The sequence below is a fragment of the Coffea eugenioides genome, unplaced genomic scaffold (genome assembly GCF_003713205.1).
Source record: "Coffea eugenioides isolate CCC68of unplaced genomic scaffold, Ceug_1.0 ScVebR1_567;HRSCAF=1265, whole genome shotgun sequence".
Classification (NCBI taxonomy): Eukaryota; Viridiplantae; Streptophyta; class Magnoliopsida; order Gentianales; family Rubiaceae; genus Coffea; species Coffea eugenioides.
In genome coordinates this window covers 1-56,393 of record NW_020864416.1, presented here as the reverse complement: position 1 = coordinate 56,393, position 56,393 = coordinate 1, and the positions used below count along the sequence as shown (strand labels likewise).

Genomic DNA, 56,393 nt, shown 5'->3' with positions numbered 1-56,393 from the left:
CCCGTGCCACGGCCAACGTTGCCACCGCCTAAGCCATGAGGGGCACCGTCGCTTTTTTTCATGCCGTCGGGCTTGTCAATTGTGGCAATCGTGCCTATGCCTTGCCAATGCAAGCACGGCCGTCGTGCCCATTGCCATGGCCAAATGCAAGGCCAACAGCCGTCAGTTGCCGGCCTAAGCGCCCACCGCCTAGCCATGAGGCGCACCGTCGTGCGTTTTTTCATTGCCGTCGGTGTGTCATCGCCTGCCGATGCCTTGCCCAATGCAAGGAACGGCCGTCGCCTGCCCATGCCATGGCCAACGCAATGGCAACGGCCGTCGTTGCGGCCGTTTGGCCACCGCCTAGCCATGAGGGGCACCGTCGTGGCTGTTTTTTCTTGCCGTCGGCTGTGGCATCGTTGCCCATGGCCTTGGCCAATTGCAGGCCAACGGCCGTTCTGTGCCCATGCCATGGCCAATGCAGGCAACGGCCGTCGTGGCCCATGCCATGAGCCAACGCAAGGCAACGGCCGTCGGGCGCGGGCCTAAGGCCACCGCCTAGCCATGCAGGAGCACCGTCGATGCATTTTTCATGCCATTCGGTGTGCATCGTGCCCATTGCCATGCGCCAACGCAAGCAACGGCCGTCGTGCGGCCTAAGTCCACCGCCTAGCCATGAAGCGGCACGTCGTGCGTTTTTCATGCCGCGGTTTGGGCATCGTGCCCATGCCTTGTTCCAATGCAAGGCAACGGCCGTCGTGCCCAAGCCATGGCCAAACCAAGGCAACGGCCTACGTGCGGCCTAAGGCCCACCGCCTAGCCAAGAGGGGCACCGTCGTGCGTTTTTCATGCCGTCGGTGTGGCATCGTGCCCATGCCTTGCCCAATGCAAGCCAACGGCCGTCGTGCCCATGCCTTAGCCAATGCATGGCAACGGAGGTTTACCCGTGGCCTTGCCATGGCCAATGCAAGGCAACGGCCGTCGTGCGGCCTAAGGCCCACCGCCTGGCCATGTGGGGCACCGTCGTGCGTTTTTCATGCCGTCGGTGTGGCATCGTGCCCATGCCCTGCCGAATGCAAGGCAACGGCCGTCGTGCGGCCTAAGGCCCACCGCCTTGCCATGAGGGGCACCGTCGTGCGTTTTTCATGCCGTCGGTGTGGCATCGTGCCCAAGCCTTGCCCAATGCAAGGCAACGGCCGTCGTGCCCATGCCCTGCCCAATGCAAGGCAACGGCCGTCGTGCGGCCTAAGGCCCACCGCCTAGCCATGAAGGGGCACCGTCGTGCGTTTTTCTTGCCGTCGGTGTGGCATCGTGCCCATGCCTTGGCCAATGCAAGGCAACGGCAGTCGTGCCCATGCCATGGCCACCGCAAGGCAACGGCCGTCGTGCCCATGCCTTGGCCCATGCAAGGCAACGGCCGTCGTGCGGCCGTTGGGCAACCGCCTAGCCACGAGGGGCACCGTCGTGCGTTTTTCATTCCGTGGGTGTGGCATCGTGCCCAAGCCTTGCCCAATGCAAGGCAACGGCCGTCGTGCCCATGCCTTAGCCAATGCATGGCAACGGCCGTTTTGCCCATGCCATGGCCAACGCAAGGCAACGGCCGTCGTGCGGCCCAAGGCCCACCGTCTAGCCATGAGGGGCACCGTTCGTTCGTTTTTCATTGCCATCGTGTGGCATCGTGCCCATTCCTTGCCCCAATGCAAGCAACGGCCGTCGTGCCCATGCCATGGCCAACGCAAGCAACGGCCGTCGTCGGCCTAAGGCCACCGCCTAGCCATGAGGGCCACCGTCGTGCATTTTTCATGCCATCGGTGTGGCATCGTGCCCATGCCTTGGCCAATGCAAGGCAACGGCGTCGTGCCCATTCCATGCCAACGCAAGGCAACGGCCGTCGTGCGGCCTAAGGCCCACCGTCTAGCCATGAGGGGCACCGTCGTTCGTTTTTCATGCCATCGGTGTGGCATCGTGCCCATTCCTTCGCCAATGCAAGGCAACGGCCGTCGTGCCCATGCCATGGCCAACGCAAGGCAACGGCCGTCGTGCGGCCTAAGGCCCACCGCCTAGCCATGAGGGGCACCGTCGTGCGTTTTTCATGCCGTCGGTGTGGCATCGTGCCCAAGCTTTGCCCAATGCAAGGCAACGGCCGTCGTGCCCATGCCATGGCCAACGCAAGGCAACGGCCGTCGTGCCCATGCCTTAGCCCAAGCAAGGCAACGGCCGTCGTGCCCATGCCTTAGTCAATGCATGGCAACGGCCGTCGTGCGGCCGTTGGGCAACCGCCTAACCACGAGGGGCACCGTCGTGCGTTTTTCATGCCGTCGGTGTGGCATCGTTCCCAAGCCTTGCCCAATGCAAGGCAACGGCCGTCGTGCCCATGCCATGGCCAACGCAAGGCAACGGCCGTCGTGCCCATTCCTTGGCCCATGCAAGGCCAACGGCCGTCGTGCGGCGTTGGGCAAACGCCTAAGCCACGAGGGGCACCGTCGTGGCGTTTTTCAATGCCGTGGGTGTGGCAATCGTGCCCAAGCCATTGCCCAATGCAAGGCAACGCCGTCGTGCCCATGCCCTTAGCAATCGCGTGGCAAAACGGCCGTCGTGCCCATTCTTGCCATGGCCAACGCAAGGCAAAGGCCGTCGTGCGGCCTAAGGCACCGTCTAGCCATGGGGGGCACCGTCGTTCGTTTTTCATGCCATCGGTGTGGCGTCGTGCCCATTCCTTGCCCAATGCAAGGCAACGGCCGTCGTGCCCATGCCATGGCCAACGCAAGGCAACGGCCGTCATGCGGCCTAAGGCCCACCGTCTAGCCATGAGGTGCATCGTCGTTCGTTTTTCATGCCATCGGTGTGGCATCGTGCCCATGCCTTGGCCAATGCAAGGCAACGGCCGTCGTGCCCATGCCATGGCCAACGCAAGGCAACGGCCGTCGTGCGGCCTAAGGCCCACCGCCTAGCCATGAGGGGCACCGTCGTGCGTTTTTCATGCCGTCGGTGTGGCATCGTGCCCAAGCCTTGCCCAATGCAAGGCAACGGCCGTCGTGCCAATGCCATGGCCAACGCAAGGCAACGGCCGTCGTGCCAATGCCATGGCCAACGCAAGGCAACGGCCGTCGTGCCCATGCCTTGGCCCATGCAAGGCAACGGCCGTCGTGCCCATGCCTTAGCCAATGCATGGCAACGGCCGTCGTGCGGCCGTTGGGCAACCGCCTAGCCACGAGGGGCACCGTCGTGCGTTTTTCATGCCGTCGGTGTGGCATCCCGTCCCATGCCTTGCCCAATGCAAGGCAACGGCCGTCGTGCCCATGCCATGGCCAACGCAAGGCAACGGCCATCGTGCGGCCTAAGGCCCACCGCCTAGCCATGAGGGGCACCGTCGTGCGTTTTTCATGCCGTCGGTGTGGCATCGTGCCCAAGCCTTGCCCAATGCAAGGCAACGGCCGTCGTGCCAATGCCATGGCCAACGCAAGGCAACGGCCGTCCGTCCCATGCCTTAGCCAAGCAAGGCAACGGCCGTCGTGCCCATGCCTTAGTCAATGCATGGCAACGGCCGTCGTGCGGCCGTTGGGCAACCGCCTAACCACGAGGGGCACCGTCGTGCGTTTTTCATGCCGTCGGTGTGGCATCGTTCCCAAGCCTTGCCCAATGCAAGGCAACGGCCGTCGTGCCCATGCCATGGCCAACGCAAGGCAACGGCCGTCGTGCGGCCGTTGGGCAACCGCCTAGCCACGAGGGGCACCGTCGTGCGTTTTTCATGCCGTGGGTGTGGCATCGTGCCCAAGCCTTGCCCAATGCAAGGCAACGGCCGTCGTGCCCATGCCTTAGCCAATCCATGGCAACGGCCGTCGTGCCCATGCCATGGCCAACGCAAGGCAACGGCCGTCGTGCGGCCTAAGGCCCACCGTCTAGCCATGGGGGGCACCGTCGTTCGTTTTTCATGCCATCGGTGTAGCATCGTGCCCATTCCTTGCCCAATGCAAGGCAACGGCCGTCGTGCCCATGCCATGGCCAACGCAAGGCAACGGCCGTCATGCGGCCTAAGGCCCACCGTCTAGCCATGAGGGGCACCGTCGTTCGTTTTTCATGCCATCGGTGTGGCATCGTGCCCAAGCTTGCCCAATGCAAAGGCAACGGCCCGTCGTGCCAATGCCATGGCCAACGCAAGGCAACGGCCGTCGTGCCCATACCCTTTGGCCCATGCAAAGGCAACGCCGTCGTGCCCATGCCTTGCGAATGGCATGGCAACGGCCGTCGTGCCCATGCCATGGCCACGCAAGGCAACGGCCGTCCGTGCGGCCTAAGGGCCCACCGTCTAGCATGAGGGGCACCGTCAGTTCTTTTTCATGCCGTCGGTGTGGCATCGTGCCCATGCCTTGGCCAATGCAAGGCAACGGCCGTCGTGCCAATGCCATGCCAACGCAAGGCAACGGCCGTCGTGCGGCCTAAGGCCCACCGTCTAGCCATGAGGGGCACCGTCGTTAGTTTTTCATGCCATCGGTGTGGCATCGTGCCCATTCCTTGGCCAATGCAAGGCAACGGCCGTCGTGCCCATGCTATGGCCAACGCAAGGCAACGGCCGTCGTGCGGCCTAAGGCCCACCGCCTAGCCATGAGGGGCACCGTCGTGCATTTTTCATGCCGTCGGTGTGGCATCGTGCCCAAGCTTTGCCCAATGCAAGGCAACGGCCGTCGTGCCCATGCCATGGCCAACGCAAGGCAACGGCCGTCGTGCCCATGCCTTAGCCCATACAAGGCAACGGCCGTCGTGCCCATGCCTTAGCCAATGCATGGCAACGGCCGTCGTGCGGCCGTTCGGCAACCGCCTAACCACGAGGGGCACCGTCGTGCGTTTTTCATGCCGTCGGTGTGGCATCGTTCCTAAGCCTTGCCCAATGCAAGGCAGCGGCCGTCGTGCCCATGCCATGGCCAACGCAAGGCAACGGCCGTCGTGCCCATGCCTTGGCCCATGCAAGGCAACGGCCGTCGTGCGGCTGTTGGGCCACCGCCTAGCCACGAGGGGCACCGTCGTGCGTTTTTCATGCCGTGGGTGTGGCATCGTGCCCAAGCCTTGCCCAATGCAAGGCAACGGCCGTCGTGCCCATGCCTTAGCCAATCCATGGCAACGGCCGTCGTGCCCATGCCATGGCCAACGCAAGGCAACGGCCGTCGTGCGGCCTAAGGCCCACCGTCTAGCCATGGGGGGCACCGTCGTTCGTTTTTCATGCCATCGGTGTGGCATCGTGCCCATTCCTTGCCCAATGCAAGGCAACGGCCGTCGTGCCCATGCTATGGCCAACGCAAGGCAACGGCCGTCATGCGGCCTAAGGCCCACCGTCTAGCCATGAGGGGCATCGTCGTTCGTTTTTCATGCCATCGGTGTGGCATCGTGCCCATGCCTTGGCCATTGCAAGGCAACGGCCGTCGTGCCCATGCCATGGCCAACGCAAGGCAACGGCCGTCGTGCGGCCTAAGGCCCACCGCCGAGCCATGAGGGGCACCGTCGTGCGTTTTTCATGCCGTCGGTGTGGCATCGTGCCCAAGCCTTGCCCATGAAGGCAACGGCCGTCGTGCGCAATGCCAGGCCAACCGCAAGGCAACGGCCGTCGTGCCCATGCCTTGCCCATGCAATGCAACGGCCGTCGTGGCCCATGCCTTAGCGAATGCATGGCAACGGCCGTCGTGCCCATGCCCAAGGCCAACGCAAGGCAACGGCCGTCGTGCGGCTTTTAAGGCCACCGTCTAGCCATGAGGGGCACCGTCGTCGTTTTCATGCCATCGGTGTGGCCATCGTTGCCCATTCCCTTGGCCAATGCAAGGCAACGGCCGTCGTGCCATGCCATGGCCAACGCAAGGCAACGTGCCGTTCGTGCGGCCTAAGGCCCACCGCCTAAGCCATGAGGGGCACGTCGTGCGTTTTCATGCCGTCGGTGTGGCAACGGCCCAAGCTTGCCAATGCAAGGGCAGCGAGCCGTCGTGCCCATGCCCTGCAACGCAAGGCAACGCCGTCGTGTGGCCATGCTTAGCCCATGCAAGGCAACGGCGTCGTGCCCATGCAATTAGCCAATGCATGGAACGGCCGTGTGCGGGCCGTTGGGCAACCGCCTAAACCAGGAGGGCCACCGTCGTGCGTTTTCATGCCGTCGTGTGGCATCGTTTCCGGCAACCTTGCCCAATGCAAGGCAACGGCCGGTCGTGCCATGCCATGCCAACGAAGGCAACGCCGTGCGTGCGGCCGTTTGGGCTCACCGCCTAGCCACGAGGGGCACCGTCGTGCGTTTTTCATGCCGTGGGTGTGGCATCGTGCCCAAGCCTTGCCCAATGCAAGGCAACGGCCGTCGTGCCCATGCCTTAGCCAATCAATGGCAACGGCCGTCGTGCCCATGCCATGGCCAACGCAAGGCAACGGCCGTCGTGCGGCCTAAGGCCCACCGTCTAGCCATGGGGGGCACCGTCGTTCGTTTTTCATGCCATCGGTGTGGCATCGTGCCCATTCCTTGCCCAATGCAAGGCAACGGCCGTCGTGCCCATGCCATGGCCAACGCAAGGCAACGGCCGTCATGCGGCCTAAGGCCCACCGTCTAGCCATGAGGGGCATCGTCGTTCGTTTTTCATGCCATCGGTGTGGCATCGTGCCCATGCCTTGGCCAATGCAAGGCAACGGCCGTCGTGCCCATGCCATGGCCAACGCAAGGCAACGGCCGTCGTGCGGCCTAAGGCCCACCGCCTAGCCATGAGGGGCACCGTCGTGCGTTTTTCATGCCGTCGGTGTGGCATCGTGCCCAAGCCTTGCCCAATGCAAGGCAACGGCCGTCGTGCCAATGCCATGGCCAACGCAAGGCAACGGCCGTCGTGCCCATGCCTTGGCCCATGCAAGGCAACGGCCGTCGTGCCCATGCCTTACCCAATGCATGGCAACGGAGGTTTACCCGTGGCCTTGCCATGGCCAACGCAAGGCAACGGCCGTCGTGCGGCCTAAGGCCCACCGTCTAGCCATGAGGGGCACCGTCGTTCGTTTTTCATGCCATCGGTGTGGCATCGTGCCCATTCCTTGGCCAATGCAAGGCAACGGCCGTCGTGCCCATGCCATGGCCAACGCAAGGCAACGGCCGTCGTGCGGCCTAAGGCCCACCGCCTAGCCATGAGGGGCACCGTCGTGCGTTTTTCATGCCGTCGGTGTGGCATCGTGCCCAAGCTTTGCCCAATGCAAGGCAACGGCCGTCGTGCCCATGCCATGGCCAACGCAAGGCAACGGCCGTCGTGCCCATGCCTTAGCCCATGCAAGGCAACGGCCGTCGTGCCCATGCCTTAGCCAATGCATGGCAACGGCCGTCGTGCGGCCGTTGGGCAACCGCCTAACCACGAGGGGCACCGTCGTGCGTTTTTCATGCCGTCGGTGTGGCATCGTTCCCAAGCCTTGCCCAATGCAAGGCAACGGCCGTCGTGCCCATGCCATGGCCAACGCAAGGCAACGGCCGTCGTGCGGCCGTTGGGCAACCGCCTAGCCACGAGGGGCACCGTCGTGCGTTTTTCATGCCGTGGGTGTGGCATCGTGCCCAAGCCTTGCCCAATGCAAGGCAACGGCCGTCGTGCCCATGCCTTAGCCAATCCATGGCAACGGCCGTCGTGCCCATGCCATGGCCAACGCAAGGCAACGGCCGTCGTGCGGCCTAAGGCCCACCGTCTAGCCATGGGGGGCACCGTCGTTCGTTTTTCATGCCATCGGTGTGGCATCGTGCCCATTCCTTGCCCAATGCAAGGCAACGGCCGTCGTGCCCATGCCATGGCCAACGCAAGGCAACGGCCGTCATGCGGCCTAAGGCCCACCGTCTAGCCATGAGGGGCATCGTCGTTCGTTTTTCATGCCATCGGTGTGGCATCGTGCCCATGCCTTGGCCAATGCAAGGCAACGGCCGTCGTGCCCATGCCATGGCCAACGCAAGGCAACGGCCGTCGTGCGGCCTAAGGCCCACCGCCTAGCCATGAGGGGCACCGTCGTGCGTTTTTCATGCCGTCGGTGTGGCATTGTGCCCAAGCCTTGCCCAATGCAAGGCAACGGCCGTCGTGCCAATGCCATGGCCAACGCAAGGCAACGGCCGTCGTGCCCATCCCTTGGCCCATGCAAGGCAACGGCCGTCGTGCCCATGCCTTAGCGAATGCATGGCAACGGCCGTCGTGCCCATGCCATGGCCAACGCAAGGCAACGGCCGTCGTGCGGCCTAAGGCCCACCGTCTAGCCATGAGGGGCACCGTCGTTCGTTTTTCATGCCGTCGGTGTGGCATCGTGCCCATGCCTTGGCCAATGCAAGGCAACGGCCGTCGTGCCCATGCCATGGCCAACGCAAGGCAACGGCCGTCGTGCGGCCTAAGGCCCACCGTCTAGCCATGAGGGGCACCGTCGTTAGTTTTTCATGCCATCGGTGTGGCATCGTGCCCATTCCTTGGCCAATGCAAGGCAACGGCCGTCGTGCCCATGCTATGGCCAACGCAAGGCAACGGCCGTCGTGCGGCCTAAGGCCCACCGCCTAGCCATGAGGGGCACCGTCGTGCATTTTTCATGCCGTCGGTGTGGCATCGTGCCCAAGCTTTGCCCAATGCAAGGCAACGGCCGTCGTGCCCATGCCATGGCCAACGCAAGGCAACGGCCGTCGTGCCCATGCCTTAGCCCATACAAGGCAACGGCCGTCGTGCCCATGCCTTAGCCAATGCATGGCAACGGCCGTCGTGCGGCCGTTCGGCAACCGCCTAACCACGAGGGGCACCGTCGTGCGTTTTTCATGCCGTCGGTGTGGCATCGTTCCTAAGCCTTGCCCAATGCAAGGCAACGGCCGTCGTGCCCATGCCATGGCCAACGCAAGGCAACGGCCGTCGTGCCCATGCCTTGGCCCATGCAAGGCAACGGCCGTCGTGCGGCTGTTGGGCAACCGCCTAGCCACGAGGGGCACCGTCGTGCGTTTTTCATGCCGTGGGTGTGGCATCGTGCCCAAGCCTTGCCCAATGCAAGGCAACGGCCGTCGTGCCCATGCCTTAGCCAATGCATGGCAACGGCCGTCGTGCCCATGCCATGGCCAACGCAAGGCAACGGCCGTCGTGCGGCCTAAGGCCCACCGTCTAGCCATGGGGGGCACCGTCGTTCGTTTTTCATGCCATCGGTGTGGCATCGTGCCCATTCCTTGCCCAATGCAAGGCAACGGCCGTCGTGCCCATGCATGGCCAACGCAAGGCAACGGCCGTCATGCGGCCTAAGGCCCACCGTCTAGCCATGAGGGGCATCGTCGTTCGTTTTTCATGCCATCGGTGTGGCATCGTGCCCATGCCTTGGCCAATGCAAGGCAACGGCCGTCGTGCCCATGCCATGGCCAACGCAAGGCAACGGCCGTCGTGCGGCCTAAGGCCCACCGCCGAGCCATGAGGGGCACCGTCGTGCGTTTTTCATGCCGTCGGTGTGGCATCGTGCCCAAGCCTTGCCCAATGCAAGGCAACGGCCGTCGTGCCAATGCCATGGCCAACGCAAGGCAACGGCCGTCATGCCCATGCCTTGGCCCATGCAAGGCAACGGCCGTCGTGCCCATGCCTTAGCCAATGCATGGCAACGGCCGTCGTGCGGCCGTTGGGCAACCGCCTAGCCACGAGGGGCACCGTCGTGCGTTTTTCATGCCGTCGGTGTGGCATCGTGCCGAAGCCTTGCCCAATGCAAGGCAACGGCCGTCGTGCCCATGCCATGGCCAACGTAAGGCAACGGCCGTCGTGCCCATGCCTTGGCCCATGCAAGGCAACGGCCGTCGTGCGGCCGTTGGGCAACCGCCTAGCCACGAGGGGCACCGTCGTGCGTTTTTCATGCCGTGGGTGTGGCATCGTGCCCAAGCCTTGCCCAATGCAAGGCAACGGCCGTCGTGCCCATGCCTTAGCCAATGCATGGCAACGGCCGTCGTGCGGCCGTTGGGCCACCGCCTAGCCACGAGGGGCACCGTCGTTCATTTTTCTTGCCGTCGGTGTGGCATCGTGCCCATGCCTTGGCCAATGCAAGGCAACGGCCGTCGTGCGTTTTGGACGCCATCCGTGTAGCATCGTGCCCATGCCTTGGCCAACGCAAGGCAACGGCCGTCGTGCGGCCTAAGGCTCACCGCCTAGCCTTGTTTTCTCTTGTTTTTATCTTTTTAAGCGTACATGTTGAGTAACGTTAATATCCACACCGATATGTCTTCAAAATTCATAAATTGCTTCTTTTTTAATTAAACTATATTTTTTGAATTTTTTGAATTTTTTTATTTTTTATTTTTTTATTTTTTTATTTTTTATTTTATTATTATTTTTTTTCAATTCAATCAATCTTGGAATTTTTTTTTATATTTGTTTCTAGCACCCACCCATATGTAGGTGTGTTAAACACACACTAAACTGCCATCTATAGGTGGCTATGTCTGTGAGGGGAAAAGGGTGTGGGTCTACTAACGGTTTGAGTTTTTTAGTTTAGAGACTATTAGGGAGAGTTGAGATGCTTGGCCTGTCAAGGCCATAGGAAGGCCGTTGGTACTAGAAACTCGTTAGACATCGTTGGGCATGTAAGGGCACCTAAATTCTTTCTTTGCATCAATATTTCAAGAAAACTTGAGATGCTCGAGCCGTCGAGGCCGGGAAGGCACTCAAGGCAGAGTCGGTCGGTCGGTCGGGCGGGCGTCGTGCACGGCGGTCGTTCGTTTACGTCGTTTTTGTGTGTGCTGCGTGCCTTACGTTGCACGATCTTGGCATCCAAGCTGGCATCGGTGACCGATTGGGGTTGTCGATGCACGGCGTGGGTGCTTGGACGGTGCAGCCCGTGACGGCGCGTGGGTAGCGGTGGGCATGTTTGGGCTGGTCGGATCCCCGCTGGTGCGGCGACGTCTTCCCTCGCATTCCCCTTCAATCGTTGGCGCAAGAGCAGCATCGTTAGCCTTGGCCGCCCACGGGTTTCCTGTGTTGCATACCTATTAGAAGGAATTCGGATGCCACAACATTCAACGTTCTCCCAACGCCGTCCCGCCTGGTCGGGCTGCGGCGGCGTCGGGGAACCGCAAAGGCGAGGCCGTGTTCCGAGTCGCAGCCAAGCGATGCGTCTCGGCCCACGAACTGTAGCCTGAGCTCTCGGACGCGGAACACCGGAAGGGCAGGAGATCGTCGACCTCTATTTGCCCGAACTTGGCGTCAATCGCCCGCATCGAACGACTGCCGTCGTCGCCTCGGGACGTCACGTCTCCTTCGAGCTCGTCGACCTCGTGCGACGTCGGCGTCGGTGAGGAATGCTACCTGGTTGATCCTGCCAGTAGTCATATGCTTGTCTCAAAGATTAAGCCATGCATGTGTAAGTATGAACCAATTCAGACTGTGAAACTGCGAATGGCTCATTAAATCAGTTATAGTTTGTTTGATGGTATCTGCTACTCGGATAACCGTAGTAATTCTAGAGCTAATACGTGCAACAAACCCCGACTTCTGGAAGGGATGCATTTATTAGATAAAAGGTCGACGCGGGCTCTGCCCGTTGCTGCGATGATTCATGATAACTCGACGGATCGCACGGCCCTCGTGCCGGCGACGCATCATTCAAATTTCTGCCCTATCAACTTTCGATGGTAGGATAGTGGCCTACTGTTAGCCCCTTAGGGCGCAACGCGCGCGGCCGTGGTCTAGTTCGGCCAGCCATGGCCTAGGTGGGAAGGCCGAAGGTGACACTTGTTGGAAATGTGTGAATAAGTGTTTGATAATGTTTTCCTAGTCTATGTTTGGGCTGGGGAAAGTTTTAGGGGCATCAGGTGCCTCTAGGTTAGTTGGGGAAAAAGGAGTGCCTCTACTAACGGTTGGAAGTTTCCCTCTAAGACATATATAGAGGGGTAACTGTAACTAAGCCAAGTCAAGGCCAAGGGCTAGGGGCCAAGGCCACGGAATGACGATGGCTTGGTGGGTTGTTCGGGTGGTTCCAAATGCTTGGAACCACGGTGCCTAAGATTGCGAAGTGTTGGGGCAAGCTTGGCGCGGAACGTTGCCGATGGAAGGAAACGGGGCGCGCGGAATTGTGCGGCAGTGCCTGTGCGCGCCAAAGCTAGACGTTGGACGGTTGCTAACCGTTACTGGCAGTTGCTGGGAGTTGCTGGCGGTTACCAGCAACTCAGCCTTGTTCCTAGCGGATTCCTGACTTTGTGGACGTTTAGATAAGACCAACGGTTGGGTCTCTTGTCAACCGTAATTATGCCTATAAATAACGGGCTAGGCAGTGACTAAAGGCAGAGAGTCTCAAATAGTGAGAATCACCTTTAGATGTTCAGCACGCCAAGTGTTTGTAGAAATTCCTTGTAACCGTTGTGGTGAAATACAGGGTTGGCCTTGTTGGCTGTAACTTGTGCGTGTGTTCCTTTATTTTGCCTAAGTGTTCTAGGTTCTGAATACTTGTGTGCAAGTGAGTTGCGTGGGCTGACTGGTAGCGGCTACCAGTGCCATTACGTGCGTGGTTTGCTAGAGTAAGTAAACACCTCGTAACAGCGTGGTATCAGAGCACGGCTCTGATCCATTAGACCGTGCTTTTGTTGTGTTCGTTTTGTAGGTAATGATGGTTGGACACGGAAATACTGTCCAAGAGCGGTTGCAACGTCAGGAGCTTGCCTTTGAGGACTTGATGCAGCGTCTGGGAGATGTTCCAGAGGGCTTCAATGTTGTGGACGCTTTGTTGCAGACCCGAGAGATGATCAACACCCTGACAGCACAGATGGAGGAAACCAGGCAGACGGTCTCTTCCGTTGGGGATGTTGTGGCATTGAGGAACGAAGTGGCTTCGTCCAATGCTGAGATCGCGACTTTACAGTCGGAGATCGGTGTGTTGAAGAGGGCGGTTGGCTCTTCCAACACACAGACCGTTCAGAAGTCTTCAAGAGGGAAAGTTAAAGTCCCTGAGCCGAAATCGTACCAGGGGAGTAGGAGTTCGAAGGACCTTGAAAACTTCTTGTGGGATGTCGAACAGTACTTCAAGGCTGTTGACGTTCCAGAAGTTGAGAAGGTATCCATTGCATCCATGTACCTTAGCGGGGATGCAAAATTGTGGTGGAGAACGATGCAATCAGACCCCACCAGGCCCAAGGTTGAGACTTGGGACGTGCTGAAGGAGGAAGTGAAGAAACAATTCCTTCCCACGAATGTTTCGTGGAAAGTTCGGGACGCGTTGTGGAACTTGAAGCAGAACAAGAGCGTACATGAGTATGTTGCTGAGTTCCAGGCCCTGATGTTGGATGTGAAGGAGATGTCTGAGGAAGACAGACTCTACACCTTCATCCGTGGACTGCAGCCGTGGGCGCAGATGGAGTTGCGGAGACAAAATGTTCAGACCGTGTCTCAAGCACTCGCTGCCGCAGAGAAGTTGATAGACTTCAAGTCCATGGGATCCAACGACAAGAAGAAGGAGAAGGGCAAGGAGAAGGGCAAGGACCTGAAAGGTGGACCGTTCGCGAAGAAGAAGAAAAAGAAGCAGTCGGTGCCAACGAACGAAACCGGTGGCGCTTCTTCTTCTAAAGAGAAGCAAGCCCCGAATCCAAAGAAGGATGGCTGCTTTAATTGCGGAGGACCACACTTGGCCCGCAATTGTCCCAATAAAAAGAAAGACCAGAATGTTAGTGCCTTAATAGCGGAAGATGATGGTGATCGGTTGGAGATGCAGGATGCACGGGTCAACCCCATGCAGTTCGTGAATGCCATTACAGGTACTAATGGTCGTATGCCTTACAATAGTTTGATGTATGTGCAGGTTACGTTGAATGGTAACCAGATACTGGCGATGATGGATACGGGAGCATCGCACAGTTGTGTGACGGAACGCGTGGTGAAGCAGTTCCGGCTGAAGTTGAAGGACTTGGGCTTCAAGTTGAAGGCTGTCAACTCTGAAGCCAAGCCAGTGTTGGGCGTGGCAACGGTGGAATTGGAGATAGGGCCATGGAAGGGATGGTGTAGCCTCATGGCCAGTCAAATGGATGACTTTGACTTGATCCTTGGCAAGGACTTCATGGTCGCGAACAGGATCTACCCAATTCCCCACTTGGACGGCGTCATGGTGGACGACGACCAAACCCCAGGCTTTGTTGCTGCAGTAAGGTTGCCAAAACAGAAAGGCAACCAACGAAATAACATGGTGTCGGCTGTACAAATCGAGTCCAGCCTTAGGCGTGGTGAAGTGGTGTATATTGCTGCGTTGGTGGAAATGAAGCCCGACATGTACCAGGAGGTACCCGATGCCGTGGCTCATGTATTGGAGGAGTTCGCAGACCTGATGCCTGCGGAATTGCCAAGACGGCTGCCTCCTAGACGTGCCGTGGAGCACAGAATTGAGTTAGTGCCAGGAGCCCAACCCCCTGCCCAGGCTCCTTACCGCATGTCCCCGATGGAGTTGGCGGAGTTGCGGCGCCAACTGAACGAGTTGCTAGAGGGCCAGGCGCTGAGGCCGTCGAAGGCTCCGTACGGTGCCCCAGCGCTGTTCCAGAAGAAGGCAGATGGAACGCTTAGATTTTGTGTGGATTATCGTGCCCTGAACAAGATCACGATCAGGAACAGATACCCGATCCCAAACACCTTCGACTTGTTCGATAGGCTGGCAAGGGGCCGATTCTTCACCAAAATTGACTTGCGGTCAGGGTACTGGCAAGTCCGAATAGCCCCAGGAGACGAGGAAAAGACGACGGTGGTGACAAGGTATGGTTCCTTTGAATTTCTTGTCATGCCGTTCGGCTTGACGAATGCACCTGCTACGTTTTGTAGGCTGATGAACGATGTTTTGTATGAATACCTTGACAAGTTTGTTGTAGTGTATCTAGATGACATTGTTGTGTATTCGGAGTCCCTAGAAGAACATGTAGGGCACTTGAGAGACGTATTCCGCAAGCTGAGGGAATACGAGCTCTATGTAAAGAAGGAAAAGTGTGAGTTTGGCAGGGAGCAGATTACTTTCCTTGGCCATGTGGTGAGCAATGGCCGGATCGAGATGGATCGCAGGAAGGTCGAGGCCATTCTTGATTGGCCCGCACCCCAGAAAGTCGCAGAACTGAGGTCGTTCCTTGGTTTGGCCAACTATTACAGACGTTTTGTCCAAGGATACTCCAAGATAGTGGCCCCTTTGACGGATTTGTTGAAGAAGGATAGACCGTGGATGTGGGATTATGAATGCGAGGATGCGTTCAGAATGTTGAAGGAAGCAGTCACTTCTGCTCCAGTGTTGCAACTTCCGGACTTCTCAAAGGCGTTTGAAGTGCACACTGATGCTTCCGATCGTGCGATTGGAGGAGTGCTGATGCAAGACAAGCACCCAATTGCATTTGAGAGCCGAAAGCTGAAAGAGTGCGAGCAGAGATATAGCACGCACGAGAAAGAGATGACGGCCGTAGTGCACTGCCTGGAGACATGGAAGCACTACCTGTTGGGAACCAAGTTCGTGGTGGTGACCGACAATGTGGCCAATACGTACTTCAAGACGCAGAAAAAGTTGACCCCGAAGCAGGCTCGTTGGCAGGAACTTCTGGCCGAGTTCGACTTTGACTGGCTGCACAAGCCAGGAAAGGAGAATGCAGTTGCCGATGCATTGAGCCGAAAGTATGTCGAGGAGTACGTTGCTGCACTTAGCACTGTGGAAACGGACTTTCGGGACAAGATCAAGGCAGAGTCCCCGAATGATCCAGTGTACCAGACCCTGATCACCCAAGTCCGCGAGGGCAAAGTTCGTCGTTACTGGCTCGAAGACGACTTACTCTTTGCCAAGGGCGGTAGAGCTTATGTCCCGACTGGAGGGGGACTTAGGCGACAGTTGCTGCGAGAGACCCACGACACTCCTTGGGCTGGTCATCCAGGAGTTGAACGAATGAGGGCGTTGCTGTCGCGGAGCTTCTACTGGCCAAAGATGGAAGCAGATATTGAGGCATATGTGAAAACATGTCTTGTGTGCCAACAAGACAAGGTGGAAAGGAAGAAGGAGCCAGGCTTGTTGCAGCCTTTGCCGATCCCTGATCGACCATGGCAATCGGTCTCAATGGACTTCATTTCGGGATTTGCTAAGGTCGATGGTATGGCTTCTGTTTTTGTAATCGTTGATAGATTTTCTAAGTATGCTATCTTTATCGGTGCGCCGAAGGCGTGCCCGGCTGATGTTGCCGCTGAGTTGTTTTTCAGAAATGTTGTGAAGTACTTCGGGTTACCCGAAGACATCATAAGTGACAGGGATACCAGATTCACAGGGAAATTCTGGACCGTGTTGTTCGGATTACTGGGATCCGAACTCAAGTTCTCTACTGCCGCACATCCTCAGACCGACGGACAAACGGAGAGGATCAATGCCTTGCTGGAGGAGTACCTAAGGCATTATGTGTCGGCAAGCCAAAAGAATTGGGTGGAGTTGCTGGATGCTGCGCAGTTTTGCTACAATCTGCACAAGTCATCCGCAACCAAGCTGAGTCCGTTCGAGTTGGTCAACGGGCAACAACCTCTGACTCCGCATGAAGTTGCACTTCAAGGCGGGAGTCGGTGCCCAGCCGCGCACCGGTTTGCTCGTGCCAAGCACGAGTTGGTGGATGAAGCAAGGGATAGCTTGCTGGTGGCGCAACAACGCATGAAGAAATATGCGGACCAACATAGACGGGACTTGGAGTTCCAGGTGGGAGATCGAGTGATGCTGAAGCTGACTCCCCAGATTTGGAAGAAAGTAAGCAGCAAAACAGTCCATCGTGGGCTCATTCCAAAGTACGATGGACCGTTCGAGGTGGTCAAGAAGGTGGGTCGTGTAGCCTATCGTTTGAAGCTGCCCGACAGGCTGAAGATCCACCCGACCTTCCATGTGAGCTTCTTGAAACCCTTCAACCAGGATGAGATGGATGAAGGACGGAAGCAGGCAAAACGTGCTCCACCAGTGATCCGCAAGCAATTCCAGAAAGAGGTGGAGGCAGTGCTGGATCACAGAACCCTGGGGCAGAGCAAAAAGAATAGCCGGACAGATTATCTAGTCCAGTGGAAGGGTGAAACCGAGTTGGATGCTACTTGGGAGCGAGACGTGACCTTGTGGCAGTTCGAAGACAAAATTGCTGAGTACCTGAGAAAGGTGCGGAAGCAAGCCAAGTTGACGAGGGCGTCAACCTCTTCAAGTGGGGGTGGTCTGTTAGCCCCTTAGGGCGCAACGCGCGCGGCCGTGGTCTAGTTCGGCCAGCCATGGCCTAGGTGGGAAGGCCGAAGGTGACACTTGTTGGAAATGTGTGAATAAGTGTTTGATAATGTTTTCCTAGTCTATGTTTGGGCTGGGGAAAGTTTTAGGGGCATCAGGTGCCTCTAGGTTAGTTGGGGAAAAAGGAGTGCCTCTACTAACGGTTGGAAGTTTCCCTCTAAGACATATATAGAGGGGTAACTGTAACTAAGCCAAGTCAAGGCCAAGGGCTAGGGGCCAAGGCCACGGAATGACGATGGCTTGGTGGGTTGTTCGGGTGGTTCCAAATGCTTGGAACCACGGTGCCTAAGATTGCGAAGTGTTGGGGCAAGCTTGGCGCGGAACGTTGCCGATGGAAGGAAACGGGGCGCGCGGAATTGTGCGGCAGTGCCTGTGCGCGCCAAAGCTAGACGTTGGACGGTTGCTAACCGTTACTGGCAGTTGCTGGGAGTTGCTGGCGGTTACCAGCAACTCAGCCTTGTTCCTAGCGGATTCCTGACTTTGTGGACGTTTAGATAAGACCAACGGTTGGGTCTCTTGTCAACCGTAATTATGCCTATAAATAACGGGCTAGGCAGTGACTAAAGGCAGAGAGTCTCAAATAGTGAGAATCACCTTTAGATGTTCAGCACGCCAAGTGTTTGTAGAAATTCCTTGTAACCGTTGTGGTGAAATACAGGGTTGGCCTTGTTGGCTGTAACTTGTGCGTGTGTTCCTTTATTTTGCCTAAGTGTTCTAGGTTCTGAATACTTGTGTGCAAGTGAGTTGCGTGGGCTGACTGGTAGCGGCTACCAGTGCCATTACGTGCGTGGTTTGCTAGAGTAAGTAAACACCTCGTAACAGCGTGGTATCAGAGCACGGCTCTGATCCATTAGACCGTGCTTTTGTTGTGTTCGTTTTGTAGGTAATGATGGTTGGACACGGAAATACTGTCCAAGAGCGGTTGCAACGTCAGGAGCTTGCCTTTGAGGACTTGATGCAGCGTCTGGGAGATGTTCCAGAGGGCTTCAATGTTGTGGACGCTTTGTTGCAGACCCGAGAGATGATCAACACCCTGACAGCACAGATGGAGGAAACCAGGCAGACGGTCTCTTCCGTTGGGGATGTTGTGGCATTGAGGAACGAAGTGGCTTCGTCCAATGCTGAGATCGCGACTTTACAGTCGGAGATCGGTGTGTTGAAGAGGGCGGTTGGCTCTTCCAACACACAGACCGTTCAGAAGTCTTCAAGAGGGAAAGTTAAAGTCCCTGAGCCGAAATCGTACCAGGGGAGTAGGAGTTCGAAGGACCTTGAAAACTTCTTGTGGGATGTCGAACAGTACTTCAAGGCTGTTGACGTTCCAGAAGTTGAGAAGGTATCCATTGCATCCATGTACCTTAGCGGGGATGCAAAATTGTGGTGGAGAACGATGCAATCAGACCCCACCAGGCCCAAGGTTGAGACTTGGGACGTGCTGAAGGAGGAAGTGAAGAAACAATTCCTTCCCACGAATGTTTCGTGGAAAGTTCGGGACGCGTTGTGGAACTTGAAGCAGAACAAGAGCGTACATGAGTATGTTGCTGAGTTCCAGGCCCTGATGTTGGATGTGAAGGAGATGTCTGAGGAAGACAGACTCTACACCTTCATCCGTGGACTGCAGCCGTGGGCGCAGATGGAGTTGCGGAGACAAAATGTTCAGACCGTGTCTCAAGCACTCGCTGCCGCAGAGAAGTTGATAGACTTCAAGTCCATGGGATCCAACGACAAGAAGAAGGAGAAGGGCAAGGAGAAGGGCAAGGACCTGAAAGGTGGACCGTTCGCGAAGAAGAAGAAAAAGAAGCAGTCGGTGCCAACGAACGAAACCGGTGGCGCTTCTTCTTCTAAAGAGAAGCAAGCCCCGAATCCAAAGAAGGATGGCTGCTTTAATTGCGGAGGACCACACTTGGCCCGCAATTGTCCCAATAAAAAGAAAGACCAGAATGTTAGTGCCTTAATAGCGGAAGATGATGGTGATCGGTTGGAGATGCAGGATGCACGGGTCAACCCCATGCAGTTCGTGAATGCCATTACAGGTACTAATGGTCGTATGCCTTACAATAGTTTGATGTATGTGCAGGTTACGTTGAATGGTAACCAGATACTGGCGATGATGGATACGGGAGCATCGCACAGTTGTGTGACGGAACGCGTGGTGAAGCAGTTCCGGCTGAAGTTGAAGGACTTGGGCTTCAAGTTGAAGGCTGTCAACTCTGAAGCCAAGCCAGTGTTGGGCGTGGCAACGGTGGAATTGGAGATAGGGCCATGGAAGGGATGGTGTAGCCTCATGGCCAGTCAAATGGATGACTTTGACTTGATCCTTGGCAAGGACTTCATGGTCGCGAACAGGATCTACCCAATTCCCCACTTGGACGGCGTCATGGTGGACGACGACCAAACCCCAGGCTTTGTTGCTGCAGTAAGGTTGCCAAAACAGAAAGGCAACCAACGAAATAACATGGTGTCGGCTGTACAAATCGAGTCCAGCCTTAGGCGTGGTGAAGTGGTGTATATTGCTGCGTTGGTGGAAATGAAGCCCGACATGTACCAGGAGGTACCCGATGCCGTGGCTCATGTATTGGAGGAGTTCGCAGACCTGATGCCTGCGGAATTGCCAAGACGGCTGCCTCCTAGACGTGCCGTGGAGCACAGAATTGAGTTAGTGCCAGGAGCCCAACCCCCTGCCCAGGCTCCTTACCGCATGTCCCCGATGGAGTTGGCGGAGTTGCGGCGCCAACTGAACGAGTTGCTAGAGGGCCAGGCGCTGAGGCCGTCGAAGGCTCCGTACGGTGCCCCAGCGCTGTTCCAGAAGAAGGCAGATGGAACGCTTAGATTTTGTGTGGATTATCGTGCCCTGAACAAGATCACGATCAGGAACAGATACCCGATCCCAAACACCTTCGACTTGTTCGATAGGCTGGCAAGGGGCCGATTCTTCACCAAAATTGACTTGCGGTCAGGGTACTGGCAAGTCCGAATAGCCCCAGGAGACGAGGAAAAGACGACGGTGGTGACAAGTGTATCTAGATGACATTGTTGTGTATTCGGAGTCCCTAGAAGAACATGTAGGGCACTTGAGAGACGTATTCCGCAAGCTGAGGGAATACGAGCTCTATGTAAAGAAGGAAAAGTGTGAGTTCGGCAGGGAGCAGATCACTTTCCTTGGCCATGTGGTGAGCAATGGCCGGATCGAGATGGATCGCAGGAAGGTTGAGGCCATTCTTGATTGGCCCGCACCCCAGAAAGTCGCAGAACTGAGGTCGTTCCTTGGTTTGGCCAACTATTACAGACGTTTTGTCCAAGGATACTCCAAGATAGTGGCCCCTTTGACGGATTTGTTGAAGAAAATGTTGCAACTTCCAGACTTCTCAAAGGCGTTCGAAGTGCACACTGATGCTTCCGATCGTGCGATTGGAGGAGTGCTGATGCAAGACAAGCACCCAATTGCATTTGAAAGTCGAAAGCTGAAAGAGTGCGAGCAGAGATATAGCACGCACGAGAAGGAGATGACGGCCGTAGTGCATTGCCTGGAGACATGGAAGCACTATCTGTTGGGAACCAAGTTCGTGGTGGTGACCGACAATATGGCCAATACGTACTTTAAGACGTAGAAGAAGTTGACCCCGAAGCAGGCTCGTTGGCAGGAGTTTCTGGCCGAGTTCGACTTTGACTGGCTGCACAAGCCAGGAAAGGAGAATGCGGTTGCCGACGCACTTAGCCGAAAGCACGTCGAGGAATACGTTGCTGCACTTAGCACTGTGGAAACGGACTTCCGGGACAAGATCAAGGCAGAGTCCCCGAAGGATCCAGTGTACCAGACCTTGATCACCCAAGTCCATGAGGGCAAGGTTCGTCGTTACTGGCTCGAAGATGACCTACTCTTTACCAAAGGCGGTAGAGCTTATGTCCCGACAGGAGGGGGACTTAGGCGACAGTTGCTGCGAGAGACCCACGACACTCCTTGGGCTGGTCATCCAGGAGTTGAACGAATGAGGGCATTGCTGTCGCGGAGCTTCTACTCTCCAAAGATGGAAGCAGATATTGAGGCATACGTGAAAACATGTCTTGTGAGGCATACGTGAAGAAGGAGCCAGGCTTGTTGCAGCCTTTGCCGATCCCTGATCGACCATGGCAATCGGTCTCAATGGACTTCATTTCGGGATTTCCTAAGGTCGATGGTATGGCTTCTGTTTTTGTAATCGTTGATAGATTTTCTAAGTATGCTATCTTTATCGGTGCGCCGAAGGCGTGCCCGGCTGATGTTGCCGCAGATTTATTTTTCAGAAATGTTGTGAAGTATTTCGGATTACCCGAAGACATCATAAGTGACAGGGATACCAGATTCACAGGGAGATTTTGGACCGTGTTGTTCGGATTGCTGGGATCCGAACTCAAGTTCTCTACTGTCGCACATCCTCAGACCGACAGGCAAACGGAGAGGATCAATGCCTTGCTGGAGGAGTACCTAAGGCATTACGTGTCGGCAAGCCAAAAGAATTGGGTGGAACTCATTCACGGCGCCATCCTTCCACCGGACTACAATCTGGTCAAGACCATGGACTCGTCCGACCTTCTCAACTATTATTACACCGGAGCAGCTCAGGTCGGTATCCTTTACTCCCTACTATTGGTAAGAGGTGACTTCATCATAGTGTTGACCTTCTTTCTAAAATTGACCCGCCAGATGAACGTGGTTGGACCCGAATTGGCCAGGCGCTACGAGAGCCTGCTCCCACTGATGAGCGAAACGAAGGCCGCTAATGAGAAGCTGCTAAGCCAGCACGAAGCTGCTGTAGCTGAAGCTGAGGGCCTGAAGAAGCAGCTCGCCCAAGTCCATACGAACTTCGAATTGGAGTTGAAAAAGAACTCCGAGCTGACCTCCCAGCTGAAGGAGGAGCAACAGAGGGGAGCTGAGCTGGCCGCTCAGGTGGAGGCGGCCAGGGCTGAGGGCCGCCAAGAGGGCGTGCGGAACTTCCTTAGGTCGGAGGGCTTTATAGGCGACCTGGCTATCTTGAATACCCCAGTGCTGCAATATGGATATTCCCAGGCACTGAAGGAAGTGCAAGGGTTAGGTCTGCCTGGGTTCGATCTGGGGAAGTTTCCCAAATACAACCCCCAGGCTGTGGAGCAGATCGACCGCCTGGTGGAGGGCTACACACATGGGCGGAAGCTGGCAGATCTGGTTGCTGATCCTCTGCTACCAGTGACCACCCCTGAACCCGAACAAGAGGAGGAAAAGGGGGAGAACTAGAGTAGGACTTTAGAATAGGAATCCGAACTGTCAGAGCGCAGTTCGTTTTGTATGAGCTCTGCTCTTTTTGTACAGTCCTCTTTTGATGGAATGAAAAATCTTTCTTTTGCTCCATACTTGGTTGCATTCACAGTTTAATATTAAGTTACAATAGCACGGTCTGGTACCGACCTTGATAAGCACGAGCTAACTTTTAAGACAAGATAGCTTATTCCTAACTGAACACATCAACATAAAAATTTTGATCTTGGAATGACCTGGTATGTGCGAGCTGGACGCCCTAACGGAAAATCCTCAAGTTGGAATTATGCCAAGTACGCGGGACTTCTTCTCCGTCGAGGTGCGCTAACTTACAGTATCCAGTTCGATCTGCCTCCTTCACCACATAGGGGCCCTCCCAGTTAGGATCCAGCTTAGACGTACCCCGGGCTCGACTTACGCTATTCTTTCGTAAGACTAGGTCCACGCTATTCTTTCGTAAGACTAGGTCCCCCGGTTTGAAGTATAAGTGTCTCACCCTGGCATTGTAGTGCTGCGCGACCTGTCCCTTGTATTTAGCCATGCGTATAGCCGCCTCCTCCCTCCTTCGTTCGAGCAGATCCAAACTTAGCCGTAGCTCGTTCTCGTTGTCCTGAACTATAAAATTCTGGACTTTGCTTGAGGGAACACCGATCTCGCCGGAATCACGGCCTCTGCCCCGTAAGTAAGGGCGAAAGGAGTCTCCTGGGTGGTAGTTCGAGGAGTGGTTCGGTATGCCCATAGTATTGTAGGCAGCTCTCGTCCATCCAGTCTGAAGACTCTATCCGAGTCTTCAAGCCGTGCAGGATGGTTCTATTGACGTTTTCTACCTGACCATTGGCTTGGGGGTGACCTACCGAGGTGAAGTGCTGACTGATCCCGAGCTCCGCGCACCAACCTTGGAGGGAACTGTCAGCGAACTGGCGACCGTTGTCCGAGACCAGAACCCGAGGTATACCGAATCAACAAACGAGGTTCCTCCAAAGGAACTTCTGGACCGACCTACCGCTGATGTTGTTGAGCGGCTCAGCTTCTATCCATTTGGTGAAGTAGTCAACGGCCACTATCACATGCTCATAACCCCCAGGAGCTCGGGGGAATGGACCCAGCAGATCGACGCCCCATTGAAAGAACGGCCAAGGGCTCTGGAGCAGAATCATCTCCTGGGTCGGGGCGTGATGGACCGGGGCGTGCAGTTGGCACGACCTGCAAAGCGCTGCCAGTTCGGCTGAGTCTAGAAAAAATAGTGGGCCAGTAATACCCGGACAGCATCCCTTTCTTGGCCAACATCCTAGGGCCGACGTGATTTCCACAGAGACCCTCATGCAACTCACGCAAGATGTAGTCTCCTTTCTCTGATGTTACGCACTTCAGCCAGGGACGCAAGTAAGATCTCCTATAGAGCACCCCATCCGTTAGCACGTACCCCCGCGACTTGAGGAGAATCTTGCGTGCCTCTACCTTGCTGGAGGGAAGCTCTCCCCTAGCTAGGTACCGTACGAGGGGATCCATCCACGAGTTCAGTACCTGAATAACTGCCGAGCCCACCTGATCGTATGCCCGATCTCTGACGACATCTACCAACACTTCCTTGTTCAGCGTGCCTAATGAGGTGGAGGCTAGTTTAGACAACGCATTTGCTCTCTTATTTCGGTTTCGCGGGATTTGTTTGAGCGTGAATAGCTTGAACTGAGTTCTCAACTCATGCACCTTGGCGACGTACCTCCTTAGCGGTTCCTCCTTGACTTCATAGTTTCCCCCACTTGATTTACTATCAGTTGCGAGTCGCTGTAGACCTCTACTGATTCGGCCCCCAATTTTTGAGCAATCATCATCCCCGCAATCAGGGTCTCATATTCAGACTCATTATTGGAAGCCCTGAAATCAAATCTAAGGGCGTAGGCCAGCTCCTCCCCCATGGGGCTGGTCAAGAGGAGTCCAGCTCCGCACCCTTCTTTGCTTGACGACCCGTCCACAAACAGTGTCCAGGTCGGAGTAGACTGCCCTGTTTTCTCGGCGGCCCGTTCGGGCTCAGCAACTCCTCGTGCCTGTTCGGCCCTCACTGCTTTGGTGGCCTGTGTGACCTCGGTAGCTTCTCCGGCCTGTTCGACCTTAGCCGTGTCTCTGGCCAGCTCGGCCTTTGATGCCTTGGTGGCCTGCGTGACCTCAGCAGCTTCTTCGGCCTGTTCGGCCTCAGCCGTGTCTCCGGCCAGCTCGGCCTTTGATACCCTGGTGGCCTGCGTGACCTCGGCAGCTTCTCCGGCCTGTTCGGCCTCAACCGTGTCTCTGGTCATTTCGGCCTGAACTTGTCCGCAAGGGACCCCCTCTGCTATAAAGTCTGCTAATGCTTGGGCCTTAATGGCCGTACGAGGTTGATAGCCTAGGTCGTACTCGGATAGTTCCACGGCCCATTTCACCATTCTCCCCGACGCGTCAGGTTTGGAGAGAATTTGTTTAAGGGGCTGGTCAGTCACTACTATCACGGGGTGAGTCTGGAAATACGACCTGAGTTTCCTGGCCGCGTGAACTAGTGCTAGAACATGCCACTCCACCGCAGCGTATCTAGGCTCTGCTCCTTGCAGAGTTCGGCTGACGTAGTACACAGGCTTCTGGACCTTGTCCTCCTCTCGAACTAGTACCGCACTGACTGCCTCTTCCCCCACCGCAAGGTATATAAATAAAGTTTCCTCCTGCGTGGGAGAGGTCAACGCTGGCAGCCGAGCAATATGGGTTTTAAGTTCATCGAACGTCTTCTGGCACTCGGAGGTCCATTCAAACCCGGGACCCCTCCTCAATGCTTTGAAAAAAGGTGAGCCCCGAGCTGCCGACTTGGACAAGAATCTGCTTAGGGCCGCCATCCTGCCAGTTAACCGCTGGACCTCCTTTATGTTTCGAGGAGGGGCCATGTCAATAATGGTCTTCACCTTTTCGGGGTTGGCTCTCACCCCGTCCTTGGATATCATACACCCAAGGAACTTACCCGACCTAACCCCGAAGGTGCACTTCTTGGGGTTCAGCCGCATTCGCAAGCTTCGCAAGATATCGAAGATTTCTCTGAGGTCATTAATGAACTGCTCCTGAGTTCGGCTCTTCACCAGCATGTCATCCACATAGACCTCCACGTTTCGGCCGATCTGATTTTTGAACAGCTTATTGACCAGCCTCTGATAGGTCGCGCCAGCATTCTTCAACCCAAATGGCATGGTGATATAGCAATAAGTCCCGTATTCGGTGATAAAGGCAGTCTTCTCTTGGTCCTCCTCATCTAGGGCTATCTGGTGATACCCATAGAAAGCATCTAGAAAGCAAAAAATCTCGCACCCCGTAGTTGAATTCACCAACTGGTCGATGCGAGGGAGAGGATAACAATCCTTCGGGCAGGCTCTATTCAGGTCGGTGAAGTCCACGCACATCCGCCAAGCCCTGTCCTCCTTTTTGACTAGCACAGGGTTGGCCAACCAGGTCGGATAGTAGATTTCTGTTGACCTTGGTCGATCAATCCTTGGTTTTGATGATTAACAAACCAATATGTAGATTTGGGTTAATGTTTTTATGTGAGTAATTTGTTAGAACAAATTCTTGTGGCATAAAAGAAGAAGCAAAAACAGGGCACTCATGTCGGACGCTATCGGACGTCCGAAAAGATGAAGAATATCAAGAAGGAAACTCTGTCGGACGCTCGTGAGGAAGCATCGGACGTCCGGAAGGATCGGACGCACGCATCGGACGCACATCGATCGCATCGGACGTCCGAGAAATTTCGCAAAGATTTGATGACTCTCTGACGACGTTCGGACGCAGGGTTCGACGTCCGACAGGTGGTTTGGACGCAGGGTTCGGACGTCCGACAGGTGGTTCGGACGTCCGACAGGCCAACGGCTAGTTTTGACAGCATTTAATATTTGACCGTTAGAGAGCCTTTTGAAGCCATTTCTCACCTTCTATAAATACCCCAAAGCACCAGAAGACAAATGACTTTTGCCAACACAAAATACAAGCTTACAAGTGAGATTTTTGAGTAGAAAGATTCTTTGTTGGTTGTATAAGGGGTTGGGGAAGTTGGGTTGTGAGGTTGCTCAAGTGAAGGTTTCTCTCTAGGAGAAGTAAAACCTTGGTGAATGTGAACCTATCACTTGAAGTGGTAAAACCTTGGTGAAGGTTGCCTCATTTGTATAAAATAGTTCTTAATTGGGTGAGTGATCTTTCAAGTGTAGGTTGTTGAGGGTTAACTAGAATAGTTGTAAAACTCCTTGGCTCAACCAAAGTGTGTTTGGGGTGAGGAAGGAGTGAGCCTTCACTTGTACATCTTGGTTAGCATCGCCATCAATTGAAGAGGCTATTGGTTTGATATTTGGTTTGCATTTCTTATCCTTTCTCTTTAATTAAGTTTTCTTTATTGTGCTTAAATTTGATATATCTTTGTGCATCATTGTGAATTTGTTTGTACTCATTGGGTTGCACCGGGCACTTACATTTCCTTCACAATTTTGGCCTCCAATAGCTTGCCCACCTCCTCCTTGACGACCTCATTTCGCTCGGGCGCAAAATTCCTTTTCTTTTGTTTTACTGGTCGGATGTTCGGGTCTACATGTAACTTGTGGACTGCCAGCTCGGAAGGGATTCCGGGCATGTCATCAGCACTCCACGCGAAAATCTCGGCGTACTCCTTCAGGAGAGACTCCAATGCCCTTCGCGTCTGCTCGCTTAAGCCAGATCCGGCCCTGACCACACGGCCAGGTCGCTCCGGGAGGATAGACAGCTCGATCAGACCCTCGTCCGTCTCCAACTTCTCCTCCTTCTCAACAGGCTCCCAAGGCTCTAGGTAGGCTGTTTGGGCTACCAGCTTCTCCTTACCTTTGAGGGTCGCAATGTAGCAGGCCCTAGCTACCTCTGGGTCCCCTAATACCTCTGCCACCCCTGCGGGTGTGGGGAACTTCATGCTAAGGTATAAGGTCGAGCAGACAGCTCGAAGTGCGTTTATGGTCGGCCGTCCTAGTATCATGTTGTAGGAGGACGACTCTTTTACCACTGTAAAATTCACCTGGACAGTTCGGCTCCTAGGAGACTCCCCCACAGTGACCGTGAGGGTTATCATTCCTTCTGGCCTCACTGGCGGGCCTGCGAAACCTATCAGGGGAGTACGGACGGGATGAGCTGCTTATCTTCCAGTTGCAGCTCTCGGAAGATCTTGTAGTACAGCACGTCAATGGCACTCCCATTGTCTATGTACACCTTCTTCACTTTGTAATTGCACGTTACGACCTCTATCACAATTGCCTCATGATTATTAGAGGCAAGGGGTACCGTGAATGAGCCTACGCAGCGGAAATTTGACCCAACTAATCCCTAGAAGTCACGAACCATTTTGATATTATCTCAACCCGTAACTACTCGAATTAACGAACCAAATTGGAGATAGTAGAACGCCACAATCAAGGAGATACTCGATTGATAAGTTCGGGTGAATAACTTGAGAAGATTCTCAAGTATTCAAAGGCAACTCTATTGCCAAAGAGAAAGTGTAAACTCACTAATTGTATTTAATAGTCAAAAACTGATCCCAAACAAAGAGGAAGTGGGGCTATTTATAGCCCTTACAAGCATTAACCCTAATCCAAAGGTTGACCAAACTACCCTACATATTTGAGAAAGATTTGGGTCTTACTTACTAACAATGGGCCGCAATTAAACTATCTTAATTACCTAGACTTTTTAAAACGAGAAATAACCAAAATCAACGAGGAAAATCAAATAATCCAACTAAACTCAAGCATTCTTGCAATCAACTAGTCTTCACTTGAATCTTCCAATTCCCATGTGCTTGAATGAGTCTTGGTCTTTATATTCTCATCATTCCTCTCCTCTTAAAAGCAATTTGCCCAAAAATTGAAGCACAAATGGTGACAAGACGAGTTACATGCCTTCGACTCAATCTTGTTATGATGGCTACAGATGGCATCCAATGCAAAGCCCATGTGCTAAGTTGGAAAATAACCCTCGTCGAACCTTGAATCTCACAAACCATCTTCAATGTATGCTCAACTTTATTGTTTGTGGTCATGAGGTAAGGGTCCTCAAAGTGGTATGAAATGTATCCCGTGAAATCGAACTCCGGCTCGAACACACTTGCAAGGCACCAAGGCGGATTTGGTGATGTTGGAGCTGCATGTGGACTAAGAGCAAGACGAAAATCATAATGGTCATTGAGGTACTTGTTCTTTAAACGAACCCTTGGTACACAGCCATCCCTAAAATATGGAGTGTTCCCTTCAAGATGAGCTCGAATCAACTCCCTTTTGGTGTGGACTGATTTAAGTTGACATTGTTCCATGAATGGATACCAATGGGGTTTAACTCTTGGAGTACCAACTCCATGGAGGCTTGCAACGTCTACAATTGATTTTGGAATGGAACACACCAAGATCAGCTCAACTTGCCTTTGCTTGATCTGTATAAAAGAAGAAACACTAAACAAAGCAAAGGTAAGTTTGTTAAGAAAATAATAGGCCTTTCTCCGGGTTGCTCAAGATCAGCCCACTTTCTCTTCTTTCTTCCTTTTTACCACCCATCTCATTAGATTTTTCCATCTCTTTTTCTAGTTCAACAGCTGACCCTTTTATCTCATTACTTTCAACTTCCTCGGGTTTTACCTCTACAGGCACAATTCCCTCATCTAGCTTTTTCTCCATTCTATAACGCTCAAGCTCACTTTTCATGCATGCTAGATCAATACAAAGTTGGTCATAAGTAAGTGATACAAGTGCAAGACGACGACTATTAAATAAGAAGGAATACTTATTAGTATGTCCATCAATTTTAACTTCTCGCCTCGACATCCATGTTTTGCCCAACAACACATGTGTCACTTGAATTGGGACTACATCACACAACACCTCATCCACATATTTGCCGATTTGAATAGGTACAAGTGTGTGCTTAGTAACCCAAACATCCCCATGAGTGCTCGTCAACTTGTACGGTTGAAGATGATCAATGGTTGGAAGATTTAATTTCTCAACCATGATAGCACTTGCAAGATTGACTTCACAACTACCATCAATGGCCAAGCTACAAATTTTATCTTTGACACCGCAACGAGTATAAAACCAACCAAGCAATTGAGATTTGACGAGGTCCAATTGCTCATCTACACCACGTAATGCCACTTCTTTGACTCCCTTAGGATCAGGAAGACAATGTTGTGGGCTAGCTTTTATGCGTCTTATACTCGCCATGACGTATGAGGGAACCTGCAAAAAGTTAGCAACGAAACCGAAGATATTGCCTTTCACGCTCCCTTACGTGTATCCACTCGCACTCGTGTATATGGATGTCACTCTAATGGACTTACCAAATACCTTTACCTGTTGGGTTAGGTAGTTGAGAAATGCTGCTCAAGTCCAACAACCGTTACCAACCTTTCCACAAGTGTAATCACAAGAATGTAGGAGAAAATGTAGGAAAGTGTTCCTAGAATCTAGGAAGAGAATATAGGAGAGTTTCCTAAAGTGGATGAGAGAATATAGGAAAGGTCCTAAAAATGGATGAGAGAATTTTAGGAGAGTTTCCTAAAAAATGGATGAGAGAATTTAGGAAAGTTTCCTAAAAATGGATGAGAGAATATAGGAAAGTTTCCAAAAAATGGATGAGAGAGTTTAGGAAAGTTTCCTAAAAAGGTAGGAGAGAGAGTGTCCAAGTGAGTACAAAGAGTTATCCAAGTGCTTTACTTAGTTTCCTAATTGATTTTGGAAACAAGTTAGTTTTTGGAAACCTTTTGAAAATCCTCTTCCTCTTGAACAACTTTTGGTAACCTTCTTGAAACAACTTTTGGTAACCTTCTTGAAACAACCTTTGGTAATCTTCTTGAAACAACTTTTGGTAACTTCCAAATTCTACTCCAAGAAAGATTGCACAAATCAGATTTGGTTCTCTATTCAAAACAATTCGGTTGCCCCTTTCTTTCCTTTCCTTTTTTTTTCTCTTGCCAACCAATTCCTCTTTTCTTTCTTCATTTTTTTTTGACTACAACTATCAACCACGACACAGAACAAGGAAGTCCATAAATAATAACAACCAAGAACTCCAAGATCTTTCAAGAACGTTCAAGGAAGTTGTCAGGAACTTCAGAAATTTCAAGATTGTGGTCAAGAATTCAAGAAGCTCAAGATTATTGTAAGTTCTCTTCAAGATTCACAAAATTCCAACAAGTTTTGCCAAAATTCAGATTTGAAAACCAAGTAAACAAGTTGGATAACACAAACAACAAGGCTGGACAGATTTGTATTCGGATGAACAGTAACTATGAACAGTGTCGGCGAACAGTATCGGTGAACAGTGTCGGTGAACAGTCAAAGAACAGTAATAATTTTTTTTTTGGTTCTAAACAAACGAACAGATTGGGATTAAACATATATGACTCGAAATAAATGAAAAAAAAAGATATAAACTGGTGGTTGTCGACTAGCTCTGGTACCAACTGATGTGAAACCCCGATCTAGACAACCAAAACACCATGGCTTAGGCAGCGGAAATTTGACCCAACTAATCCCTAGAAGTCACGAACAATTTTGATATTATCTCAACCCGTAACTACTCGAATTAACGAACCAAATTGGAGATAGTAGAACGCCACAATCAAGGAGATACTCGATTGATAAGTTCGGGTGAATAACTTGAGAAAATTCTCAAGTATTCAAAGGCAACTCTCTTGCCAAAGAGAAAGTGAAAACTCACTAATTGTATTTAATAGTCAAAAACTGATCCCAAACAAAGAGGAAGTGGGGCTATTTATAGCCCTTACAAGCATTAACCCTAATCCAAAGGTTGACCAAACTACCCTACATACTTGAGAAAGATTTGGGCCTTACTTACTAACAATGGGCCGCAATTAAACTATCTTAATTGCTTAGACTTTTTAAAACGAGAAATAACCAAAATCAACGAGGAAAATCAAATAATCCAACTAAACTCAAGCATTCTTGCAATCAACTAGTCTTCACTTGAATCTTCCAATTCCCCATGTGCTTGAATGAGCCTTGGTCTTTATATTCTCATCATACCGCGTCCTCAGGTCCATAGACAATCTCCTCGTACATCTTCAGCCGTTTGCTCGAGCTTTCTCCGCTGGGAGGGGACGGTTGTGCCGCCGAGCTATATGACTATCCCCTCCAGCCGGTCCTCTGGCGATGGTGTTGATCACCCCAGCCAGATTCTGAGCTTCTTGCTCGGGAGTTCGGCCGCGAGGCCCTTGAGGTCGGTTACGGGGATAGCTCGGGTGGTCTGGCTTGGGCCTCGCCCGTCGCTGGTCAACCCGTTCGTCCCGTACGAACTGCCTGAGGTGGCCTCGTTTGATCAGCTTTTCAATGTCCTTTTTGAGGTGACGACAATCCTCCGTATCGTGCCCCACATCTCGGTGATATGCACAGTACAGGTCCTAATCCCGTCTGCTTCTGTCCCCGGCCAAGGGTCGGGGAGGTCGGGAAAGCCCTTCCTGCTCCATCACAGCAAGGACCCGAGCTCTGGGGGCCGTGAGGGAAGTCCAAGGCTTATCTCCCCCCAGGGGCCGACTTCTGGGCGGGTGGTCATAGGTATTCTTTCGCCCCTGGTCACGTCGCACGTCTCCCTGGTCGGTAATCCTTCGGTGTTTGTCATCCCTCTGCCTTTCCTGCGCGCTCTTCAAGCGATTGGCCTCCTCAGCATTGGCCTTCTCGTGAGCTCGGTCCAGCATCTCCCGAACTGATTTGGGCGGTCTCTCCACGAGCTCAGTGTATAACTTCTGCTTCCGCAGCCCGTTAATGAAGGCAGCCATGACCACCTTGTCGTCTCGGTCGCGGACCTGGAGGGATTCGTTATTGAATCGCACCATGTATTCGCGTAGTGACTCCTCAGCCCTTTGCTGGATAGTCATGAGGTGAGCAGTGCTTTTAGAGAAGGCTCGTGAAGAAACGAACTGTGCTGAGAACAGTCGTGCGAGCTGGGTAAAAGACTGGATTGACCTGGGGGGAAGTCCCTGGAACCACTGCCGGGCCCTTCCCTCCAGGAACATTGGGAAAGTCTTGCATCTAACCGCATCCGCGACCGTTTGTAGGCGCATTTGCATCATGAACACGAACAGGTGGTCTTCCGGATCCGTAGTTGCGTCGTAAGATTTCATGTTTGGAATTTTGAACTTCGCGGGCAGTTGGTAGTCCTTAATATCGAGCACAAAGGGGGAAGCAATGTACCTGTCCGCCTCAGGGTCCAACAGTAGGTCCAGCTCGTCCTGCACCTGTTGTCGCTCTTTCAGGGGGGAGAGTTCTCCCCTCGAGAGCCTCCGGACGGGCTCCGAGTGTTCAGTTCGGGAGTTCTTGTGAGAGGGTTCTACGACCTCGACCTGCTCACGCGTGAGTTCCCGGTGCGACCGCTTGGCCCCGGGCTTGGGACTCCCGGTTCGGGACTCTGACGGGTCTGCTCCCTGGACCTTAGGTTCTTTGTCCGGATGACCTTCCGACTGCCCTTTGAGGTAGTTCATGATCGCCTCGAAGGTGGGCAGGTTTTCCGCCACCGTCTGAACCAGCTGTTCAGGCGGGATTCGTGAGTGCCCCGCCCCTCCTTCTCCAGGTGTTGGACCCCGAGGGGAGTTTTGGGGGCCACTTCGCTCGGTCCCCTTGGGTCCGCCAGCGTTCCTCTGCGACCTAGTCCTCGGCATGATTCGCAAAGAAGAGTAACGTGTTTCCCACAGACGGCGCCAATTGATGCGACTGCCAAAAATGAGATCCGAGCTGAGCTGTGGTTCTGCCGAGCTAGCTGATAGGGAACAGGGTGGCCGTGCCGACCTGTAAGCAAAGATGCGGCGGGGTTGGTCCCCCGGAGCAACTCCGACGATCAAGTCAATAAAAGCTTGGAATCGAAGTGAGTATGTGTTCAAAAGAAATAGCGTACCTAACATCTTCGCAATGCGTTGTATTTATAGAGTCGGAGGTAGTAGTTTCCTAGCAGGACAAGGAGTCTTCCATAGCGGGACTCCTTCTAGGGCTCCGCTAACTAGTTCCGATAAGTTCGGGCGGCGCGACCCACCAGGCCCATTCATTCTCAGCTCGGTCAACCTAGTGGGCTGCCATATGACTATTCCGAGCTGGCCATCGAGACGGATCAGCTCTTCTCTGCCGAACTGATACGAGAAGGAGACGGCCTGACAAGTAAAAGGCAGAATTGACGTGAATGTGGGACCCACTACAGATCCCATGTGGCCAACTTTAGACTTGCCATGAAATTCCTTGTCGGGTCTGAGATGATGCATTTTATTCAACGCGTTGCGCAGTTCTTTCACCGCATCATCGAACATCTCCGCGCAGACGTCCACAGCCTGTCCGACTAGAGGGTTACTGGTTCTGTAGCTGGCATCTTTTGACCTCTTTGACAAGTAAATTGCTAACGATTTGACTCTAATAGGGCTCACGGCAAAACTGGGTCTTGGTGAATCCTGCTTGCTTGGCGGACAAGAGATTTGTAGCATGGTTCGGGGCATGGAGTGGAGTCGCAAGCCTTTCGGATGAAGTTAGTGTTGTTTTCTACGATGTTGGGGAGCGGGACTGGGGCAAGGGCAGGGGCAGGGGCAGGGATAGAGGAGGATGAGGAGGTGGTTGAGGAGGACTAGAGATTTCATTGCTTGTTTAGGAGGTCAACGATTGAAAGGCAAGGGAAGGTCTAAGGGAGTTTAAATAGATTGAGTATTATCCAAATACGAATTGTGCTTGGATCGAGTGGAGTTTACGGTTTATTTAAAAGTCCAAAATGGATTTTGCAATCAAATTGCGTTTCTTTGGGTTTTTTTTTTTTTTAAACAAGAGTTAAAGTATATTAGGATCATTCATGTTTGGGATTTTTTAGACATCCAATGACTCTTTGTCACCTAAGGTTTCTTTAAGTGTGGCTGCATTCACACAATCATCATATTTGCTATTTTTTCTTTTGTTTTTTTGTTTAAAGTAATTTACCCAATTTTTCCATTTAATTTTCTTTATTTACTCAAAAGCAATTGTTCCTTTATTGTGCTTAACTTTTTCTATTCTTTTTTTAAAATGTAATTTAGCCAACTTTTTCCTTTTTCTTTAAGCAAAATAAAAACACCATTAATTCTTATAATTGTGTGAATATGGTAGCTATCCCAACTATAAATGATTATCCAAAATAAAAAAGAAAAAAGGATAGTTGGTGCATTTACACCATCTAACACCTTTGCTTGTTTAATTTACTACTAATAGTAACCAAATATTGTATTATGTTCGGAATATGTAAACGCTTTGTTTGGATAACACTTTTTTATGATGTGATGTATGTGAAATAGAAAGGTGATTGGAAATATAAACAGGTGAATTGAAAAGTATGTTTATGATGCAAGCAAAAATTTTTTTTTAAAAAATTTGCTATCCAAACATAGCAGAGAATAAACATAAATTCTGAGTTTGAGAATAAAAAGGTGCTTGTTTGAGAATTGATTTTTTTTTCACTAAATTTATTTTAATCATCAGATCGTAAATTCTGAGTTTTGGTGCAGCTTTTTTAACTTGTTTAGTATTTGTGTCGTGGCCCTACCGTATCTGAATCCAAGTATGCAACGACTTGCGGTGGGAAGAAGGAAACATCGACAAGTCAAACTACGTATACTTTGTTTTAGATATGTGTATATTTTTTTCAATCTATGTATAATTTTAATAACTCTTTACAGTAAATTTTTTCTTGTTTCATTCTTTTTTTTTTTTTTTGAAGTTCAAATCGGTTGGATGCCATGTTCCTTCACAAATCGATAAACTTGTAACTGCAAAAAAAAAAATTCTAATTTCACAAAAATAAACACCAAATTTGTATTCCACGTAAGCTTGTTAATGAAAATTTTATTTTGGCCAAATCATTCCGCAAAATACTAACAGATTCACATAATTAAGATCTATTTATTCTTTTTAGTGTTTTAATGAATTACCTCGATTGTATGTGAGAAATTCAGATTTTGTTCAGAACGAATGTTGCTCCATTCTGTCTGAACGTTTTCTAATTTCTCGTATAACTATATGATTTGTATTCCAGATTTGCCACCTAAACTGGTTTTCCCATCAGCGGACGGCTTCATTTGATTTGAAGATCGTTGGTTTTAAATTTCTTAATTTAATCCAATAGGAAATTGAAGTAGGAAGCGAAAACAAATAGAATCCTAGTCTGATTACCTCAACTAAGCACTAATTCTCAAGGAATTAGAAGGGTATAAGTTAATTAAAAGAACAAAACCAGAAAAAGGGTTGATACATCAAGAACCTATTCTCCTCTACTTTTACCGTTTTACGTTGCATCAAAAACTATCTTCAACAACAAACTTCCCTTTTTACGTATAGTAATTAAAAAACCATCACTAGAACGAGAAAAATAAATAACATTATTTGTTACTTGTTTAGCGGATGAGTTGAACTCCGTAAAAGTAATTCAATGTTGCTTTTTATGGTTTAGCTCGTTTAAGATAACTTTTCTGTATGCCAATCTAACTTGAATTTTGTTTTTCTTCTAATTATTTTGCTGTTTTTAACAGGTTTGCCACGAAAATTTTTTTTGCCGCTGTTGATTATCGCATTAATTCTCCCTTCTTTCGTGGTGACAAAGTCTGATTCATCATCAGTTCACAATGTTCGTGATTATGGAGCAGCTGGGGATGGCAAGACAGATGACACAAATGTAATAATATGAATTCAAAAACCTATATATGATACTAAGATTGCCCATACCTTAAATACTAGCTATGCTGATGATTATAAACGTAATTAACTATATTGCATGAGCAATTTATTTTTCTTAATGTCTGAACTGATTTAGGCTTTCATGGAAGCGTGGAATGCGACTTGCACGTCTTCATCATCTTCTCCTCCAATTATGGAAGTTCCTGCAGATGGGATGTTCTTGATCCATCCTGTGTTATTCAGCGGGCCTTGCAAATCCTCAATCATCAATGTTGAGGTGAGGTGTTTGATTAGAATAGCACTTTCTTCTTTCTTCCTTTTCGTTCCTTATTTTATCTTCATTTTTTTTGGGCCTTGAAATTTAAAGAGCTAATTGCACTTTGGTAGAAAAAAAATAAACAATTAGTAATTTCCAGGCTTGGAATGTGTAGTATCTTCAAATTCACCTAAACTATCTCGCCAACCTTTACTGCCTATGCATAAACCGGTTTTAGTAAATAGCCATATATGATACCCATATTAGAGTCAGGTCGATACTTTTCTTGCATTGAACCCACTACAGCCTAGTATCGTACACACTCAAATTATACTCTCTCTCTCTCTCTTTTCTTTTTTTGGTCCGACCCAAATTATATACTCTCAATTACTATAGGAAAGCACCTATGTATGTCTATGTTTTCAGACTCGGACCGGGTGTTGACTCGACCGAACTCAGGGGTTAGGGATCAATTAGTTCGATCGGTTCGATCAGGGTCCAACCGGATGATGTCATCATGATATCATAAACATATATTAAATATATAAAACCTGAAATACCATGAAAAGTATATACATTTTGGTGTTTTTCTTTGTCCTATACATTTCCTACATATCATGCCCATGAAGTAAAACCGACTTTGAAAACTCAAACAATACAATCCAAAGAATAACTTCACAAATGAAGAACAATAACCTCCAAATCCATCCAAACTAACAAACTAAACTAAATAGAAATCTAATACATGTTAAAATCTGAAGACAATGAAAAGTACACCTCTATTTGTATATTCATCAACTCCCTCAAGTTGAAATACTGTAATAACTTGTTTCACTCTGAAACTTCGACGTAGCAACATCATCTAAAAGAACAAAAACAGAACAAATTGAAGTATAACAAGTTTTGTTCAGTTGAAAACATACCATAGTATTTATTTAGGTATTCACATATTAAGTTTCTATACATTGAGTTATTCAAGAAATTTCTAGGCCCAATATATACATTTTAGTTCTTTTTCTTAGAATTCATATGTCACAAATTATTGCAAAATATAACCTCGAGCAAGTTCTTACTTCTGACATGCGAAGCTTAATCTAAATACAAATGCCAAAAATGAAAAAACACTAATACAAAACTTCATTCCCAAATAGTAGTATCAATTATTACTATTCTGCTTATTGTATTGATGCCCGTTTTTAACTACTACTAGTATGAAAACAAACAATATGAGTACATAGAGGCGATCCCTAAGAGCAAAGCAGATGCCAATTAACACTTTTATACTTGCAATAAATAAAAATTAAAAAAAATTAAAAAAAAATTAAAAAAAAAAGGACAAATGAAGAGAAAGAAACTTACCTTAACAAGATGAAGTCGCCGGCGTAGGGAGATGAGGCTACTGTCAAGTCTCTGTGGAGTGAGGAGGAAAATTGGATGAGGAAAAAGAGAAGTGGGGTGTGATTTTGATGGTGATGGTCGGTTGAAAAGTCAAGCAAAATGAGAAAATAGAAATTAACCCGGTTTGCACAGTTCACGGTTCAACCCGATTTTTGACCGAGTTTGACTGAACTTCTTCCAATGGGGTTTTTAGAATAACTCAGATCGAATACTTGACTGGTGTCCAATTCGATCAGTTGAACCGGCCGGTTCAGTCCGAATCTGAAAACAAAGATGTATACCTCTCAAAATTTTAGGTAAGAAGAAATAAGATGATTTTTTTTTTTTTGGTAGTGCTTCTTATTTCCATATTGAAAATCATGGTATATGTGTAATCGTCCCAGATGTAAAGTAAATATATACAATCCTATCAGGGAATTACATTGAGTTTTTATTTTTTGACTACATAGGGTAAGATATCACAATCTTTTTTGTTCATGTGGAGAAATTTAAGAACTTCTAATCACATTGATTAAACTCCAGGGTACAATTAATAATATCTTAGAATCTTACTAGAGAATTGGATTAAATTAGTTTGAGAGACATTGATATATTTTTCATAACATGGCCATGGTGATACTACAGTCTACTGGTGTATATTGAAGTATACACCACTCAATACTTTTCTCCTCATCTCTTTTTTCTTTTTTATAACTAACCTATTATTATCAAAGTTACTGATTAAAATTCATGCAGATTAAAGGAGAAATTGTAGCACCAGAGAATCCCTCAAAGTGGAAATGCTGCGACGAAAATTGGATGAAGTGGATCCATTTCAAACATGTACATGGACTAAGACTTTATGGTGGTGGCAGAATTCATGGTCGAGGAGACAAATGGTGGAATATCCATGTAAGGAGTACTATTATATTTTCTCGTCAGGTTCACTATTGACGTATGTTATTTCATTGTCTAGAACTAACCTTTTTTTTTTTTTTTTTTTGTCCTTTTACAGAGTCTCAAGAAACCAGCGGTGAGTTTGGTGTCCTTTGTAAAACATCTTTTATATATAAGCTTGGAGAAAGAAATAATAACAGTACTAGCTATGAATATTTTTTCAACAGGCTTTGCAGATTTCGAACTCGGAGGATGTTCAGTTGATTAATCTGAATTTGAAGGACAACCCTCGAATGCATATTATCCTGAATCATTTAAGATCAGTTTTTGTCTTAAGGATAAAGATTGATGCCACAAATGCTACCATTGTGGATTCCAATAAAAGTACAGGCACTTAATTCCTTTTGCACATACACTAAACTCCAAAGAATTAAGTATTCATACTGTAATGATAAACATTATTTTAAAACGTGATACTAATTGAACTCTGCTTGGTAAACAGAAAGCTATAGAAAATTATTGATATGATGATTAAAAGTTCAGCTTGTTTACTTATCACGTTGGTCTTATTTATTTTTTGCACAGGTGATGATTGCATCTGCATTGTTGATGGATGTGCAGATGTGAAAGTCAACAACATATTGTGTGGCCCTGGGAATGGTATAAGGCAAAACAAATTTCCTGCTTATTTGGAATAGAATCTATTGAAAAGATCCAGGCATGAAATATATATATATATATATATATATATATATATATATAGTTTGGTTTTTGGTTAAGTTGATTTGGCAGGTTTTTTGCTTGGTTTTGATGATTCGAACTATATGCATGTATGATGATTTAAAAAACAAAAAAAAATCATTGATTATTCAAATTGTTTGAAATGAAAACCATAAAAAGTCTGCAATATTTGAAACATTTTGTTGTCAGTTTATATTGTGATCCTAAGGCTGATTTTATCCTTGTGTAATGCAATCTAGCGGGTGTGGAAGAACTGAATCAAACTAAGAATAGTGCCAATGCTTTGTTTCACATTATGAAGCCTTTTTCTTTTCTGTTTTTTCTTTTCAAAGATAATATTTCAGAGGTTGCTTGTTGCTGATTTATTTATTTATTTTTCTTTGGCTATAAATCTTAATACAGTATTGGGAGTTTAGGCAAGGATGGTGCAAACCACAAAGTCGAAAACGTTTACGTCGGTGATATTGTATTCACCAAATCAACCAATGGTGCTAGAATTAAATCATGGCAGGTACTTAATCAGTTGCTCAAGTGCATTAATACAGGCTTTTTGGAAATTATCCATATTCTTTTACAGAAACATGGAGTCTAAATTACGAGTTATTTTGTCAATAATCTCTTGAGTATCTGTTTATAATTTTGTGCTATCAGGGAGGAAGAGGTTATGCAAGGAACATAACCTTCGAAAGAATTTGTTCTCATGAAGCAGCAAAGCCCATCATTATTGATCAATTCTACTGTGATCACAGAAACTGTACAGATCGGATACGTTATTTCTTCTTTTCTCTTCAGAATATTCATCTTTCCACTGATGCAAATATGCACTTGTTACAACTTATAACTTTTGTTTTTGTTACGATTTTCAAATCACACTGCTTAATCTATCACCTTAATCTATCAGTCAGGAGCACACCATTTTAACGTTCTTGTTTCAGGATTCAGCAGTGCAAATTCACGACATCAAGTTTAGACAAGTGCTTGGGACATCAAAGAAAAATGTAGCAGTTTAAGATGCAGCGAGACAGTTCCATGCAGGGACGTAGTAGTCGAAGGCGTCTACCTTCTTTCAGGTGATGAGAAGAATACTGTTTCCAATTGCTCCAACGTTTTTGGAAGAATACAAGGATCCCATGTTTGACGCAACAGTAGATTTTCACGCCTTTGATCACATACAATACAAGGACTCCAAATCAGAAGGTCTCAAACTATACAATGACAGGACTCCAGATCAAGAAGGTTTCAGACTACGACATTTTTGAGCAAGGGATCAAGGGGAATATTATGTTGTAATATATGGTTGTGTACAGTACCATAGAACAAAATTTTGAAATCCATTACTTTCTTATCATGTAGTAATGTAACCATAACAACATTAGTATTTAATTACCATTGAGTAATGTAAATATAGTACACTAACTATTTCAAGTTGGAAACTTAGTCAATTACATTTGTTGATGCCATAAAGTGCACTAACCATCTGTTACTCAACGACGGAGCCAAGGCCCGAGGGGGTTGAAGAGGATCATGCCCTCCTAAGTTTTGAAAATTTTAATTCATAGTATATAAATGTATGTATAAAATAGAGTTGACTCCCCCGACCTCCCAATTTTTTACAATTTGAGTTTACTCCACATGCAAGGTCACTCTTGGCCAACTGACGTGGTGACCTAAAATAAGTTTAGGTGTAGAGAGGGGGCTGGGTGGCTTTAAGTAATGGCTTTTAAGTGAACAATGAAACTTTTAGAGATTAATAATTTGAAATTACATCATTGCAATTTTGGGAGTTTTTATGGGAATTACTACTGTAGTGATTTTTTGAAATGTGATGTATTAAGAAAAATGATTGTAAATCTTTTAAGAAAATATTCCTAAAAAATCCAAATAAGAAAAAAAGAAGAAGGAAATTCCACTAAATTTGCAATACAAACAAGCCAACTTCTTTTCCCTTATCTAAATTTGGAATACAAACAAGCCAACAAGCCCAAATTTCTAAATAGGTTATTGATGGACACATACTTCAGGGTTGGTGTAATGGGCTGCTTTGGGCTTTCTGGGCTTAAAATGGGCTTCTGGGGTCTAAATAAGTGCTGAAATGTGCAGCATTTCATTTTCCTTGGTCTTGTCAGGAGATTGATGTCAAGTTTCACAAGCCGGCTTCTGAAAAGAAAATCCAGTCAATTTGTCATTTTGTAGATTATCCTGCTCTTTTCATTTTTTTTTTCTTTTGAGGTTTTGAACCGTAATCTCTTACTTACAATCCCTTCCACCTTACAATCGAATCTTCTCGTGCAGAATATCATACTGATTATTTGCAAAAATCAAGTGCCCAAAATACTATACCTCCAAAAAAAAAATAAAAAATAGTCATGTAAATGTTTCCTCAATTAGATGTCCTCATGCAAGACTCAATTCATAGTGTTTTTCTTCAATTGTTATCCTTTCAACTTCTTTCCCTTTTTATATACACATGTTCTAGGACCATGAAAGTATTATCATTTTCAAAGCAGAAACGTCACAAAGAACTGATAATATCCATTAATATTGGTACAATCATAATTACCCATTTCAATGTGGAAGTGAATTGAGTTTGGCTTAGGCTGAATCAACATTAGTACCATAATTCTTAACATTATTATTTCCAATGAAATCGTTAGCTGTAATTTTCATTGAATACATATCCATGCATTTTCATATCAGCAAAGGGGGAACTATTGATTGATTGTAACATTGGACCCATGATATCACATGCCCTCTATAATCATAAACTGCTAAAATCATATCTGCTGGCAATAGTGATGGGGGCATTAATGAACAATTGTCCCTTGCATGTATGCATACATGATTTGAATTGCATTAAGGACCCACGAAAAGTATATAGAAAAGTGCTACATTTTGAGACCCAAAGAAATTTGTCCACTGCTAATGTACCTGTATTTTGATCACTCTCTTTCTGTCCAAACCGTCACTTCCCACTTTCACATGCTGAATATACTGATGAATGTCTCTCCTTTACGTCTTTCCCTTACAGGCTTACGAGGGTATTCTGAAGTGATGACAGACATATACATGTATGTGATATATAAACGGACGGGACAATTGATCAACTCATAATTATTTCATGATCTTGATGAAAATAAGTTATGCAAAAGTAAACGGAAAGGTGTATGTTTGATCCCTCTCATCATATTCATGTTTATCTCTATAAATTTCTTATTTGTGGTACAAGATCCAAGAAAACTCATAGTTTTAAGTGTAGTGTACAATCTTCATGTTGCTCTTGAGGTTGTTGTATACACCTACTTTATTGATAGCTGACGGACAAATTGGTGATAAAATTATTCTGGAAATAGATGCTGAGAAATTAAAGTAAAATGATTTAACAATTTTAATTATTCTTGTAAGGTCAGAGGCTCTTTTTTTTGGTGGGCTCATACCATTTTATCCCATCAAAGTACTAGAGCTTGGTTACTCTAAGTTTTGGTGAAATGTGGCATTAGCCCCTTAACTGTTTTGGTGAATCAGATCAACAAACTGAGCACTGACGCAAGTCGAATCGTATTGAATGAATGATTCCCAATAATTTGTAGGTTTTTATAAAAATTAAAAATCAACTGGTGAACAGAAAATACAGAAAACCCTGCGATTTTGCAGCTATTTAGTCACCACAATGAGATTTGGTCCAGCTTAATTGTGAACAGAAAATACAGAAAACCCTGCGATTTTGCAGCTATTTAGTCACCAAAATGAGATTTGGTCCAGCTTAATTAGGCAGACAAATCAAATGAAAGTGTTAGATTAACAATTATTGGACAGAATTATTGTCCTTGTTCATCGTTCGCATAGACCACAAAACCAGAATTTAATGGTTTACGTGCCGTGTGCTGATTTGAGACATGAACCAGACATATATATATACATATATATATGTTCAAGTACAAGTAAATTACAATAATTGATTGTAGAATAAATCCAAAAAGAAGAAAAGAGAAAGAAGTGAACTTCAAATCTTTAACATAAGAAATCTGGGTACGACTCTTCATGTGATCCGGTATTTGGTAGAAAGCGATTCATGATTCATGATTCATGATTCATGCACGCTGTCCGTCTCTCTCCCTATTCTAACCCATAAAATATGGTTCGTACCCAACACAAAACAAAAAAAAAACCCCCATAAATTATGGTATCATAAGCATCTCTTTGCTTTGCTCCAATAATTCACTCGCGGCTTATCTCCAACAAAATCATGCTGTTGTATGCGTCTTTTGTCTTGATGCAATTTCTTTTCCTTTTTTATGAGTTTTCTTTTGTCCTTTTTACCCAACCAAGGGATGAATATATTGAAGGAGATTTCTCACTAGGTAAACATAAATCGAGTCATGTGAATGGGTCAAAAAAATTTTCTTTGCTTGACCTTTTTGCTCCTTTAAAATTCATCAAGTGTGTGTCCCGTGAAAAATCTCAGGTGAATTTGAAACCAAATAGGTGCATTTTAAATTTTTGAGGGAAGTAAATGCATCACTTTAAAATAAGAGATGAAAAAATTTAAACCGTAAAATGTGAGAAACATTTTCTTAGAGTTTTCCTTATTCATATTATATACTTTTCCGAGATTTTTTTTTTTTTTTTTTGTCGGCTCAACTCTGATCATCACCATGGATCAGGGCATATTTTTTGAACCACGATTCATTTATAGGAATTCTCATAAATTACATCAACAACAGAATTCCAACGCACGACCCTGAAATTTGATCTCATATAGAAGTGATGTACTGCGGCAGACATAACTCTGAGGGACTCTTATTGCTTCAATTTCAATTTAAGAACCAAAACGAGATTTCACAAAATTGGACCTAAAATAAGCAGAGTTTCGTTTGTTATTTTGAGAGACGAGGAACATATTGGTTGGCGTCAGATGTAACCCGTCGAAGCGTGGAATTATAAATTGATTAATGATGGCAATGTGCATTAACACAAACACGTAATATATCTATCTTATCAAACTGTGTATTCCATCCTGGATAATATGCAACTAATAATTTCTTCTTCATTGGTCGATGTATATCAATTTGATCTGAAAGCGACAATGAATCACCTTAGCACAGAAAAGTACACACATGCATTTAATTGGATGGTGCTCTGTTTTTCCAATTACAATCAAAGTTTATTTTCCTTTATAACGACAGTTATGATCTAAGTTGAAACAGAAAAGCGTTCATCTCAGCAAGGATTAGAATTTGTACAAAAAATTATCTCCAAATAATTGATTTCAAAATCTCAGAAAGGCTGGGCATTGAGTATGAAATTAAAAAATGGACCAAAGCAAAAAAAAAAAAATTCTTTTAAGAGTGAACTTTTAGGATTTGGGTGGCAATGGCTTCTCTCTGCTCCCTTTTGGTTCCATCCTTGAATCAAAGAGTATGTAAGAAAATTTTTACGATGTGGAGAAGAATAATCTCAAGAGGCGCACTTGAACCACCAATAATCTTAATAAAAAAGAAAAAAAGAAAAGGAAAAATAGATATAAACTCTTTATGGCTGTCCTCAATTTTTTTTGGTGGTTTGAGGGTGGCCTATCCTAAGGAGAGTTGATTCTTGGAAGCAGACCCACAATATTCTCAATGAGAAAAGGAAAAATAGATATAATGTGTTTAGAGGAGAATTAGGTTGAGAGATAAAGTGAGAGGGATTATAAGTAGGAGGTTCTGAGTTTCTATATATTAATAAAAAATAGATTAATGTGTTTAAGGTTATCCACATTATTGTGATGGTTAGTTTGAGTGTAGCCTATAACTAAGGAAGGTTGATGCTAAGGAAGGTTGATTCCCGACAAGGATTGAAGTTGGTCAAAGAAAAAGGGCAATTCAAGAAAGTTTCAAAAATTCCAATATCATTGTGAAGATAACGTATTAAGGACAAAACAGACTATTATGAAGAGCCATTTCTATTATGCGATATGATCGAACTAATAGTGAAATTATTAATTTCATAGCAGAGATTAAGCAGTTGGAGGAGTAAGTTAACAAGGGTATGTAAAGTGCGAGGTAACTTTTATTTCCAGAAAAGGTGAAAATTTTTGGATGAAGATGAGAAAATTTCTTATTTTCCCTTCAGGGAAACTGATTAAATTCTTGTTTCTGTTGTTGGAAATGTGCAAGAGAGCCATGTAAACTACTAGCAAAGTTGATTAGTTGAGGATGCAAACACCAATGGAGCAGCTATACTTCATATTGTTAACTCGCATCTGGAGACTTTAAGCAGTTTGATGATCCATTTTTCTTAAATCAGTAATAGTCAAATTGGAAAAAAAAAGAGAAAGGAAATTCGTGATCCTGTTGACATTCAAGATTACATGGATCAACCCAGTATGCATGTCTCTTCTTGGTTAGACCCGATTAAATTGATTCCGTGATTATGACTCAAATTATAAAGAAAATATTATTCAAGAAATGATACTTCTCAAATAACAGCAAATTGCACCTCTATTAACAATTTACCAATGCGAAATCAACAAAAACTTGTGGTCAGTGACTTAGGTCCCGCTTGGGATTGTGGTGTCTGCTGCTTCTTTGGGTCAAAAGTTGGTTAACAAAACTGTAGTTTCACAAGTTAAAAGTCGATGCTCATTTTGGCACAGTAATTGAATACCTCTATTTCATTTCTAGATTAATCAAAATAAAGTCATGATTACTTTAGACAGGATTTCTAAACTACCCCGACAATGAATCATACACATGTACCTTTTTATGTTTCTCATACAATATTATCTTTCCCTTCTTTCTTCCTTTTTATGATCGAATGCAAAATCGTACTACTTAGTTGGAGAAGATCCTCAAATATTCATTAACTTAAAGCCACCAACTAGGTAGAAAATGGCCGAATCATGGCAAATCATTGATCTATGGTGTAAAAAGAGTGGAGCATAAATTCACAGAGTTTCATATGATAAGGCTGTTACTATTGTCGTGGAAGTACGTGTCTAACAAGTATAAATACATGAAAAAATGAAAGAATTTTAGCCTTCCGAACAAGGGATTTGTTAGTTCTCTAGTTATAATTTCACTAAATGTTAGTCGCATTTTTGTGATTAGAATAAGATCCAAATAGAGCTTGGGGTTATGTTCTTTGGCTACTATGCAAAAAGTAATCCCTAAATATTTTCATTTGCTAGGACTCAGTCTTACCTACATACATATGTCTCTCAAACATTATTTGTCAATAAATCAAAACACGTACGAATGCAGCGTGAAGAGAACAGAGAGGTTTAAATACAGAAATTAAAAGTTTTGAATTTAAACCCTTCTACTCCTCCCCTGTAATCGTTACAATCACAAAATACTTTCACATCAAGGAGTATATCATATTAGCAATTGCCGACTGTTTGGCCATCTTTAACCTAACAATAGGATAAATCTTGTGCCGTGCAAACACTAACTAAATCTCAAAATAGGTAATACAAAATGCTTTGTTGCTGCCATGATTGGTTTGAGCCTCGAGAAATGGGTAAAGCAGAGGAAAACTTTTGTTATGGAAGAACATATGGTTGAACTTGAAAAGGTACAACGAGTACTAACAGGCCTGGGGGTCCCCTCCCCTTTCGACTATTTACTGTCCACACAATATGAACGCACAGGTGGACAAATTCTCTCTATTTCAAACTGGTAGTTAGTCCATCAAGTTAGTTGTAATCATTATATTCCCTTTACAGGGTTTTGTGGAGCAATACAGAGACGCAGTAGAGCATTGCCCATAGACAAAAAATATTGATACAATTTTTGACTCTACCTCGTCAAGTAAAAATGTACTCTAGCTCGCCAAATGCTTTCTGTTTTCCCATTTTGGTTTCTACTTTTTGAAATTTTTATAAAAAAAATATATTAAAACGATTTGATTTGACATACGTGAATTGAAAAAATGATTGAAAAATATGCTTATAAAAAATATAAAATTTTTTGTTAAAAAACTACAATCCAAATTATTCTTTCCCTTTTGCCCCTTTAATTTCTTGTGTCTTCTCAAGTCAAATTTCTATGACCAACACTTTTATTACTTTTATAAGATAACAACAAAATCCCACAAACTCATACTATAGCATTACTACACTTACATGCAAATAATATACAGCTAACTCACTTTTTAATCAGCTCACAAACCAAGAATAATTCACTCACCCCTAATTTTCTGCATATAAAAAACCTATAAATAAAAAGTCAGTCCTTTCACATAATTTTTTTTTCTTACTCCACTAGAGTAAATTCTCACGGGAAGTTCGAATCTGCTGCAACTGTATTGGCATAACTATTGACCAAAGCCAGCGCGTTGCTGGTAACAGCCTCAGCTCTATGAACACGATCAAAGACGTCCTTCTTCGTGGGCCCATCAGAAACCCCATCAAATCCATCCGTACACGTGTCCTCATTCGTCAAGGCAGCACTCATCCACGTCTGAACGTTACTCATCTGAAACCTAAACGTCTCGCTGGAGCCAGCCGGGACGAGGTGGCGCATCTGGTTGAGCGAGCCGCGAACCTGGTCCACAGCGTCGCTGAAGGTGGAGAAGCAGTCGTGAATAGCGGCTGAGACTCGATGGTCGGCCCCGTAGTCTGCTTCTTTCGATAAGTTCGAGAAGTAAGTGGCTTCCAGTCTGGCTCTGGAGAGGCTCACGGCTATGGCTACACGCGCTAGCCGAGCAGGGTTTTGTTGTACGGCGCTGGCGTAGCCCGAGAGGGAGTTGTAGCATTCGTCGGGGTACCGGGTGGATGCACAGCTTGAACGGATGAATTCGGTGTCTTTATTGGTGGGGTAAGTGGTGGTGGTGGCAGGGGGAGTGGGAGCCGAGGTGGTGGTGGGAGCGGCGGCCGGGGTGGAGTAGGTGGTGGGGTCAGTGAGGGAATGGGTGGAGGTGGGGTGGTGGAGGAGGAGGAGGAGGAAGGTGGTGAGGAGGATGAGAGGACGTTGATGAGTATCCATCGTTGTTTGTTTTCTTGAATTGTTATGGTATATAGTAGTATGAGGTTAGGAAATATTGGTGGCAAACCGCAAATGTTGGAGAGTGAGTTTCTTGAAGAGTTGTAAGGAGTTTATATAAACTCTGTTTGAGCACAAAATGACTATAATGCCCTCCATTTTCGTTTGGCATGTAATTTGATTTTTATGCATAGTTTATTTCTTGATGTGAAGGGTGTATTATTTTAAGGGTTGGGACGGAGTCCTTAATTAGAGGAGAAAAGAGAAAATGGATTAACAAAGAAGAAGAATGGAAAAAAGCTAAGTAGTTCAAGTTTTCCTTGTTGCACATGTATGTATGATTATGCTACTGTTTGTGGTGTGGACCTTTAAAGGGTTAAAGATTCAAATCTTTCAGTTTTGTTAACAAGTTTGACCTTGTAAGGACAGCATGTGCCTTAACTCATGATTGTGAATTTGTACAACCAGTGGTACCATTTGGTTGGGCTAAAAATTACAAGTGGAGAAAAAGAAGGAGAATATCTCAAGTTGAAAGATTTCTGCAATATTTTTCAATGAATATAAATTAATTTGGAGGTTTTAGGGACAGTTAATGCCAAATATAAAGGTGCTGGCAGAGGCTTTAATTTTATGGTTTAAGCGATCTTCGAGGAGGTCAAGGTTTTGAGTTTCGATATTTTCTAGTTTTGAATGCAATTCACACACAATTTACTTCAATGAATCCTTTTTAGTTCTCTCAATGAATCCTTTTTAGTTCTCTTCAATATTAATGATCCAAAATGCATGATGAGTTTCTTTTTGGCAGAACATTTGCTGCAAGCTAGTCTATCTGTGGTTAGACATTATAATGTGCATTATTATATACATACAACAATTCATCCATTGAGGGACTCGAAGAGACTTGATGCATGGGAGTCAAATTCAGATGATTGTTGTCGAAAACAAATTGTTCTAATCATGGATTGGTAAATTTGTAAACAACTCTTAGCACGTTTAAGAGATTGAAATCTTGAATTTTCTCAACACAAGTAGTGATTACATATTAGATATTAACGGTGATCATACTTTATTTTAAAGTAACTCTTCAGCAATAGGTCTTACGTATAAAGGGTTATGTATCCATGATTCAAAATTTTCTCGCAAAGCTACATGATAAGCGTTGGAATCAATCTAGGCAAAATAGGAGGTTATCTATGATACCAAAAAAGTATGAGGTGAATGTAATTTTAAGTGAAGTCTTGACGCAATTTATCTTTGATAAACAAAAAAGAAATCGTCGAAAATAACTGCAGTTAAATGCATTCGTTTGAGTTCAATATTGTATATTTTTCTTTATCAAATTAGCTTTCTTGTTAGTTTTCATTTGAGGGGAGTGGGAGGTTGAAGTTGGTGGGGGAGCACAATACAATTTTCTATAACTAGAGTGCATAAAGTTTAAACTAATCCCATTAGCTACGGAGGCGTACGTACCAATTGCAGTGCTTAATTGATGACTATCAATATTGCTTGAACCTGACACTTTCGGTGTTGATGAGTGGTTAATTAACCACAGCTAATTAAAAAGTACTAAAGAATTGGGATACACTGCTTCATTAGAAATATCGGCATGGCCAGCAATTCTTGTTTCTTTTATTAAAAATAGCAGATAATAACAGAATTTGGCCTATTATAGTTGTTTTTATTTCATCTTGGAAACATCCAAATAAGCCTAAGGTTCGGAAGTAAGCCCTTGGATATAAGTAAACAATAGAAGAGTCTTTGTGGCAGCTTCTTCACTAACCACATTCTCATGGGCAATTTCTGTATGTTTTCTATTTGTTTGTTACAATGTCCAAAGCAAAAGAGTAACGCTGAATTGATAGTAATTCTGGTGGAATTTTCTTGGTATAGACATCCGGAATTTAAAAGCATCTTTCTTTTACAGAAAAAATTTCACCAAGTATCAGTAGTGTCCTTTTGGAATTGTATTTTCTCATGAACACAAAATTGTTGCATGCCACAACATTGGACAAGAGATGTCTCTTGAGTGTAGAACTCAATGTGGAACATGACATTTGTTGATGTTTCTTGAGTTGACAGCTGCAACAAAGACAGCTATTAGTCAAAACTATTTTTTCATGTCTCATGTACACTAGATTAGTTCACGTATCATCTCTACGTAATTGTTGTGTGAGGTATTATCTTGAAGATCTATAAACATAGCACTTTCTCTGATTTTGAAAATCAAATTTTGGACATGTTTAGTCAATTTTTTTTTTTTTTGCTATGTAGTTACTCAAATTGGAGTAAAGTTAATATTGGAACTTCTGGGATTTTTGGCCTATGTATTAAGATCCAATGTCAGTACACATAAATAACTAGGATCCACTAAAAAGATAGGGTAAAGGCTATCAATGGAAGAAGAGAATAAGTGTAATACAATCCATAAACAGAAACCCTCTTTCGTTTCTTGTACTGAAATATTGCATTGCTTTAGCATTTTCATTTTAGTGACATAAAGAAGAGTTACAAGTAAGATAAAAATAAAAACACCTGCATATTTTACCTTATTTGGTGAGTTGATCACGTTTTTGTCTTATTTTACCTTATTTATTTGTAGTACGGTAGGAAGAATTGTTGTCGAGTTGATCACCTTTTTGTCCTATTTTACCTTATTTGTTGTATTCAATTTACAAAACAGCCGTACTAAATTCTTCCTCGTCAAAAGAAACTTTTAGTTCGCTCTCCTTTTCCATTAGCAGCATCTTTGCAAGCTGTAAATCCCATCGCTCACATCAATACTTTGTTGCTTGCACCAAGGACATTAGTTAATCAATAGCCTCATCTATGATTAGACTGATCCTCGAAGGGGATGAGATATAACAAAACCAAACCATAAATTCGATTGGAATTGCTCTGAAACCCATGTCCAGGCATGCTTTGAATTATTAGAACCATTCCATGGCTTAATTCATTTGAAGCTAATTCTACATGAGTTCTTTGTGAAGGACAATATAAAAAAAAAAAAAAAAATTTGTGAAGGGTTTTATTGGTAGTGATAGTTTTTGTGATTTGTATTTATAGTTAAGGATGTTTTCTTTCTTTTTATAGACTAGCTAGAATTTACACATAAAAGAAACTCTAATCACACCATCCTTGTTCCTACAATTTTATTTGATTTCTAAGCAAGTTTGTATACCAAATATTATGTTTTGGCAATCTTGACCGTGAAAGCAAGAAGAAGAGACGATAGGAGAATGAAAATTTAGCGTGCTTATTATAAGTTTGTGCTAAGGGCTTATTTGATAACTTTACATAATGTTGAAAAATTAATTCATTCAAAACTTTTTGAATTATTTTTACTGAATTTTCTGAATTGACAATACATACTATAACTATCATACATATAATACATTCTTATACATTCTCTCACACAAAATACATATTTGTTCTCTTTTTATTCACACACACACACATATACATATAGAAACATACACTATCACACGTAAATATGCACACTTAAACACCACCTCCAAATTGCTTTATTATTTTTTATTTCTCTCTCACACACATACACACTTTTCTTTCTCTGTAAATACACAAATAAAGGTAATTTTTTAAAGATAACAACATAATATTTATGTAACATTTCAATTCAGCATTATAATTTAGTTACTTATCAAACAGATATAATTTAATCAATTCAACAACTTAATACTTTCAACACCTAATCTTTCAGATTTCAGAATTCAAATTTCAAATGGACCAAGTCTATGCATCAAATAAATAACGTATAATCATGTAGTCAATTGTAGAATATCTTCAATTTCAGTTCCCCACGGAAATTTTATGTTGTTGTAACATTGTTTGATAACAAGGGCATGTTTGGGAACTTACAATCAGAATTGATGTCTTCTTGACCATGGGTAGTTATACAATGGAAAAGATAACGGAAAGTGCGCGTGCACCAAAAGTGATTGCAATACGAGATCGAGAGGCAGTTGGAGTGGGGATAGCATATTGGGCCGGCAGTTGTGCTTTTATCTGCCTGTCATGGCTTTTTTGACTGCGGCTACACGCAGTTTGTGTGTGCCCGGGAGTGCTGATTTTGTAACCTCCGCATTTGTTTTTTGACAAAAGTAACCCCGGCATTCACAACCAAAAAAAAAAAAAAAACTTACAATATGTTAATGTTTAACTTTTTTTTTTTTTCTATACTGACAATGCATACATATATTTTTTTGCAAAATTTGAGTTTTATATTCAAATTAAGATTATTGTTCGTACTTTTAAACTTGCTAAAATATATATTGTCAGTATAAAAAAATACTAATTTATATGTTGAAATACGTATATTTGTATACATTGAACCCTCTACTGAAAGACTAACGATATAAAGAATGGAAGAAAATAGCATTTAGAGTTCGTGAGGTCTCAAAACTCTAGCTCTTGCTCTTTAAGACGAACTTGATAATCCAAGAGCTGCATAAGTCAAATGCCAGTTCATGTTTTGCTTCAGTTGGACATTAGATTGTGGCGTGCTTTAAGCACATAATATAATTGTCATTCTCTCCATGTTAAAGATGAAAACGCAAAATAATCAGAAATCTAATGATTTATGTTAACACATCAGTCTAGCGGCAGACCTACATGTAAACCAATGGGCGCACGTAGATTTTACAGGGGCAAAGAAAAGCTTTAATTCTAAGCATAGAAATTCATAAAAATTTTTGTTTTGACCCTAAAAATTTGTCTATGTGCCCCCCACTAAGGAAAAAATATATATACTTTTAAGCAGTAGATTTTTCAAAAAATTTCTTTTAAGCAGAAGAAACGTATAAGTTAGTGCTTTCATGACTTGTAATATATCAATAAAAGTCTTATATCATCTTGTATAATTTAGTAATTAACACATATAGATATACTTGCTATTACTTGGCATGTGGATCTTAGACCCTATTTGATAATACAATTCAACACTCAAATTTAATAGATTCGGATCTTAACATATTCAGACCGTTTAATAACAAAAAATTAAACATCTGAATTAATTAAGTGATACTAAATTTTCTAAACAAAATTTGTTCTCAAAATTAAGTGATAAACTATTCACTTATCACTGAATGTGGTATGCACTCAAATGTATTAGATTTAATATTTAACAATTCAATAACTTAATGGATTCAGATTTTAGATTTTAGATTTTAGTTTTTAAATTTCAATTGTATCAAACGCACCCTTAGTGTCTAATTCTAGCAATAGAACTAAAATATTTTCATCTTATGTTGTATCTCCGCAGGAATAATAACTTGGCTCCACCACTGCGTGAGTAATACAACCAACTAGCAAATTTATAAACTTCTATAGAGTGTCAAATAATTTTTGTTGAAAACATATTATTTATACACTAAGAATTCGTTTGAATAGAAGTAAAGTTATATGGGAAAGTGAAGTGAAAGAAGTGAGGTAAAGAAAAATGAAAATGAATTTCTCATACACGGTTGGTTACTAAGATAATTATTAATGACAATAAACAGTAGTTTTGTGAGTAACCAACTATTTTTCTTTAAAATCTTGTAAAATTTGCAGGACGTAAAATGCAAGAAAAATTTTCAACATTCCTGCCAATCAAATATACATGAAAGAAAAAATAAATTAATTTTCTTTAATTTTCCACGTTTTTTCCTACAAACAAACACTACTTAATAGTTTGATTGAATGAATATAGAAAGCAGAGGTGAATCGGGCACAGAGTACCCCGCAAGCCGGCACAATGGAGTGGACGACATAAAAATCCGTGGCGTGGTGGAGAGTGGAGGCAGGAGAGTTTTTTTTCCAGCCGACCACTTAAAATAAGGGGTAGTTTGATAGCGGGATGGGAGAACCTATAAGCCTGCCTCCTATGGAACCACTTCGAAGTTCTCATGCGTGCAATTTGTGGTGTTGCTTTAACAGATTTAGGGCCCTCCACCAAACCACTCAGCCACCATTTTGTTCTTGAAGCAATCTTTTCTTTTGTAAATCAATCCCTTTCTGCTGCTTCGTTACCCTTTTTGACATCGATGCTCTTTAAACTAAACAAGGTAGTTGTTCAGGTTGAATGATATATAGATTATAAATTTGTTCGAGTTGCCAATGTGGTACGTGTATCTTTGATGGTAGGATCAGTCATGCATGTTCTATCCCTTTCCCTTCTGGATGGGATGAAGAGAAAAAAAAGGGATTTTTTGAACCTCAACTAATGGTTCGATTAGTCCATCTAAATTCCAATTGAATTGATCGCAGGGTGGACGATTTCACCTCCTGTTTATCTTCCTAGACTGATCAGAAAGAAGGTTATGAAAATCAAGTACTAATTATTATTATTATGACAAATAGTTTTGCTCTAAGTGTTCAGTGTGTCAAGTGGAAAACTCTTGAATTTTGAAGAAGAACATTTTTTTGGTTTAAGAAAGATTTCAAATCTACAAGAGGAAAATGAGAAAAAAAAAAAGATTTGAAAATCGAATCAGGACTCTACAATCACTTGAGTAATGTCCCTACAAACTAAACTTGGCCTCAGAGACATTTTCTTTCTTCTTGTCTTTTCTTTTTTTTTTTTTAAAACCAAATCAAGAGGACTCATATTCATAGTTTACATGAAACAAATTAGCACTTCTAAAAATTAATACCGCAAAGTTCAAAAGTTTCTCTATTTGAATTGTTCTTGAGTAATTATTGGACAAAAGATGGTTTCTCAAAATTCTAAAAATTTCAGCAACGGCTATAAGGGCATCAATGGATGCTTTTTCCCTGATTTTCATTTCTTGGGTCATAAAATTTTGAGTTTCTTAAATTTGTCTCTTGAAAATAGTTAAATACTGATTTTTCTTTCCAAAATTGATAATGACGACGTTAAAGCACATCACAAACCCTGACAGTAGTAGTAGGGAGATTTTTATTAGGGAGATTTCACCTCCCAAAAACTTTGCCAAATACATCTTTGGATTGAACCCCCCCCCCCCCGCCCCCCCTTCTCTTCCCATTCATATTTGACATATAGTTCCTGGTATGTGGTAATCCGATCCTCTGGTCCCCAGAATTTTTTTTTTTGGGGGGGGGGGGGGGGGTGTTGCTCTCAAGGGCAATAAGTTTCTCGGCAGTCCAATTCATGACCTAGCAGGACAGTGGATTTATTCTCGTGTCAAGAACCTTATTAACTTGTAAGTGCTAGAAACTATTTATAAAAGATTCAAGAACAAGACGTTTGAACATCAAACTTGATTTTTTGACCATCTCTTTTGCTCTTTAGGTCCAAATGATCATGGGACATCCTTTTCAAATTATACATATGAACGCTCTTTATAGACTAGGACCATAGAGCAATAACTACTTAACTAACACATGACGAGCAAAAGCAAATCTCCATCTCCCTGCCACCGCAAATCATGCAGTATTTGTTATGGGATGATGGGCATTGGTAACTACTCTTCAAAAGTACTAATCCCATGTTTTTAAAACTACTAATCTAATCTAATGGCACAAATAGCTAATTTAACTTGCCATTTATTCCTAATCATCAATAGTTAAGTAATCAAGCAAAAACCTAAGAAATTATGCAAAAATAGGAAAAAAAAAACCTAAAATTTATCCGACCCGAATTCGTGCAGGGATTGCTGGTCACATTCCCGCGTGGATTCGAGGCAGAAAGTAATACTACAAGAAAAATCAACTCGATTCGAGTAAAGGAGGCAGATTCGTAACCCGATCTGCGGGGAGATCTTACCCCCCATCCACCCCCAAAAAACAGAAAAAAGCGATCCATATATTGTAAATCGTCCATAAATACTGTAGTTGTTTAAATTTTTAAAAAGAAATAGGTTTCAAAGTTTAATCAGTTCTAGATTCTAAGGAACAATTCACATAGTACTCTATTATAAATCTGCTCAACATATGCAAGTCTATGATATTCTTCATCTTCTTCTTCTTCTTCTTCCTTTTTAGGTTTAACATCAACAATCTACTGCACACTCTGGATTTTTTTGACGAAAAGAAGG

The 56,393-nt window shown here is 45.9% G+C and overlaps 1 protein-coding gene and 2 pseudogenes across 1 annotated transcript; 2 read left to right on the top strand and 1 right to left on the bottom strand.

Moving 5' to 3' along the window:
- Positions 1 to 17,947: 17,947 nt before the first annotated feature.
- Positions 17,948 to 21,257, top strand: LOC113758552 (annotated as a pseudogene).
- Positions 21,258 to 34,053: 12,796 nt separating this feature from the next.
- On the top strand, positions 34,054 to 40,553 carry LOC113758551 (annotated as a pseudogene).
- Positions 40,554 to 47,427: 6,874 nt separating this feature from the next.
- LOC113758553 (21 kDa protein-like) lies at positions 47,428 to 48,448 on the bottom strand. The gene has a single exon (XM_027301359.1). It carries the CDS (start codon positions 48,379 to 48,381, stop codon positions 47,671 to 47,673), a length of 711 nt encoding a protein of 236 aa, XP_027157160.1. The 5' UTR covers positions 48,382 to 48,448; the 3' UTR covers positions 47,428 to 47,670.
- Positions 48,449 to 56,393: the final 7,945 nt, after the last annotated feature.

What these genes read in the sequence shown, in the direction of transcription:
- LOC113758553 (XM_027301359.1), bottom strand. Translation starts at nt 48,381, where the DNA reads ATGGATACTCATCAACGTCCTCTCATCCTCCTCACCACCTTCCTCCTC.